Source organism: Hordeum vulgare, chromosome 3H, assembly GCF_904849725.1.
Source record: "Hordeum vulgare subsp. vulgare chromosome 3H, MorexV3_pseudomolecules_assembly, whole genome shotgun sequence".
NCBI classification, from domain to species: domain Eukaryota; kingdom Viridiplantae; phylum Streptophyta; class Magnoliopsida; order Poales; family Poaceae; genus Hordeum; species Hordeum vulgare.
The window spans coordinates 615,376,651-615,448,739 of record NC_058520.1 but is presented as its reverse complement, the minus strand read 5'-3'; the positions used below and the strand labels follow the sequence as shown (position 1 = coordinate 615,448,739).

The 72,089-nt window shown below is 45.9% G+C and overlaps 1 protein-coding gene across 1 annotated transcript; it reads left to right on the top strand.

Annotated features, from left to right (window-relative positions):
* Positions 1 to 47,321: 47,321 nt before the first annotated feature.
* LOC123445692 (wall-associated receptor kinase 3-like) lies at positions 47,322 to 64,549 on the top strand. The gene is made up of 5 exons (XM_045122714.1): positions 47,322 to 48,273; positions 48,382 to 48,522; positions 61,784 to 62,647; positions 62,748 to 62,771; positions 63,170 to 64,549. Exons 1-5 carry the CDS (start codon positions 47,358 to 47,360, stop codon positions 64,342 to 64,344), a joined length of 3,120 nt encoding a protein of 1,039 aa, XP_044978649.1. The 5' UTR covers positions 47,322 to 47,357; the 3' UTR covers positions 64,345 to 64,549.
* Positions 64,550 to 72,089: the final 7,540 nt, after the last annotated feature.

The following is a 72,089-nucleotide window of genomic DNA, read 5'->3' as shown; positions in this document are numbered from 1 at the left end:
ACTCGCAAACGTAGTATCCACAATAATCAGTGCCCTGTGGTTGTTGCGGGACGCCCTATATAAGACTACATAATTCAGTCAAATTAATAATAATCAAGAGAATGGTGATGGTATTGAAACCAGGGTACGTAGTACTACTTACTTTGTTAATCTGAAAGTGGAGCTTGTCTGCCCATGTACCGGGTTCTTCCTTGATGAACATTTGCCAAACCCTGGCCGACAAAGAAAAATGAATACAAGAGTTAATTATTACTTACTTGATATCAGGAAATGAACAAAAAAGAGGCCGATGAACGAAAGAGGCCGATATATATATACCTTTGAAGCATCTGACGCGCGCTCTTCCATGTGTCAGCGTCCCAGGTTAACGGGTCCCAAACTTCAACTTGTCCTTGATCGATTCTAATGATGAACAATATGAAGTGGGACCTGCGCACGTGTACACACGCAGTCATGCATACTCATCAATTACACTTAACATCAGGTAAGCAAAATGGAATGTGTACAAGACAGTAACACTCACTTGAACCCGTAGGGCCAAAGTATTTCTTTTTTGGTACTTTGTCGCTTCAAAAACCTTAGCAAATCATCCAGTGTATCCTTGTTGAACTTTTCTATTGTCTCTTGATGAAACGAATACAGGTCAATGAACCCAAAGTCCCAGATTCCTGCCAGCCTGCATTCACGAATCTTCATTCTGCATAGTAGCGTACAAAAAGAATGTCTCGTGAGTGATAATTATACGGGCAATGAACGCGAGCTTAACTAAATAATTAAATTACACAAATAAATCACTTACAAACAGTAGCAGCTGACGATAGCTTTGTCGAGGGCACGTTGATTGTACATCTGGAAAAAATCATCGAACCCAACCTCCACACCGTACTCTCGGAAGTAGTGTTGATCCTGAAGTGCCGCCATGATACAGTCTCTCTTTTGCCTTGTGGCCTCCAAGTACCAAACATGTAAATTCCATAGTTGGGTTGTTAGAGCACTAGGATTTTCGACCAGAGGGTGCTCGGGCTTATATTTATATACCACATCAGCAATAGCGTAACCTACGTCGCCCATGCGTGGACCGGACTCTGAAGCCTGGTCAGATAACACCTTGAGCGGGGCAATTGACTGTGCTTCTTGTTGTCCGAGCCGGGGAACTTGTTTCCCGCATTTCGTCTGCTCCGCCTGCTTCATCTGCTCCGTCTGCTTCATCTGTGCGGTGTGCATATTTTCAATGAACCGTTCATAGTCTGAAAGGGGCGGCGGTGGCGGCGGTTCAGGATAATATAAGTTGTCGATGGTGCGCTCAATTTTCCACTTTGGTACGTTCTTCAGAGTTTCCTTCCAGATGTCTGGAGGGGGCTTCAGGGGAAACCGTGCAAACCATGCTTTGTTTTTGGCTTTCACGGCCTCGTCTAGTTCCTCCGGAGTCATAAGGCCTGGTAAATTCGGGGGAGTCTTGACTTTATTGGGTTTCCTTTCTCTCTTCTTGGGAGGAGTCCCGTTTCTTCTGAACTGCAGCTTCCGCTTTGCCGTACCCGTAGTGGGCGCATCCGTCGGCTCACTGGAGTGCACGGGCGATGGACTCTCGGCCTCGGGCTCCCTATCTTCGTTGTGGGGTGGACTTGGAGGTGCGTTGGGGGGTGGACTTGGAGGTCATGCATTCTCTGTACGAAAGTGAAAAAACTATTAAAAATAGGCTTACATGTGGTGCAACATTCAGTAATTGTTGGAGGTGGTGCATTTGTACCTGGAGGAGTCGGTGGCCTTGGCGCCGCGTTAGGAAACACGATGTGTTTCTTCTTCCACAAGATGATACCAAGCTCCATTTCTCCCAGTGTCTTCTCGCCTTCACCTCCAGGAATATCAAGCTCAATTGACTCGCATCCCGGCGTAATTGTTGACAACCCGACACGAGCATGGGATGTTGGAATCTGACCATCATGGTAGGTTGCTCCAGGTTGATTCGGTAAAGCATAGCCTGACGCCACCATGAAGGATATGTTCCCCATTGGCATATGTATCTCACAGTTTGTCTTCTCCGTGACATCATCCACGGGGTAGTGAGGCGCCGACGGTTCGACTGCAGGACCGTCTTCTAGCTGCAACTGCGTGGAACCTACGCTGCTTCTATGCTGAGATGGGGCGGCATCTGCTACAAGATCGTCTTCTAATTGCTGCTGATCACCGTCAGGTGCAGGATCTTCTTCCTCCTCTTCAGTGTCAGGTACAGGGTGTCCCCCTTTCTTCAAGAGAAACGCCACCTTTTCTTCTAATGTCGATATCCGTTCCAGCGCCTTCCTCTTGCTTCTACCACGGCTTCTGTAAGTGCCAAGGTCCGCCGGAAACCCTTGGTTCCACGGGGTAGTGGCTCCAAAGCCTCGTGTTCGTCCCCACTTTTCGGGGTTCCCGAGTGCCTTCGTCAACTCGTCGTTCTCTATCGGGAACAAAAGTTCCTTTTCGAACAGCTTCTATTGCCTTCTTTAGATCTGATACGACTTGTGTTATTTTTTCCGACCATGGTCCCTCCGCAACAATCATCCCAGTCTCAGTGTCCAACGTTGCCCCATGCGCGAACAACCAGAACTTGGACCTATCAGGCCAATCATGTGTCTGTGGAATGATATTTCTTTTCAGAAGCGCATCTTCATAGTGTCGCCAACTAGGCAGGGCAGTCATGTAGCCACCTGACCCCAAAATATGGTGATATTTCTTCTTCTTCGCATTCTCCATATTTGTGGCTGATCGGGATGTAAAGACACCCGATTTCTTGTACGCCTTAAAATCAGGCCAAGCGTCTCTTATCTTCACTAGGTGCCCAGTGAAAACTGGATCTTCGTCCTTATATTTCTTCCACAAGTCTTTCTTCCACCTCTGGAATTGTGTGGCCATCTTCTTCAAAGCCCACTCCTCGACTTTCTTCTTCTTATCTTCCGCTACGCTGAGATTCAGCCAGACCGTGTCGCAAAGCACTCTTTTCAATCTGTCATCGACATAAGTAGCTCCAACGTTGGCGCCGGTCTTCGGCTTATTCCATTCTATTAAGTTGATCGGGACCAGGTCTCTTACAACAACTCCGCACTGATTTACAAATTTGCGATAAGTTTCTGGGGGTTCCAGTGGTTTGCCATCAGCAGCAACTTTATCGATCGAGTACCTTGCAATATCTTTCAACCTTGCGGCCGGGCCTCGTTTCGACTTTGTCTCAGTACTTGCGCTAGCTGTTCCGGAGGGCGCCTAAACGGGAAAATAATGATTCGTTAGTAAGTGCAATACAAATTAATTGTTGCGTCAACACTGACTTGAGATATACATTGGCAGAGTTTGTTCCGGAGGGCACTTCTGCATCTACTACATCTTCTATATTCTCAGCTCCGTCACCGGAGTCGTTCAAAAATTGATTGCTAAACGCATGTCCACCGTCGTCATCATGATATATGGCCGTTGCATCTTCAAAAATCATCTCGCACATGTATCTTTCCTTCTCCGCCTCACCCATTCCCGCGAGCTGATCGGCGTGCTGATCATGTGGTTCTTGGGGATCCATAGCTCAACACCTGTTAGTAACAAGAATTTAACTTAGCAAAATTATTTACGGAAAAGTTTTACGGAACCGGAAAGTTTACGGAAAAGTTTTACGGAATCGTCGGAGTCGTAATCGTCGGAAAGTTTTACGGAATCATCGGAAAGTTTTACGGAATCGTCGAAATCGTCGGAAACTTTCCCCGCAGTTATGGAATCGTCGGAATCGTCGGAAAGTTTTACGGAATCGTAATCGTCGGAAAGTTTTACGGAATCGTCGGTTTAGAGTTTTACGGAATCGTCGGAATCGTCGGAATCGTCAGAGTCACCTCATTTATACAATCATAGGACTTTGTGATCTCTATCGATAAAACGGTAAGAATAAAGTCTAAGGGTAAAAATAGGAACTACAACAATATGGATATACAACAATATGATAAGGCTCTAAAATAGGATATACAATGGATATATGATAGACAACAATATGGATATACGAAAATAGGATATATGATACAACAATATGGATATATGATATATGAAAAATATGATACAACAATATATATGATATACAACAATAGGGATATATAAAAATAGGATATACGAAAATAGGAACTACAACTAATATGGATATACCGGCCGTGGGAGAAGAAGATGAAGTGGGGCGGCGAGGAGGCGGAGTGGGGCGGCGAGGAGGCGACGGCGGTGAGGAGGCGTCGCGAGGAGGCCGCGAGGCGGCGGCGGCGCGCGAGGCGGCGTCGGCGGCGAGGAGGCGGCGCGCGAGGAGGTGGCGGCGGCGAGGAGGCGGCGTGGAGGCGTCGCGAGGAGGCCGCGCGCGAGGAGGCGGCGCGCGAGGAGGCGGCGAGGAGGCGTCGCGAGGAGGCCGCGAGGAGGCGGCGAGGAGGCGACGGCGTGGGGCGGCGAGGAGGTCGAGTCGGCGAGGAGAGAAGGCGAGGAGAGAAGACGCGCGGAAGGCGAGAAGATGGCGGCACCGGAGAGGCCTAGAGCCTTTAGCACCGGTTTGTGTTAACAACCGGTGCTAAAGGGTCTTTAGCACCGGTTGTTAACACAAACCGGTGCTAAAGGTCCAAAAATTGGGCGCGAAGCGAACCCACCTTTAAGACCGGTTGTTGTTACAAACTGGTCCTAAAGGTTTTTTTTCCTTTTTCCTTTTCCTTTTTTCTGTTCCTGTTTTCTTTTTCTTTTTGTTTCCTTTTTCTTTTTCCTGTTTCTTCTTTTATTTTTCTTTTTTTTTCCCTTTTCTGTTTTCTTTTACATTTATTTATAAAATCAAAGTAGACTCAAAAAGTTTTTGTAAAATCAAATATTTATAAAAACATATTTATATTTTCTGATATTTTGTGTAAAAATTGTCTAAATGTCATTTAAAACAATAAAAAAATAAAAAATAAGATATTTATCAAACTAATTTGAAAATATAAAGATATTTTTGTTGTTTCCTTTTTCTTTTTCCTGTTTCTTCTTTTATTTTTCTTTTTTGTTTCCCTTTTCTGTTTTCCTTTACATTTATTTACAAATTGTCTAAATGTCATTTTAACACTTAAAAAATAAAAATGATATTTATCAAAATGGTCAAATTTAGTGGAAACTGGTCAAATTTTTGATATTTATCAAAATGGTCAACACAATTACATAAAAGGTTTAATACATTATTACACATCACCAACAACACCCCGGCCCTATCTATTTTTCTTCTTGCCTTTCTTCTGATTGCGCCGTAACCGTGGAGTATCTTCATCATTTAACGGGATGCTTGGATTATCTTTGACTTTGAAGGGAGGAATTTCATCAAATTTATTGTAATCTTCTGACATGTCTGTCTTGTCCTCGACTCCCACGATGTTTCTTTTCCCTGAAAGAACTATGTGGCGCCTTGGCTCATCGTGTGATGTATTCGCTTCCTTATCTTTTCTTTTTCTCGGTCTGCTAGACATGTCCTTCACATAGAAAACCTGAGCCACATCATTGGCTAGGACGAATTGATCATTGCCGTACCCAAGATTCTTATGATCCACTGTTGTCATTCCGTACTTCGGGTCTACCTTCACGCCTGACAGGTTGAACCATTTGCACCAGAACAAAGGGACCTTAAAGGAAGGTCCATAGTCAAGTTCCCATATCTGCTCTATGTAACCATAGTATGTGACCCTTTGCCCGTTGTCGTCTTTTGCATCAAACCGGACGCCACTGTTTTGGTTGGTGCTCTTTTTATCTTGGTCTGCCGTGTAAAATGTGTTACCATTTATCTCGTACCCTTTAAAGGTCAATACAGTCGAAGATGGTTGCTTGGCCAACAAGTATAGCTCATCTTCAACAATGTTGTCATTAATGAGACGTCTTTGCAACCAACCGCCGAAAGTCTTCGCGTGTTCTTTAGCAATGAAATCTTCAGGTTGCTCCGGGTATTCCGAGCGTAAAATATCCTTGTGTTCCTGGATATATGGAGCCGCCAAGCTGGAATTAACTAGAACTGTGTAGTGTGCTTGAGTGAAAGATTGCTCGTCCATACATGTTGTTGATTTCTTTCCTAGCGTGCCTTTTCCATGCAGTCTCCCTTCATGGCACGACTGAGGAACACCGATCGGGTTCAGGTCAGGAATAAAGTCAACACAAAACTCAATGACCTCCTCTGTTCCATAGCCCTTGACCATGCTTCCTTCTGGCCTAGCACGGTTTTTAACATAATTCTTCAAGACTCCCGTGAACCTCTCAAAGGGGAACATATTGTGTAAGAATACAGGACCGAGAACGGAAATCTCTTGGACTAGGTGAACTATGAGGTGCGTCATAATATTGAAGAAGGTTGGTGGGAACACCAACTCGAAGCTGACAAGACATTGGACCACGTCCTTCTGTAAACTTGGTAGAGTTGCTAGATCGATTGCCTTCTGAGAAATTGCGTTGAGGAATGCACATAGCTTCACAATGGGTACTCGCACATTTTCTGGCAGAAGCCCCCTCAATGCAATTGGAAGTAACTTGGTCATGATCACGTGGCAGTCATGAGACTTTAGGTTTTGGAACTTTTTCTCTTCCAGGTTTAGTATTCCTTTTATGTTGGACGAGTAGCCAGACGGGACCTTGATACTGCTCAGGACTTGGAAAAAGATCTCCTTCTCTTCCTTGGTAAGAGCGTAGCTGGCAGGACCTTTGAAATTCTCTGGATTCATCAGGTCGTCTCGTTCGTGCATACGTTGGTGGTGCAGCCGTGCTTTTGGTGTATCTCTCGACTTCTTCCCATGCACGCCCAATAAGTTTAGCAGGTTCACGCAAATATTTTTCGTCACGTGCATCACGTCGATCGCAGAGCGAACCTCTAGGAATTTCCAATAGGGTAGTTTCCAGAATATAGATTTCTTCTTCCACATGGCTACGTGGTTGTCGGCGTCATTCGGAACAGATTGTGCGCCAGGACCCTTACCAAAGATTACTTTTATATCTTTGACCATGTCATATATATCAGTACCTTTAGGGAGGGTTGGCTTTCTCCGTGTATCTGCCTCGCCTTTGAAATGCTTTCCTTTCTTTCTTACGGGATGCCTGTCTGGAAGAAATCGACGATGCCCCGGGTACACATTCTTGCCTATATGTATACTTTCAGTCTCGCCTAAACAGTGTGTGCATGCGCTGTATCCCTTGTTTGACTGTCCTCGGATGTTACTAAGAGCTGGCCAATCATTGATGGTTACAAACAGCAACCCTCGTAGGTCAAATTCCTCCTGTTTGTACTCGTCCCACACACGTACACCTTCGTCAGCCAACAACTCTAAAAGTTCATCAACAAGTGGCCTCAGGTACACATCAATGTTGTTGCCGGGTTGCGACGGGCCTGGGATAAGCACTGGCATCATAATGAACTTACGCTTCATGCATAACCAAGGAGGAAGGTTATAGATACATAGAGTCACGGGCCAGGTGCTATGACTGCTACTCTGCTCCCCAAACGGATTCAGGCCATCTGTACTTAGACCAAACCTTAAGTTTCTTGGGTCACGTGCAAAGTCCTCGTACTTATCGTCGATGTTTCTCCACTGCGACCCATCAGCGGGTTGTCTCAGCATATCGTCTTCCTTACGGTCTTCTTTGTGCCATCGCAGCAACTTGGCATGCTCTTTGTTTCGGAACAAACGTTTCAACCGTGGTATTATAGGAGCATGCCACATCACCTTGGCAGGAACCTTCTTCCTGGGGCGATCGTCGCCCTCAACATCACCAGGGTCATCTCGCCTAATCTTATACCGAAATGCACCGCATACCGGGCAGGCATTTAAATTCTCGTGCTGACCGCGGTAGAGGATGCAGTCATTGATGCATGCATGTATCTTATGCACTTCCAATCCTAGAGGGCAGACAACCTTCTTTGCTTCGTACGTACTGCAGGGCAGCACGTTATCTCTTGGAAGCATCTTCTTCATTATTTTCAGCAGCTTTTCAAATCCCTTGTCAGATATTCCATTCTCTGCCTTCCATTGCAGCAATTCCAGGGTGGTGCCCAGCTTTTTCTCGCCATCTTCGCAATTTGGGTACAACAATTTTTTGTGATCTTCTAACATGCGCTCCAACTTCAACCTCTCGTTTTCACTTCCGCAGTTTATCTGTTCTTCACGAATGACCAGACGAAGATCATCATCAGACTCATCAACAATGTCCTCAAGTTCAGGCTCGTCTTCCCCCATTTCAGTATCACCGTGTTCATCGAACATAGGATAGTTATCATTATCCTCTTCTTCTTCATTGTCTTCCATTACAACCCCTCTTTCTCCGTGCTTGGTCCAACAAAAATAACTGGGCATGAAGCCTTCTTGCAACAGGTGGGTGTGTATGGTTCTTGAGTTAGGGAAATTCCTCTTATTCTGGCATTTTTTACATGGACAAAAAATAAATCCATTCTGCCTGTTTTTCTCACCCACATTGAGAAAACTATGCATGCCATTAAGGAATTCGGGACGACGTCGATCACTGTAAATCCATTGCCGGTTCATCTGCATTATATAAATTTATCAAAAACCATTATGCTAAATCATCATGACTAAATTAATTAATTAATACAAAAAGTTCATCACACGTTAAAACCAAAGTAGCGTAGTGACCATACATATATAGTTCTCATAAAAATACACACTGAAACCAACCATAAAAACTCTCTCTAATTAAAGCATTTAAAAACAACAACAAATGCGATCAAAATCGCAACAAAGGTAACAATTGACCCGACGGCATAATGATACCAAGCCTCTTTACTAATTGCATATTTTCTAATCTTTCTAATCTTTAGGCGCATTGCGTCCATCTCGCTCTTGTGACCATCGACGACACCGGCAAGAACCTTTTCCAAGGTCATCTTCTCTCTTTCAGTTTTTTCCAACCTTTCTTCCGTTTTTTTCAATCTTTCTTTTAGGCCAACATTTTCTTGTTCAACTAAGTGTAACTTCTCAACAATAGGGTCGATTGGCATTTCCGGTTCCACTACCTCCTAGATAAAAATATCTATGTCAAGTTGGTCGGCGTAATTAATTGTCATATAATTAGGAAATGAAAATATGTAGTTATAAAAGATAATATACCACATCCGAATCATAGACTGGACGAGGGCCAACGGGGACGGATATCAAAACCATGGCGTTATACATATAAAAAAAATCTTACACAATAAGAAAATTATATACAAGTAAATATGTAAATCATACAAATCAAAATTTGTTTTGGTAAATAAAAACAATAGGCTCACCAACGTTGTGTCGGTGACGGGGCGATCGACGGCGGTGAGGAAGGGGACAAGGCGCGCGACACTAAAAAAACCCACAAATCATAATTAAATTTGAGCTCAAATTGCATATGTATACATAACAAATGATGAACTCTCTCTAGCTTAGGCATTTCATCAAACACCTAGCTAGCACAACAAAAATGAAATGAGCAAGAAAATGAGCAAAACTTGCAATGCCGGAAGAGGGAATGTTGATGCTAACCGTAGGACCGATGGGTGCCAACAATCTTGACAAATGGTGGAGAAAAATGGGGATGGATTAGAGCTCCCAAGAGGAAGGAGAGAGCAAAAATGGAGTTGAGCTCGAGCTGGAAAAAATGGAGCTGAGCTCGGGGTGGAATATATATAGGGGTGCTCGGGGAGGAAGGAGAGGAGGGCTTTAGGACCGGTTTGTGTTAAAAACTGGTGCTAAAGGGTCTGACAGCAGGGCCCCGCAGTTGCTGCAAAAATGAGAAAACCTTTAGCACCGGTTTGTGATACAAACCGGTTCTAAAGGGTCTGTCCACTGGGCCCCCTCCCTGCAGCAAACGGTCCAAAAACCTTTAGGACCGGTTTGTGTTACAAACCGGTTCTAAGGGCCTTGCGGCCATTTGCTGCAGGGAGGGGGCCCAGCGGATAGACCCTTTAGAACCGGTTTATATCCAATCCGGGTCCAATGTGGTTGGCTCAATGCCCTATTTTCTACTAGTGTTTCCTCATGAAGTAGCACTTTCCGGCTTGGTTTCACAACCACCGTTTCAGCGAGATCACAAACTTCGGCCATCAGAAGACCTGGACCTTCGTCTTCCTGCTTTGCCAAATTTGCCTTGATCTCCCGCTTGTTAGGCTTTGGACAATCCTTCGCAAAGTGACCCATCTTATTGCAGTTATAGCACTTGACCTCGGACAAGTCCAAGTTCCGTGGTTTCTGCTCTTTAGATTGGCTCGCCTTACCACGACCTTGTGGTTTGCCTTTTCCTTTGCCTTTTCCGGTTTGTCCATCGCCCTTCGTGTTGCTTGAGCCTTCGCCACCGTCACGCGTTCCTTTGCTACTTGGGGCCTCCCAATCTGCGCGCGAGTACATGAGTTGGTCACTACCTCCTCCTTTGCCTTTTCGACAGCCACGAGCATTCTCTTCCCACGTCCGCAGGCGTCCGATCGCCTCCGTTATGGTCATGTCGTCGATGTCGTAAAGCTGCTCGAGCGTGCCGATGATGTACGTGAATTTGTCAGCCACTGAACTGAAAAATTTCTCCACAATCTCGGTCTCCTCGAGCTTTGCACCAAGCGCGCGGATCTCTCCCACCAAAGTAGTAAGACGCATGGCATAGTCGTTCACCGATTCAGTTTCCTCCATCTGCAACTTGTGAAATTGGCGCTTCAGCACTTGTGCCCGAGCCTTGGTGACACGATCTTCTCCGATCCTCATCTCCTTGTGTGCGTTCCACGCCTCTCTTGCCGTCTCGAACTCCGCCAATGTCATTAGCACGGAATCCGGCACGGACTGGGCAATGGCGGCCATGGCACCTTCGTCGGACTCGTCATCGACGTCGTCGTCCGTGATTGCCTGCCACACTCGAAGGGTTCGGAGAATAATCTTCATCTTCACCGCCCACACGCCATAGTTGGCGTCGGTGAGCATCGGGTACTGGATGGGGATGTTGCGATGCGCCTGGACGTTGGCGCCGCTCGTTCCTCCACCACTCGTTGCTGACTTGCCGCCCTTCTTCACCTTGTCGCCGTTCTTGTTCGCCTTTGGACCGCCTTTGCCGGACTTGACCGACTCAGCGTCGCTGTCCGTCATCGTAGATCATAGATCGTCGAGGCTCTAGATACCAATTGTTGGCTTTTGAACATGCGTATGCAGCTGTACAGGCGTGCCTACGCGATTCTTGCTTCGGCCGGCTACTTGACGGAACTTACGTAACTAACGACACGAATAAAACTGATCGATGGATTTGATGGCTAAAGGCCCGTGTCGAGCCTTTGCTTTGTATTGCTTTTCGTTTTTCTGGTGTTACAATCAACACCCCTAGGGTGTCTTTTATACACGTCCACAAGGGACTATGGAAATAGACTAGGACTAGGAATCATAATACTACTAGGACTCGGTTTGGCTTTCTTTCCTAATCCTACATGAACAACATGATTAACATCTACATAATCCACATAACGACAATTATTATGATAATTTGTCAAATAGTATAACAACTCTGCTGGAGTTGATCTAACCGGGGACTCAGCCCCGACCAGCAACTCCAATAGGAGTCTGATGTAAAGTTGACAGGTTTGTTTTTTTAACGAGAACGTGATTCATGCAAGTGGGAGTGGAATCTTGGCACTCTGCAAATTCAGATCGAGCATCACGCCGCATGTCCTGGTTTGCTCAAATGTTCTTCGGGAATCTTGCACTCGCAAAATTCAGAGTGAGCATCACGCCACATGTACGGCCTGCTGACATGTCATTTTTTGGGTCAAAATGTTTGTATCATTATATTCCAGCCAACTCGTGTACTCTATTGATTTACCAGTTCATTGATGTAAAGTTGGACCATAGTTTGGACGCAAGGGCATCTCGAACAAGGTGCTGTAAAATGGACTTACTGTCTGTCTGCAGACGATATGGATACCGGAGCCAACCATCCAACGCCGTGTCCAGAACGTTTGCCCAGGTCCAGGCTCATGATATCTTTGGAGTGCAAATGTTACTCACAATCAATTTGATGAGCTGTATACGTATGAAATGTTCACAATAAAAAAAAACATGTTCATAAATATTTTTAGAGGAAAGGCGCAATCGAAGCCTGAGCAGGGCTCAAGCATTACCTGGCTTCTGGATATCATGTTCAATAACCAATAGCGGGTTCTGGATATCATGCAAACATGACCGAGACACCTCTCCGATCAATAACCAACATCGGGATTTGGATATCCATGTTGGCTCTCACATGTTCCACGATGATCTCATTGGATGAACCACGATGTCGGGGATTCAATCAATCCCGTATGCAATTCCCTTTGTCTACCGCTATGATACTTGCCCGAGATTCGATCGTCGGTATCCCTATACATTGTTCAATCTCGTTGCCGGCAAGTCTCTTTACTCGTTCCGTAACACATCATCCCGTGGCTAACTCCTTAGTCACATTGAGCTTAGTATGATGATGGATTACCGAGTGGGCCCAGAGTTACCTCTCCGTCACACGGAATGACAAATCCCAATCTCGATTTGTACCAACCCAACATACACTTTCGGAGATACCTGTAGTGCACCTTTATAATCAGCCAGTTACGTTGTGAAGTTTGATACACCCAAAGCACTGCTACAGTATCCGGAAGTTGCACAATCTCATGGTCTAAGGAAATAAGGAATGATACTTGACATTATAAAAGCTTTAATAGACGAACAATACAATCTAGTGCTATGTTTAGGATTGGGTCTTGTCCATCACATCATTCCCCAATGATGTGATCCCGTTATCAATGATATCCAATATCCATGATCAGGAAACCATGACCATCTATTGATCAACGAGCTAGCCAACTAGAGGCTCGCTAGGGAAACATTGTGATCTATATATCCACACATGTATTACGATTTCTGGTTAATACAATTATAGCATGAATAATAGACAATTATCATGAATTAGAAAATATAATAATAACCACTTTGCTCAAATGTTCTTCGGGAATCTTGCACTCACAAAATTCACAGTGAGCATCACGCCACATGTACGGCCTGCTGACATGTCATTTTTTGGGTCAAAATGTTTGTATCATTATATTCCATCCAACTCGTGTAATCTATTGATTTACCAATTCATTGATTTAAAGTTGTGTTGGAAATATGAGCAATTTATCATAGGATTTTATTAACACAAAAGATAGATAAAACATGACTATCATAATAGAGATGAAACAAGTCATGTAATATAATGATGAGACAGCAAATGACATGTGCACATACGAACTAGAAGAAAACATATGTAGAACAGAGGCTAGAACCAGAAACGGTAGAGCAAGAAACTGAGGTAAAATATTAAACAGAGAGAACATGAAGACATACGGAACAGCGGCGGAAGCACTTGTCTTGCGGTCGGTGTTCTCGCCAGCTATGTCGTCGAAGAGGTTGTCGACGTCGGGGAAGAAGTTATCGACGTCAGGGAAGAAGTTGTCGATGTCCGGGAAGAAGTTGTCGTCGGAATACGTGATGAAGAAGTCAGTAGTCGCGCGGAGCGCTCCCCAAAAAACCTTATCACCCTTCTCCCGTATAGGACTCAAAGAGGTGCAGTTTCGGAGGCCTATTGTCCCGACCTGCGGTGCACGCCGGAAGCCGGCACTAGTAGGAGAAAGCCTACTAGTAGCGTTGGTTTTACCCCTACGAGTAGCGCTGGTGGCAGCGCTACTCTGACACGCTACAGCTAAGTTTATAGCGGTAGTGCTTTTCCAGCCAGCACTACTGGTAAGTACAGTTAGTAGTAGCGCTTTTCCAACCTACGCTACTGCTACTCTATTCCAATGCTACTATTATTATTTTCAAAAACAAAAAAAATATCGATCCCATGCGTGTTGTCCATGGCTGCAATGATTCGATCCCGCAACGGCAGTGGTAGCCGACGGCGTGGATTGGCAGCGATAGACCAGATTTGACGGTGGCTGCTGGATAGAGCCCGGATCAAGGGCAGAGCAAGGCGGCGCTGTGGGGCTACTCTTCTCGACCAAGGTAAAGACCTCCGGGTCATCCATGGCAACGACCTGCACGAGGGTGGACATGGGAGGGTGAGTCAAACCGGAGGGAGAGATAGATAAGGAGAAATGAGGTAGAGAGGAAGGAGATGGAGGGAGCATCGGGGCAGGTCGCCGGTGGCTAGGTGCTCCAGCATGGTGGCTTGGAGACGCGGGGGAAGACCGGCGAGCTCCTGGGCGCCGGCGACGCGAGGAGGCGTCCTCTTTCGGCACCATGGAGGAGGAGGCGCAAATGAGAAGGAGCCCCATGAAAGAGCCTATGGAGAGAGGGGGAGAGTGACATGAGAGAGGAGGGATTTGGGGGGAGGAGATGTGGATTTTATACCCCGTGCAATGAAGACCACTTAGGAGTAGCGCTTTTTTATACCCCGCGTTACTAGTAAGTAGTAGTAGCGAGTGGTAAAAATCCACGCTACTACTATCGACTTAGCAGTAGCGCTTGTTTTATAACCCAAGCTACTAGTATGGCTTGCCCCGGGGGCACAGTGAACACCATTTAGCAGTAGCGCTTTTTTTATACCCCGCGCTACTACTATCAACTTAGCGGTAGCGAGTGATAAAAACCAACACTACTAGTAAGTACCAGTAGCATGTCGTAAAAACCAGCGCTACTAGTAAGCGTCTATCTATAAGGTTTTTCCTACTAATGCGGGATGAGGAAGACAACAGCTGCCACTATAGAAAAAAAATTATTAGCCAAGTGCTTGAAACAGTAGGCTTATGTCAGTTTGCACTCGGTTTATATATAAGCTGAGAGTTTTCCCCGGCTTATAGGACACGTCTTACTAAGGACCGGCTTACCAAAAGTAAGCCGAGAGCCACTGTGAAAACATTGCAATACATAATATATGGAAGAGTACTAAGATTTAGCTTACACTTGCCACAAACTTAATTACATATCCACAGTCATTCATTATTCAAATAGAAAACAGAGTGCGACTACGGACAAGATAAACGACAAAAGCTAATTCTATCCCCCATTGATAAGCCCACGATCACAACCAAGTGCCTCTAGTCCTCGGGATACGTCAGGTACAGTCGGCCGCTGTCCTCGTCAAACTCCCACTTCAGCTGGGTATCCTCGAAAGCATCTGTATCTGCGGTACCTGTACCTGTGGATGGTTGTAGTAAACTTTAAGCCACAAGGACTCAACATTCCCATGACCTTGGTATCAAATCTAACTAAGGCATTAGGTGAGGATGGGGTATGTGTTTGAGTTTGCAGCAACCTAAGCTTTATGGTGGCTAACTTACGTTAAACAAGAATTAAAGATATAGTGGTCTATGCATGACGGTTGTGAACTAAGAATAGTCACTAAGTGATCCTGAATGCCTACTTACTTCATTAATAACCCCACCATGTTCTCGATCGGAGAAGGAACTCTGAAGGAAACAGTCACGGTTACGCACACAGCTAGCAGGTGTTAATTAAGTTACTTCAAGTTATCTAGAACCGGATGTGAACAAAGTATCCATGATTGCCACATAACCGCGGGCACGGCTTTCCGAAAAGTTTAACCTTGCAGGGATGCTCCAACTAATCGATCACAAATTACCACAAGCCGCATAGAAATCCTCGATCACGAAATTCGCAATCTCATCGGATTCCTTAGCGGAAAACGACAACTCTGAGAAGATCCAAAGTCTCATCGGAATCCCAATGCACAAGATATATCGTTAAGGTAAGACAAGTCCAGCAAGACCTCCGGACATGTCGTCGATGTCGACGAACCCGATAGGAGCCGCGTATCTCATTCTCAGGACACGACGGATGAGCGATGGTTACCACGCCAAAACACTGAGTTGCCCCGGGGAGCGTCAATAAGCTGCTCTCGGTTAGACCAACACTCATGAGGAAGACTGGCCCTGGGGGTTGATTAAGTCTCCTCGAGGTAGCTATTCCCTATGCTTTTATTATTAAGTTGTTAGCAAAGTTAACACCAAAGCTGGATCTTCCCACACAAGCCTTAGACTAAACGATTTATCAAAGGGGTCCCCATAACAACCCCGAATGTGTTAGGAGCGCTCAGTTATAGAAAAAAACACTGGTATACTAGTAGAAAACAGGGCTATCGTTCGGCCCTGGCCAGCCCATTAGTCCCGGTTCTTCAAGAACCGGGACCAATGGGGGGTATTAGACCCGGTTCATGAGCCCAGGGGGCCGTCCGGGGCCTCGTGGGCATTGGTCCCGGTTCGTGTAGAACCATTTGTCCCGGTTCGAGCCATGAACCGGGACCGATGGTTCTCGCTGCTGACCCACAACCATTGGTCCCGTTTCGTGGCATGAACCAGAAAAGAAGAGGTGGCTTTAGTCCCGATTCAAGCCATGAACCGGGACAAATAACTTGCCTATATATACCCACCGCCGCAGCAGAGCACTCCACAGTGCTCTGTTTTTTCAATCCGGCGAGGTTTTTATTCACCTCCTATGCACATGAGGTGTTCACCTCCTATGCACATGAGGTGTTCGATGAAATGCCCGAGCCACACTAGTTAAGCTTTCTCCTCTCGAAGCTCGACCTAGGAGCTCCATTTTTTCGAGATTTGTCTAGATTTAAGGGCCCGTCAGGCCCCGTCCCCGTTTCACCGCCATTGACGCCCGCGCCGATCTCGTTGCCGGCACCACCGTGGTGAACCTCTTGTTCTTATCTTCTTTATGATACTTGTCTGATTTTCTTACTTTAGATAGATATTTGTCTGATTTTCTTAATTTTGACACACATAATTATATGTAATGCACGCAGATGAACCGGCAATGGATGTATGGTGACAGACAAACCTCCGAGTACATTAAGGGCGTGCATATTTTTTTCGAAGTGGCTGAGGCAAACAAGCAGAATGGTTTTATGTGTTGTCGATGCAGTAAAAGTGGGAATACGAAGTCTTGCTCTGACCGGAAAATCCTTCACACCCACCTGCTTTACAAGGGTTTCATGCCACACTATAATGTTTGGACGAGGCACAGGAAAATAGGGGTTATGATGGAAGACGGCGAAGAAGAAGATGACGATGACAACTATGTCATTCTGGGCCCCGTATTTCTACACAATATGTACCCCTTTGAGAGGTTCATGGGAGTCCTAAAGAAATGTGTCTGTAACCGCGCTAGGCCAGAAGGAAGCATCTCCATGGGCCATTGAACACAGGATGTCATTGGGTTTTGTGTTGACTTCATTCCTCACCTTAAGAAGATAGGTCTCCCTAAATCGCGGTATGAGGGGAGACTGACTGGAAAAGGAACGCTTGAAGGGGAGACAATAATATGCAGGGACGGATATTCTTGGTCTCAAGCACACTTCACAGTACTACAGAACTCTACCTTGGTGACCCCTTATGTCGATGAACACAAGAACAGTCTGCGCTCCAAACACCTGGAGCAGTGCGACGACTAGATTACATGTGAACACATCAGGACTTTCAGCAGTTGGTTGGAAACACGTCTCAGAGATGAAAACACTGTTTGTGATGAGCTGTACTCGTTGTCCAGGGGACCGTCTTCGACTGTTGCGATTTGGAAAGGATACGAGATAAATGGGAATACATTTTTACACAATCGCCCAAGATCAAAAGAGCACCAACCAAAACAGTGGTGTCCGCTTTGATGCAGCCACCGAGAGGGGAAAGGACACATATTATGGTTACATAGTGGACATATGGGAACTTGACTACGAATTAGATTTTAAGGTCCCTTTGTTTAAGTGCAAATGGGTCAATCTGTCAGGAGGCGGGGTACAGGTAGACCCACAGTACGGAATGACAACAGTGGATCTGAACAATCTTGGGTACACTGACGAACCGTTCGTCCTAGCCAATAATGTGGCACAGGTTATCTATGTGAAGGACATGTCTACCAAACCGAGAAAAAGAAAAAAATCAGGAAGCGAATACATCATACGATGAGCCAAAGCGCCACATAGTTCTTTCAGGAAAAAGGGACATCGTGGGAGTGGAGGGCAAGACAGACATGTCCGAAGATTATGAAAAGTATCATGAAATTCCTCCCTTCAAAGTCAAGGCTGACCCAAGCATCCTGATAAATGATGAAGATTATCCATGGTTACGGCCCAATAAGGAAAGGACACAAGCGAAGAAAAAGTGTTTTCATCTCTTCATCGTCTCTACACTCAGGGCTTATAAACCGCTTCTCCCTTCATCATCTCTACACTCAGGGCTTATAAACCGCTGCGAGTGCCTCTCGCTTGGCGAGGTGGGACTAAAAAACAGCTGCAGAAAGAATCAACTAAAAAACTCTTTTACCGGTTCATGCCACGAACCGGTACTAAAAGGTGCTCGTGGGGCCCCAGCCTTAAAACCTGTACCAAATAAAATGCCTTTGTAACAGCCTTAGAACTGGTACTAAAGGAATCAACTAAAAAGCTTTTATACACCTCTAGTATTTTTGAAACTAAAATTGTATAGAATTTTGTTACAAACTTTAATAGCAAAAAGAATTATCATAAAATAAAATAACTAAGTAATTAGAATTTTGTTCAAAACATTAAAAGCAAAAAGAATTATCATAAAAGAAAATAAATAAGTAATTAGAATTTTGTTACAAACTTTAATAATAGAAAGAATTATCGTAAAAGAAAATAAATAAGTAATTAGAAACAAAAAAGAAAGCCAAAAACAGGAAAAAAAATTAAAAAAAGTGCCGCCTACAAGGCCACCACGGCCTGCATACGACTAGAAACCCATTACTAGGGTCAGGATGCAGGCCCGTAGTAGGCCCAACAGGCCCACAAGCACAGAGAGTGATTTTAGGCCCGTAAGCCTGCAGTAGAGAGGAGCTCGAAGTGGTTGATTCGGCAGGGCTTACAAACCACTCCGAACCCCTCTCGGCTAGCGTGGTGGGACTAAACATAGCACCGCACCACGCAAAGGCCTTTGGTCCCGGTTGGTGGCACCAACCGGGACTAAAGGGGGGCATTGCTACCGGTTGGTGCAACCAACCGGGAGCAAAGGCCTCTGCTTCCCGCTCTTCGGGCTGCTGAAAAGAGACCTTTAGTCCCGGTTTGTGCCACCAAGCGGTACCAATGCCTCTGCTTCCCGCCCGTTGGGCTGCTGAAAAGAGACCTTTGGTCCCGGTTGACTAATAATTTGACTAAATCCAAAATTGTCAATGGGCACAAAACATGTTCTTTGTTGGGAAATAATTTATATTCTCATATGGTGCTTTCCTTGTTCTTAATTAGTACACGGAAATAAAATTATATAGCAATCAAATCATTATTGTCCTTCCATTGTTTTAGACTACTTTTATATGCTATGCCGAAGAGAATAAGCACTGAAAGCATGCTTGCGTTGAACTAGTTTATTTTACTATATATAGAAGTAGTTTATTTTTAGCAAGAAAATTAATAGAACTAGTTTATTTTTTTATTTCATTTTACGATGCCTATCCCGCATCCTCGTCGTCGACTCGGTGAATGACACCTACTTGATCAGAGGGGCCATGTCCGGGATTGGGCTCCGCCCGGCTGGTATTGGGAGGTGCTACCTTCCGGGGGGCGTAGGTTGGTGAGGAGCCGGCCTGTTGTTGACCCAATCCTTGTTTGGTGGCAGTCGCGTGGGCCAGTGACGGTGCCGAGGCTTCCGGACACCGCGGAGGTGGTACGTCACCGTGTCAGCGAGGAGGACGAGCACGTCCGTCGCTACATGGTTGCGTTGGAGGGCAGGTTCGACAATACCTGACAGGTTCTTCAGGGATCTCATTCGAGCTATGATCTTGTGATGGTTCCTTGTTTTTGGGTGTCCACCGCCCGTGACGATACCCGTCGGGCGCTACAAGATATGATGTAGTTTTGCTTATAATTGAATGCATGCTAATTTCACTAGTGGGGACAGGGCCTATAGTCCCGTCCCGTAAGGGGATTTAGTCCCGGTTCACCAACCGGGACCAAAGAGGCGGGACTAAAGGCCTAACCTTTAGTCCCGGCCCTGTTCCAAGCCGGGACCAAAGGTGCTCCACATGGGCGCCTCGGAGCGCCCTCAGGGGCAGGCCCTTTAGTCCCGGGTCTTAACACGGACCGGGACTAAAGAGTTTCTGCAGATTTTGTTTATTTTAAGGTTTTAGGGTTTAGGTGTTCGGGAGATTAACGTGATGCCTCGTTTGGTGTTCGGGAATTAGTTTTCATATAATTCTAAATATACATGTTTGTTCATATATATATAAGATTAACTTATCTTACAAGCGAGCATATATATACAATTATATGGGGATCTGAATTATCGGCACTAGAGCCCGTCTATTCGATTACATGGACCAACATCAGTAATGGCCCCTAGCTACACTAAATCGTTCTTTGTCATCTATAGCTTCCGTCCTCAGAAAGGTCGCAAGCTTCTCTGCAACAGCAATCGCGCGTTGCTCTGGTAGGTACTTCTCCCTCATGGTCGTGTACTATATAAGAAGAGGAGATGAATATGAATATCAATCATGATAACAAAGAATGATGGGTAAAAATAGATGTGTGAATGTTCATTGCTTACGTCGTATCTCTAATCCTTGTGCTCAGAGGTAAACGTGCGAATGGTCTCGCAAACATAGTATCCGCATAGATACGTCCCCCGTGGCTGCTGGTCGCACTTTACGAGAATAGAATATATATAATCAAAATAATAATCTAGCATCATAAATGTATTGAAAATAGAAGTATAGCATACTACTACTTACCCCAGCCGGTCTAAAGGTCACCTTCTCATGCTCGATACCGGGAGTCACGCACTTGAACCGCTTCCAAACCCTTCCCGACAAGGAAAATGATTTGCTAAGTTTTTCATTAATTGATATATCAGAAAATCATCGAAAGAGACCGATAGAGCGCAAGAATGATTGAAATTACCCTTGGAGCATGTCCTGCAGGCTTTGGAACTTTTCCAGGGGTCTCGATAATGGATCGAAGGGATCAACTCTTCCCTTATCAATTTGAATGTCCAACAGAATCCAATGGTAGCTGCACATGTATATATATATATATATATGTGTGTGTGTGTGTGTGTGTGTGTGTGTGTGTGTGTGTGTCAGTAACTTATCAATTACACTTATAAGTGAATGGACACAACAGAGTAAACACCCTCACTTGAAGTTGTATGGAAACAGTATGTGGTCACAGAAAATTTGATCTGTTAGAAACCTTAGAAGGTTTTCCTCCGTCGCCTTGAGTTTATCAGTTAGCGTCGCTATATGTACTTTATCTGGGTCAATAAAGCCAATATTTAGGATGTTCCTACTTTTACATTCCAGAATCTTCATTCTGCATAACAGAGTACAAGTTATATGTAGACAATGAATTGAAATAACTAAACAAGTTATATGTAGACAACAAATTGAAAAACTTACAGACAATAGCAACTCATAAGCGATTTGTCGAGGGCGTCGGCATTGTACATCTGGAAGAGTTCATCAAAGTCAATATGGATTTCTTCGGGGCGGCCGTAGTACTCCCGTGGGACACTCACCACGATCATCGTTCTCCCATTCTTTGATTCACTTAAGTACCATGTATGCAGGTACATATTTGTTGGGAGATCATCTTTGCTGACCAAAGGTGCTCTCATGACAAACTGTGGCTTAGGGGCTACCACAGCCTTGGGTAACCTGTCGTCTTGGGAAGCCACAACGTCTTCAACCGGGATACCCCATTCACCCGCCCACTTCTTTGCTAATTCCAAATCTTTCCCGTGCACGAGAGAGGGAATATTATCGGGTAACACCCTGAGGGATGGGATCGACTGTTTGGCCTGTTGTCCAAGCTGAGGAACGTCTGATGTTTTTCTCTTGTAGTTGAACTTGATTTGCTCCCACTTGCACTTGCACGTGATCTGCTCTTTTTCCCTTCCTTCTGCAATGTGCGTGTATAGTCATCAGGCTTATGGTGTAAGTCATACTCTGATGGAAGGGTCGTGAAGTATTTTGCATATTCTATTTGCTTCTCGGTGTATTCCGGGCGGGGCTTGGGTTCCTTATTTTTCATCTGCGCATCATAATGTTCCTTTGCTATCCTGGCGTTTTCCTCGTCGGTACGATCATAAGGTTTGATAGGAAGATTAGCATGAGGTACCTTTGGGAGGGGCGATAGTTTGCGCTTTGGGGAGCTCCGTTGCTTAGAACTCATCGACGGAGCGTTCTTGCTGGCACGCTTCCACTTAGAATCCTTAGCGGGCAGCGGCGGAGACGGACGACCCAAGTCCGGCGGCGGTGATCGAGAAGGACTCGTGTTGTGCTGGCCGTCGTCATGTGGAGGGCTTGGAGGTGATGGAGGTGTAGGTGACCTGCGACGACTCGGAGGCGGTGTTGTCCTTGGGGTCGAGCCTGGAAGCTTGATGTAGTTCTTGTCCCACAGGATGACTCCACCCAGTACTTCTCCGAGTGTCCTCTCATCTTTGGGTCCAGCTATGTCGAGCTCCATATCATGAAACCCCGCCATGATTTCATCCACCCCGACTTTAGCAAAGCCAGCTGGAATCTCACGGCCATGCCGGCGTGCATCAGGGCCAGAAGGTAAAGCTTGTCCGACGGCCACCTTCATGGATATGTTCTTGAATTTCTGATGGAGTTCACATGATGTTGACTCCTTGATTCCATCCACGGGGTAGCCAGGACCGCCCTCTATCATTCTTCGTGCATCGTCAGGCGGGACCTCAGATTCGGCCACGCTGCTTTTCCTCTTAGATGGGGCGCCGGTAATATCAAGTGCAGGATCTTCCTGGCACGCTACTCCTCCAAGCTCATCAATCTTCTTCTGTTGCTCGTTAATCCTGGCAAGCAACTGGTTGAACTTGTCATTCTCCTCATCCTGTTGCCGCTTCTTTGCTCTCGCTCGGCTTCTCTAAGTGTCTTGGTCTCTGGCAAACCCAAGCCACCACGGGTAAGAAGGACCAAAGCCTCGCGTTCGTCCTCCATGTTCGTAATTGCCGAGGACCAGTGTGAGCAAATCTTTCTCTCTATCTGTAGTGAACTTTCTTTTTCACTCCTTAATTTCTTTCACTATCTTTTTCCAATTCTCCCTGGGTATCCTAAGACTGTCACTTCAGATGAGGTCCCCTCTTCCTTCGTCGTACGAACCACCATGCGCAAGGAACCAATTTCTTGCTCTCAATTCCCACTCATCACGGAGTGGTTCACGTACGATGCCTTTAGCTAGCAGATCTTGCTCTTTCTTATCCCACTTTGTGATGGCAGTCTCATAGCCCCCTGGCCCCAGCTTGTGGTGATATTTCTTCTTGTCGGCATTTATCTTGTTCTTTTCTGATAATGCCTGGGCATCTTCTGACTCCTTGTACTCTTGAAATGCCTTCCAGTGATTCGCGTGCTTGGCTAGATACCCCTCGAATACTGGCACTTTCTTTGTCTTCAGAATGTTTTTCCATAGCTTCTTCTTCCAGCTACGGAACAGTTCGGCCATCTTCTTTAGAGTCCACTGCTTGACTTTGGCCCTCAGTTTTTCTGCGGCGTCTTCATTCTCACATTCTGGCAGGTTGAAATGTGACATGAGATCATTCCAAAGATTATCTTTGTACCTGTCGGTGACATAGTCACTATCGGCTGCCCATTTGCGCTTGTTCCACTCCCGAACGCTGATTGGGACGTGATCCCTAACGAGAATTCCGCATTGCTTCTTGAATGTGTCAGCAGCATTCGTAGGAAGCTTGGGTTCGCCCGTAGGCAATATCATCTCAAAGGTGTAATGCGTCCGTGCATCCAACTTTTTAGTCGGGCCTCGTTTCGTAGCTTTGCTCGATGTGGAGGCCTAAGAGGGAGAAACATTCGTCAAATGAATGTATATGTATACAATATAGAGCTATCTCCAATATTTTCACATATTCCAAGTGATTGTGGAACTTCATATGTATACCTCTCCGAACTTTATTATTTCACCCCCGGCTTCTCCACCAGCTTCTCCATCAGTGGAGCTATCACCTTCTCCGTCATTGGACCCATCTCCTGCCCCATCGGCTTCATCTTCGTGTCGGTCGACCTCTATTCCATATCCGGAGGGGTTTAGATATGACGACGGAGATTCAGCTGGTTCAACGTCGGGGCCGTCTTTGATTATATCTTCGAGAAGTTCTTCCTCTTCGAGGTTCCTGATATGTGGATCCATAGTTCTGCAAAAAATGTACATTTGATTAACTAATAAACTAACAAACTATATAAGAGGGGTTGGAAACTTCGAAGTGTCGTTTTATATAGGAGGACCTTTAGTCCCGAGTCCTGGATAGAACCTAAACTCTAAAATATGTCTAACAGATTCTCTTAACATTTAAGGATTTAACAAAATGGCGACATTCTAGATGTGTAGAAAACGATCCTATTTTTCCTGATCTCATCTATCCTTCTATATGTCACATTTTCTAGTGTCAAAGGATTCAAGAAAGCCATGACTTCATCATTACCTAGTAGTAAAAGGAGCATGATGCTATGAAGCTTTATAAAAGTTGTTTTGTAACGGAATCCCGAATAGGATAATTAGCTTTTTGGTACGCAGTTGAAAAGGAGCCATCCGAATATCACTATTTGGAAGGACTTTGTTGAACTTTGTACCAGAAAAGAATTATTCTATCAGGAACTCCGTTCCAAAACAACTTTAGTCCCGTGTCGTGGCTCCACCCGGGACTCCTAGATTTCTTCATAGTGCTCTCTAATTTTAGTATTCAAAGTAGGAGTACTTTTCCAATTTGAGCATTCAATAAGCAAAACCAAATCGTAAAATAAAGTAGTATTCATATTAGCATGCATTCAATTATAAGCAAAATTACATCATCTCGTGTGTCCGTACATCGTCGAATATTATCACTAATACTCCTCGAATACTATCATACATATAGCATTACTAATACAGCTAGAACCGTAGCGCCCGACGGGTATAGTCGCGGGCGGTGGACACCCAAAGAGAAGGAACCATCACAGGATCATAGCTCCAGTGAGATCCCTGAAGAACCTGCCAGGTATGGTCGAACCTGCCCTCCAACGCAACCATGTAGAGACGGACGTGCTCATCCTCCTCGCTGACACGGTGACGTACCACCTCCGCGGTGTCCGGAAGCCTCGGCACCGTCACTGGCCCACGCGACCGCCACCAAACAAGGATCGGGTCAACAACGGGCTGGCTCCTCACCAACCTACGCCCCCCGGAAGGTAGCACCTCCCAATACCAGCCGGGCGGAGCACAGTCCCGGACATGGCCCCTCTGATCAAGCAGGTGTCCTCCGCCGAGTCGACGACGAGGATGCGGTATAGGCATCGTAAAATGAACTAAAAAATAAACTAGTTCTATTAATTTTCTTGCTAAAAATACACTAATTGTATATAAAGTAAAATAAAGTTTTAAGTGTGTATAAAAATTCCTGTATGTAAGCATCTGCAATTGTATTGTTTTAAAAAAATAGGAGCATGATGCTATGAAGCTTTATAAAGTTGTTTTGTAACGGAATCCAAAATAGGAAAATTAGCTTTTTGGTACGCAGTTCAAAAAGAGCCATCCGAATATCGCTATTTGGAAGGACTTTGTTGAACTTTGTACCAAAAAAGAATTATTCTATCAGGAACTCCGTTCCGAAACAACTTTCGAGAGCTTGATAGCGTCATGCGTCTTTTACTACCAGGTAATGATGAAGCCATGGACCGACCCTAAACTAACTTACTTAAATTTACATAGCCCTAAACTAGCTAACACTAACCTAATTAACACTAATTTATATGCTTAAGTGATTTTTGTAGTGATTTAAGTGATATTTGTAGATTGTAGATTTGTATATGCTTAAACACTAACTGTGACCTAAACTAAAAGGCCCTAAACTAACTTACTGAAATTTACATAACCCTAAACTAACAATAACCTATTAATTAATAATAACTACCTAACCCTAATAACACAAATTTAAATAACACAAAAATAACACAAATAACCTATTTAACACTAACCTACCTAACCCTAAATTCATCAAATATTCTACAAATAACATTTAAGCATATACAATAGCAAAATTAAGCAATAATCTAAAAAACACTAATTAAGCATCTATATACGTAGAAATGTCTTCTTCTTCTTCTTCTTCTTCTTCTTTCTTATTTTCTTCTCCGCTTCTTCTTCTCCTATTTTTCTTCAACTTCTCTTCTTCTACTTCTCCTCTTCTTCTATTTTTCCTGTTCTTCTCCTCTCATCCTCTTCTTATTCTCCTTTTTCTTCTTTTCTTCTCCTCCTCTTCTTATTTCCCTTTTTCCTAATCTTATTTTCTTATTTTTGTTCATCTTTCTTCTTCTTGTAACCCTAACCTAATTCTAAATATTACTAACCCTAATAATCTACCACAAACCTAATAACAATAGGAATTAAATGACAAAAAAAATATCTTCTTCTCCTCCTCTTCTTCTTCCTTTTCTTCTCCTCTTCTTCTACTCCTCCTCCTCTTCTTCTACTTCTCCTCCTCACCGGCACGACGACGGCGGTGGCTTCCCCGCCGGCGGGCGCCGGCGGCTCGTCCTTCGGGTTCGGCTCCGTGAGCGTGGTCGACGACATGCTCCGCGAGGGCGCCGACCCGGCATCCCGCCTCATCGGCCGCACGCAGGGGCTCACCGCCGCGGCCTCGCTCTCGGAGGACGCCATCCGAAGGCATCCGAAGCGAGGTACACCGAGGCATGGGGAGGAGGGGGCGGGGGCTTACCGGAGTGGGAGGGGAGGGCGGGTCGACCGGCGGTGCTTGGAGCGGGAGGGGGGGGGGAGGACGACGGGCGTCGACGACGGCGAGAGCAAGCCGGAGGTCCGGCAGCCTGGCAGCGTCGATCGCTTCGTCGTCCGGTGCGCACACGAGAGCGAGAGGAGGAAGAAAACGAGAGGAGATGGGTTGGAAATTTCCAACTCCCGCTTATATAGGTGGAGCTTTAGTCCCGGGTCGGGGCTCGAACCGGGACAAAAGACACCCTTTAGTCCCGGGTCTAGCCACGACCCGGGGCTAAAGACCCCTTTTCGACAGGCGAGGAGGCGGGAAATGAGGGGCCTTAGTCCCGGGTCGGGGCTCGAACCGGGACTAAAGACACCCTTTAGTCCCGGGTCTAGCCACGACCCGGGGCTAAAGACCCCTTTTCGGAAGGCGAGGAGGCGGGAAACGAGGGGCTTTAGTCCCGGGTCGTGGCTCCATCCGGGACTAAAGGTGGTCTTCAGTCCCGGTTCGAGCCCCGAACCGGGACTAAAGACCTGGGCTGGCTCCGGTGCGACGTAGGGCAACCTTTAGTCCCACCTCGCCTACCGAGGGGCGCTGGCAGTGCTTTATAAGCACTACCGCACCTTGCTCAATTGAGCTTCTCTCTATTGCACGCCTATGGGCCTAACTCTCCTCTCGCTGCATGTTGGGCCTATTGGGCCCGCGGGCCTGCATCCTGGCCCACCTGTCGGGTAGGGTTTCTAGTCGTATGCAGGCCGTGATGGCCCAATAGGCGGCATTTTTTTACTTTAATAATTTTTAGTCCTAGTTTATATTTTAATTCTTTGCTATTAAATATGTTTTTTCTCTTCTATTTTAGGTTTCTATTGAGTTGATCTTTTTTTGTTTCTTTTTAGTTAATGTTTTACTTGATTCTTTCCAACAAATAAGCACTTTGATAATTTTACTTAATTATTTTTAATTCATTCATTTTAGTTAATATTTTAGTTGATTCTTTTTAGTTGACTCTTTTTTTTGTTTTCTATTAAGTATTTTAACAAAAAAAACTTTATGAAATTTCTGACTTCATTTGATATTTTTCGTGAATTTACTTTTTTTTTGAGCTAGTTGACCCTGAAATTGAAAAGCACTACAAATGAACTCTAAAAATGTTGAAAGTGGGCACGGTATCATCATTTTCACCCACATAGCATGTGCTAGAAAGTTGAGAGGGTTACGGCAAAAACTGGATGCACTTCATGTACAAAAACGGACAACCTCTCTTGAAGTATCAGGGTTTCGAACGAGAACTCATCTGTTACAAAGGGATTTCATTTTTTGTAATTATTTGAACTCGATACATTTTGTGTGTTCAAAAAGCACCATTCAAAGGCACATCACAAAATTTTAATAATTACTCACTTCATTTGGTATTTTTCGTACATTTAATTATTTTTTTGAGCTAGTTGACCATAAAATTAAAAAGCACTACAAATGAAATCTGAAAATGTTGAAAGTTGGCATGGTATCATCATTTCATCCACACAGCATGTGCTAAAAAGTTGAGAGGGTTACGACAAAAACTGGATGCACTTCGTGTACAAAACGGACAATCTCTCTCGAAGTATCACGGTTTCGAACGAGAACTCATCTGTTACAAAGGGATTTCATTTTTTTGAACTTATTTCAACTCCATACTTTTTGTGTGTTCAAAATGCACCATTCAAAGACACATCACAAATTTTCAACAATTTCCGACTTCATTTGGTATTTTTCGTGCATTTACTATTTTTAGCTAATTGATCCTGAAATTCAATAGCACAACAAATGAAATCTGAAAATGCTGAAAGTTGGCATGGTATCATCATTTCACCCACAAAGCATGTGCTAAAAAGTTGAGAGGGTTACGGCAAAAACTGGATGAACTTCGTGTACATCACGGACAATCTCTCTAAGTATGAGGGTTTCGAACGAGAACTCATCTGTTAAAAAGGGATTTCATTTTTTTGAACTTATTTGAACTCCATACTTTTTGTGTGTTCAAAATGCACCATTCAAAGGCACATCACAAATTTTCAACAATTTCTGACTTCATTTGGTATTTTCCGTGTATTTACTTATTTTTCTTTGAGCTAGCTAGTTGACCCTGAAATTGAAAAGCATTACACATGAACTCTGAAAATGTTGAAAGTTGGCATGGTATCATCATTTCACCCACATAGCATGTGCTAAAAAGTCGAGAGGGTTACAGCAAAAACAGGATGCACATCCAAACTATTAACTATTTACTATTAACTATTTAGTATGCATATCCAAACTATTAACTATTTTGTTATTTTCAATTAAAAACTATGTTTATTAAAATTCTTTTTGCATATTTGAGAATTTGACAAAACTATGATAATGAAAAGTGTTTGAAATTGAATAAATAATTCAAAACTATTTTCTATTTTCAAAATTAATTATTTTGACTATCCAAACTATTAACTATTTTATTATTTTCAATTAAAAACTACGTTTATTAAAATTATTTTTGCGTATTTGAGAATTTGACAAAACTATGATAATGAAAAGTGTTTGAAATTGAATAAATAATTCAAAACTAAAAGGTTTAGTACATTCCATACATGCATTACATAAAAAGTTTAATACATTATTACATTATTGCACCAATATTCCTATCTATTATTTCTGTTTTCTTCTGGGTCGTAGCCATGGAGAATCTTCATCATTCAGTAGGATGCTTGGGTCAGTTTTCACTTTGAAGGGCGGAATTTCGTGAAACTTATTATAATCTTCTGACATGTCTGTCTTGTTATCTACTCCCACGATATTTCTTTTCCCTGAAAGAACTATGTGGCGTTTTGGCTCATCGGACGATATCTTCTTTTGCTGATTTCTTTTTCTCGTTTTTGTAGACATGTCCTTCACATAGAAAACATGAGCGACATCATTGGCTAGGACAAATGGTTCGTCCATGTACGCAAGATTGTTGAGATCCACTGTTGTCATGCCGTACTTTTGGTCAACAACTACCCCGCCTCCTGTCAGCTTCACCCATTTGCACCGAAACAAAGGGATCTTAAAAGTAGGTCCATAGTCAAGTTCCCATATCTCCTCTATGTACCCGTAATATGTTTCCAAACAGTGCCCATTATCGTCTGTTGCATCAAAGCGGACACCACTATTTTGGTTGGTGCTCTTTTTATCTTGGGCAACCGTGTAAAATGTATTCACATTTATCTCATACCCTTGGAAAGTACATATAGTCGAAGATGGTGGCCTGGCCAAACAGTACAGCTGATCTCCAACGGTGTCGTCATTCATGAGATGTGTCTGCAACCAATTGCCGAAAGTCTTCTCGTGTTCCCCTTTAATCCAAGAGTCAGCCTTCCCCTAGTTTTTGGAGCATAGAATATTCTTGTATCTCACGATATACGGAGCCACCACGGTGGAATTGTGTAGAACTGTGTAGTGTGCTTGAGAGAAAGAATGCCCGTCCATACATACTTTTGCTTTCCTTCCTAGTGTGCCTTTTCCTGTCAGCCTACCCTCATACCGAGATTCAGGAACATCAATCGGCTTAAGGTCAGGAAGAAAGTCCACATAAAACTCAATGACCTCCTCTGTTCCATAGCCCTTGGAGATGCTTCCTTCTGGCCTAGCACGGTTACGAACATATTTCTTTAAGACTCCCATGAACCTCTCGAAGGGGAACATATTGTGTAGAAACACAGGACCGAGAATTCTAATCTCTTCGACTAGGTGAACTAGGAGGTGTATCATTATATTGAAGAAGGATGGTGGGAACAACAACTCAAAGCTGACCAGACATTGGACCACATTAATCTGTAACCCTGATAGACTTTCTCGATCGATTACCTTCTGAGAAATTGCATTGAGGAATGCACATACCTTCCCAATTGCCAGGCGAACATTTTCCTGTAGAATTCCCCTCAATGCAACCGGAAGCACTTGCGTCATAAGCAAATCGCAGTCATGAGACTTTAGGTTTTGGAATTTTTTGTCTTTCATATTTACGATTCCCTTTATATTCGACGAGAAGCCAGTCGGGACCTTGATACTGAAAAGGACTTCAAAGAAGATTTCCTTCTCTTCCTTAGTAAGAGCGTAGCTGGCACGCCCTTGAAACTGCCCTGGATGCATGCCATCTCTTCCTTTATGACGTTCCTGGTCCTCCCGTGCTTTCGGTGTATCTTTTGACTTCCCATACAAGCCCAGGAAGCCTAGAATATTCACGCAGAGATTCTTCGTCAGGTGCATCACGTCGATTGCCGAGCGGACCTCGTGGACTTCCCAGTAGGGTAGCTCCCAAAATATAAATTTCTTCTTCCACATGGGTACACGCTTATCAGGGCCGTTAGGAACAGGTTGGCTGCCAGGACCCTTTCCAAAGATTACTTTTAATTATTTGACCATATCAAATACTTCAGCACTAGTACGGATGACAGGCTTCCCCCGGGGTTCTGCCTTGCCATTGAAATGCTTGCCTTTTTTCTTTAAGGGATGCTTGGGCGGAAGAAAACGACGATTGTAAGGGTACACATTCTTCCTACATTTGTCCAGATATATACTTTCTGTTTGATCCAAATAGTGCATGCATGCATTGTATCCCTTGTTTGACTGTCCTGAAATGTTACTAAGAGCAGGCCAATCATTGATGGTTACGAAAAGCAACGCTCGAAGGTCAAATTCCTCTTGTTTGTGCTCGACCCACACACGTACACCTGGTTCGGCACACAACTGTAAAAGTTCATCAACTAATGGCCTTAGGTACACATCAATATCATTGCCGGGTTGCTTTGGACCTTGGATAAGCACTGGCATCATAATAAACTTCCGCTTAATGCACAACCAAGGAGGAACGTTGTAGATACATAGAGTAACAGGCCAGGTGCTGTGACTGCAACTCTGCTCCCCAAAAGGATTCATGCCATCTGTACTCAGGCCAAACCATAAGTTCCTTGCGTCACCTGCAAATCTCGGGAACTCTCTCTCGATTTTTCTCCACTGCCGACCATCAGCGGTGTGCCTCAACTTATCCTCTTTCATACGATCTTCCATGTGCCATCGCAACAACTTCGCATGATCTTTGTTTATGAACAAACGTTTCAATCGTGGTATTATAGTAGCATACCACATCACCTTGGCAGGAACCCTCTTCCTGGGTGGCTCGCCCTCAATATCACCAGGGTCATCTTCTCTGATCTTATACCGCAATGCAGTGCATACCGGGCATTTATCCATATTCTCGTACTTCTCACCTCGGTAGAGGATGCAGTCATTAGGGCATGCATGTATCTTCTGCACGTCTAATCCTAGAGGGCAGACAAGCTTCTTTGCTTCGTATGTGCTGGCGGGCAATTCGTTCTTTCTTGGAAGCATCTTCTTCATCAGTACCAGCAACTTTTCGAATGACGAGTCAGTCACACCGGTCTCTGCCTTCCACTTCAGCAATTCCAGTGTGCTACCCAGCTTCTTCTGGCCATCTTCACAAGTTGGGTACAACAATTTGTTGTGGTCCTGTAACATCTGCTCGAACTGCAAACATCTCCTTTTCTGTGTCGCAACCTCGCCTTGCATCAGAAATGATCCGGCCAAGATCATCAGCGGGCTCATCTGGTTCCCGTTCTTCATCCTGATCTTCTTCTTCATTGTCTTCCATTGCGGTATCAGCATACTCAGGGAACATAGATCGGTAGTTGTCATCATCGTTCTCTTCTTCTTCATCGTCGTCTTCCATCATAACCCCTCTTTCTCCGTGCTTGGTCCAAACATTATAGCCTGACATAAAACCGGACCGAAGCAGGTGGCTCTGAATGACTCTTGAGGAAGTGTAATCCTTCTCATTCTGACATTCAACACATGGACAATAGCCACCACCATGCTTGTTCGCATCGGCTGCATCTCGAAAAGAATGCACGCCTTCTCTCTGTAAGCGGCTGTGCGTCGATCACCGTACATCCATGCATGGCTCATCTGCGTTATACGACAGTATATCAAATACAATCACGATCCTAAAAATTAGTACCGCATGGTCTAAACGGGGAAATATAGTTGCTAACCTTTTAGAATAAGTAGAAATAAAGAGGAAGAGGTTTAAGCGTGGCTCGGGCATCTCATATCGTAGTTGTGTTCGGTAAACTGAAGCGGCATCGCTCTAACACACATTTCAACAAACACCTCTAGTGCATCCAAGAAAAATGGAGAGCTAACACACACCCACACTCTTCCATCCAAGAAAAATGGAAGGAAGAGGGGAGAGGGGGGCTGTGGCCAATATATATAGGCAGAGGACTTTAGTCCCGGTTTGAGACACAAACCGGGACTAAAGGTGGCGCACATGCGGGCTGCACACCGCGTAGCCCATTAGTCCCGGTTTGAGACACAAACCCGGACTAAAGGCTCCTTACGGGCCAGGACTAAAGCCTCGTGGGCGGCATTGCGATTTGGGGCGACGTGGCCGGGCCTTTAGTCCGGGCCCAGATGGAGGCCGGGACTAAAGGGTCCAGGCCAAAGGCCCGTTTTCCACTAGTGTTTGAATACGACTTTGATTTATGATTTGGTTTTGCTTATTGAATGCTCAAATTGGAAAAGTACTCCTACTTTGAATGCTAAAATTGGAGAGCACTATGCAGAAATCTAGGAGCCCCCTCCATCATCCACGTCGTCGTCCCCGTCACCGACCCCCCTCCGACCTCGAGTCAGGGTCTATATTGTTTTATGCTATTTTACCTTAAAGTGGGTATTTAATTAGGTCCTACCTAATACTGATGATCATGTTGCTGTAAATGTTGTATGACAATGTTGTAAAGGGTAGTAATTGGTCTCTTCAGCTGCTTTTCAGAGATGGAGTTCTTCACGATTATACTTGAGAAATCCTCCAGCAGGCAGGTGCTGCCGGACAATTTTGTGAAGATGCTGGACGGCCATCGGCCATAGAACATGAAGCTGAGGAAGGCCGGCAACGGGCTTCGCAAGCTGTGGGACGTGGAGGTGGTGTTTGACACCGATGGAAGCATGTACCTAGATCGTGGCTGGAAGCAATTCGTCCGTGCCTACGACCTGCGGCACGGGTACTTCCTTGTCTTCAGGTACGACGGCAACGCCACGTTCGCCGTGAAGGTGTTCGACACGACTATGTGTCGGAGGCGCTACCAGGACGACGACGATGCCAGTATGCTCTGTCTCTTCTTACTCTCCATTAGGCTATGTCTCACACCCGTTTTAAAAAAAACTTTTTTGCATTTGGCAAGGCAATGGGAGCAGGAGCAGCGAGTACTGAGAATGTTGTAAAGGGTAGTAATTGGTCTCTTCTGCTGCTTTTCAGAGATGGAGTTCTTCACGATTATACTTGAGAAATCCTCCAGCAGGCAGGTGTTGCCGGACAATTTTGTGAAGATGTTGGACGGTCATCGGCCACAGAACATGAAGCTGAGGCAGGCCGGCAACGGGCTTCGCAAGCTGTGGCACGTGGAGGTGGCGTTCGACACCGATGGAAGCATGTACCTAGATCGTGGCTGGAAGCAGTTCGTCCGTGCCTACGACCTGCGGCACGGGTACTTCCTTGTCTTCAGGTACGACGACAACGCCACGTTCGCTGTGAAGGTGTTCGACATGACTATGTGTCAGAGGCGCTACCAGGACGACGATGATGCCAGTACGCTCTGTCTCTTCTTCCTATCCATTAGGCTATGTCTCACACCCATTTTTTTTCAAAAATTGCATTTGGCAAGGCAATGGGAGCAGGAGCAGCGAGTACTGCGACAGGTGCTATGTCTGCGGCAGCAGCGACTCTGGCTATAGCAAAAGTAGCAACGACTCTGGCTACAGCAAAAGTAGCAATGACTCTGGCTACAGCAAAAGTAGCAGCGACGATGGCCTCACGATGGTGATCCCACAGCTGGGCGACAGGGCCATGCCAATTTGGTAGAGGAGTAGATCCCACAGCTTGTCCTGGGGCTTCGCCGCTCTAAGCTCATCAGGATGATGAAGGAGAAGGTGAAGAAGCAGGAGTGAAGATCTTAAGAACCTCATGGAGCTTTAATCTTTATTGTGTAAACCTTTTAAGTACGATAGTGTTGAACTGCTACTGCATTTTTAAGTATGATGGTGGTGTGCCTGATGAAATTTTGTGCATGCTCATGGATGCTCATTGATGAAAGATAAAATTATCTATTTTTGTGCTTGCTCATGGATGCTCCGTGGTTTGTGTATATAACAACCCAAATTAACCCCTAAACCAGGCTCTTTCAAAAAAAACTCAGCTTCAGCGAGGTGCTGACGCGTGGATGCCTTTTGTTCCCGGTTGGTGTCACCAACCGGGACTAAAGGCCCCCCTGCCTGGCCTGGCCGCAGCGTCCACGTGGAGGCCCATCTGTCCCGGTTGGTGGAAGAACCGGGACTAAAGGCCGAGGGCATTAGTAACGACCTTTTAGTCCCGGTTCCAAAACCGGGATAGAAGGCCCTTACGAACCAGAACAAAAGGCCCTTTTTCTACTATTGTAGCCGAAACTAAGGCAACAAAGACGAAACAAATCACCCGGCAAAAGGCTAGGACTTCCGCCTTTTACCAAGTATATAGGTGCATTAATTAAATAACATTTAAATAAGATGATAATCAAATTGCCCATGTTAACATGGACCAGCTTGCACCTACAACTAGCAACTACAACCAACAAGCCCTCGCTCTCCAAGTCCAGCATTCAATCCTTGGAGACCCAGGACGGCATCCAATCGCCCTGGATCCATCCTGGTGGAAGCGCCCCCACTAGTAGAAAACAAGGCTATCGTTTGGCCCTAGCCAGCCCATTAGTCCCGGTTCTTCAAGAACCGGGACCAATGGGGGGTATTAGACACGGTTCGTGAGCCCAGGGGGCCGGCCGGGCCCTCGTGGGTATTGCTCCCGGTTCGTGTAGAACTATTTGTCCCGGTACGAGCCACGAACCAGGACCAATGGCCCTCGCTGCTGGCCCACAACCATTAGTCCCGGTTTGTGGCATGAACCGGGACAGAAGCGGTGGCTTTAGTCCCGGTTCATGCCACGAACCGGTACAAATAAGTTGCCTATACATACCCATCGCCGCGGCAGAGCACTCTGTTTTTTTTTGGCCGGCGAGGGGAGGGCATTTTGGTGCTCTAGCTCACCTCCTATGCACATGAGGTGTTCGATGAAATGCCCGAGCCACACTAGTTAAGCTTTCTCCTCTCGAAGCTCGACCTAGGAGCTCCATTTTTCCTGAGATTTGTCTAGATTTAGGGGTCCGTCACGCCCCGTCCCCGTTTTCACCGCCGTTCATCGCCCGCGCCGATCTCGTCGCCGGCACCACCGTGGTGAGCCTCTTGTTCTTATCTTCTTTATGATACTTGTCTGATTTTCTTACTTTAGATAGATATTTGTCTGATTTTCTTAATTTTGACACACATAATTATATGTAATGCACGCAGATGAACCGGCAATGGATGTATGGTCACAGACACACCTCCGAGTACATTAAGAGCATGCATATTTTTCTCCAAGTGGCTGAGGCAAACAAGCAGAATGGTTTTATGTGTTGTCCATGCAGTAAATGTGGGAATACGAAGTCTTACTCTGACCGGAAAATCCTTCACACCCACCTGCTTCACAAGGGTTTCATGCCACACTATAATGTTTGGATGAGGCACGGAGAAATAGGGGTTATGATTGAAGACGGCGAAGAAGAAGAGGACGATGACAACTATGTGCCCCCTGAATACGATGATGTTGCAAAGGGGGGAGCTGGTGAAGATCAAGAGGAACCAGACGATGTGCCCGATGATGCTGCAACGGGGGAAGCTTCTGAAGATCAAGAGAAACCAGACGATGTGCCCGATGATGATCTCCGCCGGGTCATTGTCGATGCAAGGACGCAATGCAAAAGTCAAAAGGAGAAGCTGAAGTTCGATCGCATGTTAGAGGATCACAAAAAAAAAAAGTTGTACCCCAATTGTGAAGATGGCAACACAAAGCTGGGTACCGTACTGGAATTGCTGCAGTGGAAGGCAGAGAATGATGTGCCTGACAAAGGATTTGAGAAGCTACTGAAAATATTAAAGAAGAAGCTTCCAAAGGATAATGAATTGCCCGACAGTACGTACGCAGCAAAGAAGGTCGTATGCCCTCTAGGATTGGAGGTGCAGAAGATACATGCATGCCCTAATGACTGCATCCTCTACCGCGGTGCTTACGAGGATTTGAACGCATGCCCGGTATGCGGTGCATTGCGGTATAAGATCAGACGAGATGACCCTGGTGATGTTGACGGCGAGCCCTGCAGGAAGAGAGTTCCTGCGAAGGTGATGTGGTCTGGTCCTATAATACCACGGTTGAAACGACTGTTCAGAAACAAAGAGCATGCTAAGTTGATGCGATAGCACAGTGAGGACCGTAAGAAAGACGGGAAGTTGAGAGCACCCGCTGACGGGTCGCAGTGGAGAAAAATCAAGAGAGAGTACTGGGCTGAGTTTGCACGTGACCCAAGGAACGTATGCTTTTGTTTAAGCGCAGATGGCATTAATCCTTTCGGGGAGCAGAGCAGCAATCACAGCACCTGGCCCGTGACTCTATGTATGTATAACCTTCCTCCTTGGATGTGCATGAAGCGGAAGTTCATTATGATGCCAGTTCTCATCCAAGGCCCTAAGCAACCCGGCAACGACATTGATGTGTACCTAAGGCCATTGGTTGAAGAACTTTTACAGCTGTGGAATGGAAACAGTGTACGTGCGTGGGATGAGCACAAACAGGAGGAATTTAACCTGCACGCGTTGATGTTTGTAACCATCAACGATTGGCCCGCTCTCAGTAACCTTTCAGGACAGACAAACAAGGGATACCACGCATGCACGCACTGTTTAGCTAACACCGAAAGTATATACCTGGGAAGCTGCAGGAAGAATGTGTACCTGGGCCATCGTCGATTTCTTCTGACCAACCATCAATGTCCAAAGAAAGGCAAGCATTTCAAAGGCGAGGCAGATCACCGGAAGAAGCCCGCCATGCGTACCGGTGATCACGTACTTGCTATAGTCAATGATTTACACGTAATCTTTGGAAAGGGTCCCGGCAGACTAGCTGTTCCGAGTGACGCTGGGGGACACGCACCCATGTGGAAGAAGAAAGCTATATTTTGGGACCTACCCTACTGGAAAGACCTAGAGGTCCGCTCTTCGATAGACATGATGCACGTGACGAAGAACCTTTGCGTCAACCTGCTAGGCTTCTTGGGCGTGTATGGGAAGACAAAAGATACAGCTGAGCTACAGGAGGACCTGCAACGTTTGCACGAAAAAGACGGCATGCCTCCAAAGCAGTATGAAGGTCCTGCCAGCTACGCTCTTACCAAAGAAGAGAAGGAAATCTTCTTTGAATGCCTGCTTAGTATGAAGGTCCCAACTGGCTTCTCGTCGAATATAAAGGGAATAATAAATATGACAGAGAAAAAGTTTTAGAACCTAAAGTCTAATGACTGCCACGTGATTAAGACGCAACTGCTTCCAGTTGCATTGAGGGGGCTTCTACAGGAAAACGTCCGATTAGCCATTGTGAAGCCATGTGCATTCCTTAATGCAATCTCTGAGAAGGTGATCGATCCAGAAATCATACCACGGCTAAGGACTGATGTAGTGCAATGTCTTGTCAGTTTTGAGTTGGTGTTCCCATCATCCTTCTTCAATATCATGACGCACGTCCTAGTTCATCTAGTTGACGAGATTGTCATTCTGGGCCCCGTATTTCTACACAATATGTACCCCTTTGAGAGGTTCATGGGAGTCCTAAAGAAATATGTCTGTAACCGCGCTAGGCCAGAAGGAAGCATCTCCATGGGCCATCAAACAGAGGATGTCATTGGGTTTTGTGTTGACTTCATTCCTGACCTTAAGAAGATAGGTCTCCCTAAATCGCGGTATGAGGGGAGACTGACTGGAAAAGGCACGCTTGGAGGGTGCAGGGACGGATATTCTTGGTCTGAAGCACACTGCACAGTTCTATAGAACTCTACCTTGGTGTCCCCTTATGTCGGTGAACACAAGAACAGTCTACGCTCCAAACACACCCAGAGCAGTGCGACGACTGGATTACATGTGAACATATCAGGACTTCAGCAGTTGGTTGGAAATACGTCTCAGAGATGAAAACACTATTTGTGATGAGTTGTACTCGTTGTCCAGGGGACCATCTTCAATTGTTACGATTTGGAAAGGATACGAGATAAATGGGAATACATTTTACACGATCACCCAAGATCAAAAGAGCACCAACCAAAACAGCGGTGACCGCTTTGATGCAGCCACCGAGAGGGGAAACGACACATATTATGGTTACATAGTGGACATATGGGAACTTGACTACGGAGTAGATTTTAAGGTCCCTTTGTTTAAGTGCAAATGGGTCAATCTGTCAGGAGGCGGGGTACAGGTAGACCCACAGTACAGAATAACAACAGTGGATCTGAACAATCTTGGGTACACTGACGAACCGTTCGTACTAGCCAATGATGTGGCACAGGTTATCTATGTGAAGGACATGTCTACCAAATCGAGAAAAAGAAAAAATAAGGAAGCGAATACATCATACGATGAGCCAAAGCGCCACATAGTTCTTTCAGGTAAAAGGGACATCGTGGGAGTGGAGGGCAAGACAGACATGTCCGAAGAGTATGAAAAGTTTCATGAAATTCCTCCCTTCAAAGTCAAGGCTGACCCAAGCATACTGATAAACGATGAAGATTATCCATGGTTACGGCCCAATAAGGAAAGGACACAAGCGAAAAAAAAGTGAAGACTTTCTCCACAACTATTATGATGATACCATGCCAAATTTCAACCTTTTTATAGTTCATTTGAAATGCATGTTGTAACAGAGAGGTGAGCAATGCGCTTCTTCCTTCATCGTCTCTACACTCAGGGCTTATAAACCGCTGCGAGTGCCTCTCGCTTGGCGAGGTGGGACTAAACAACAGCTGCAGAAATAATCAACTAAAAAACTCTTTTACCGGTTCATACCACGAACCGGTACTAAAAGGTGCTCGTGGGGCCCAGCCTTAAAATCTGTACCAAATAAAATGCCTTTGTACTAAAATTATATAGAATTTTGTTCAAAACATTAAAAGCAAAAAGAATTCTCATAGAAGAAAATAAATAAGTAATTAGAATTTTGTTACAAACTTTAATAGCAAAAAGAATTATCGTAAAAGAAAATAAATAAGTAATTAGAAACAAAAAAGAAAGCAAAAAAAAGTGGGAAAAAAATTAAAATAAAGGAATCAACTAAAAAGCTTTTATAAACCTCTAGTATTATTTAAACTAAAATTATAAAGAATTTTGTTACAAACTTTAATAGCAAAAAGAACTATCATAAAAGAAAATAAATAAGTAATTAGAAACAATATAAAAAAAAAAGTATTTTGTTGTAAGTAGAAGCAAAACAAAATAAGCTAACTATCACTTTGAATTTAAGTAGAAACAAAACAAAAAACAAAACAAAAATAATGGAAAAAAATTTAAAAAATAGATTCGAATTTAGAGAGAAATTCAACCTAAATTCAAAGTGCTGGTTAGCCTAACTAACTCTTTGAATTTAAAGTGCTAGTTAGCCTAACTAGCTGTTTGAATTTAGGTTGAATTTTGTCTCTAAATTCGTACCGCTCGACATTGTAGCCGCGGCGGAGCTTATAAACAGGCTCGGCAGCCCTTCGCTTGGCGAGGTGGGACTAAACATCCAACCGCACCGCGGCTGTTGCACGCACATGCCTTCAGTCCCGGTTGGTGGCTCCAACCAAGACTAATGCCCCTCTTTAGTCCCGGTTGGTGGCACCAACCGGTACCAAAGGCCTCTTTTCGGCAGCCCAAACACCAACCGGGACCAAAGGCCTCTGCTTCCTGCCCTTTGGGCTGCCGAAAAGAGGCCTTTGGTACCGGTTGGTGCCACCAACCGGGACCAATGCAACCCTTTAGTCCCGATTGGTGCCACGAACCGGGACCGATGCTTCTGCTATATAAGCCAACACTTGGAAATTTTCAGATTTGACGGCGCCGCGAGCTCATCCACGCACGACGACGCCGCGAGCTCATCCACGCACGACGACGCCACGAGCTCATCCACGGCGCCGCCAGGCTGCCCCGTCTCCGTCGCCCATCGCCCGTCGCCCTCAGCCCCCCAAGCCCACGCCGTCGCCCGTCGCCGTCGCCCTCCACCCCCGCCGCCGTCGCCGTCGCCCTCCGCCGCCCCCGAGCTGTCGCCAGTCACCGTCGCCCTCGCCCTCCGCCCCCCGCCGCCGTCGCCGCCACCCACGCCGTTGCCCCGGCCGCCGCCAATGTGAGCCGCCGCCGCCATGGCTCTGTTTTTTTTTAATTTATTGTTTTTAATTTTTGATTTGTAACATTTGATTTCTATATACATATATAGTTGTAGAATGCTCATTTCATGCATGTATGTTTGCATTTTTCATATATGTATTTTTGCAGAGACCGGGGGTCTTAACCTCCTTTTCAAACAAAAATATACCCATATGACCAACGTCTGATGGGTAGCGTGAGTCGTTGCCTTCTTTGTGCGCGATATTTGGCACAAATATGGCCTCAAATCAAAAAAGGTCCAACAAGAAAGTTGTTTGTATCACCCATATATATATATTTGAAATTGGGAGCACCTCCATCCGAGATCATATGTGGACTATGGTACCCAAAAATGAAATTGTTGTCTCAACCATACTTAAATCCGAGTTCGGTTAATTTTTAAAGAATGTTTAAAGGATTTGGAATACTTCCATTTTATGGGAAGTCCAGCAACATCATAAATAGATGTGAGGTCACGGTGCATTGAACAACACATAGCAAAATATTCAATCAACCACTTTTTACATTTATATACCTTTTTATCTCTCCCTTGTTTCGTCATTCTTGCTATGAATAGGATCATCAGCATGTGTTTGTTATCTGATATACCCAACCACTTTGTGTAGTGGCCAATAATTCAAATGGTGTTTCTAGATCGTTCAGTGAATATACTCTATCAACCATCCCTAGTTCTCTCATTCATGCATCTAATTACATGCAAAGGACGATTCAAACTAAAATCCACTAGTCAACAACCCGTGCATTTGCACGGGCTAGTTTTAATGCATGGTTACTTAGCAATGGTCTCGTGAAAGTATATTGATTTTGGATATAGTGGTTAGTCTTATACTTGTCAGATTTTTTTGTTATGTGTGTAGTTCCTTCAAAACAAATGTGAAAACCAAAGTGCTAATTTTTGTGGGTATCTTAAAATGGAAATCAAATGCTTTATAATTTTAACATTTAAATGAAATACAATAAAGCATAGAATAGTTTCATTCAACGTATTGATTTTTTTTTAGTTCATTTTACAATGCCTATCCCGCATCCTCGTCGTCGACTCGGCGGAGGACACCTGCTTGATCAGAGGGGCCATGTCCGGGACTGGGCTCCGCCCGGCTGGTATTGGGAGGTGCTACCTTCCGGGGGATGTAGGTTGATGAGGAGGCAGCCCGTTGTTGACCCGATCCTTGTTCGGTGGCGGTCGTGTTGGCCAGTGACGGTGCCGAGGCTTCCGGACATCGCGGAGGTGGTACGTCACCGTGTCAGTGAGGAGGACAAGCATGTCCGTCGCTACATGGTTACATTGGAGGGCAGGTTCGACAATACCTGGCAGGTTCTTCAGGGATCTCACTTGAGCTATGATCATGTGATGGTTCCTTGTCTTTGGGTGTCCACCGCCCGCGACGATACCCGTCGGGCGCTACGGTTCTAGCTGTATTAATGATGCTTTATATATGATAGTATTCGAGGAGTATTAATTAGTGATAATATTCGACGATGTATGGACACAAGAGATCGATGATGTAGTCTTGCTTATAATTGAATGCATGCTAATTTGAACACTACTTTATTTTACGATTTGTTTTTGCTTATTGAATGTTCAGATTGGAAAAGTACTCCTACTTTGAATGCTAAAATTAGAGAGCACTATGCAGAAATCTAGGAGCCCCCCTCCATCATCCGCGTCGTCGTCCCCGTCACAGACCCCCCTCCGACCTCGAGTCAGGGTCTATATTGTTTTATGCTATTTTACCTTAAATAGGGTATTTAATTAGGTCCTCCCTAATACTAATGATCATGTTGCTGTAAATGTTGTATGACAATGTTGTAAAGGGTAGTAATTGGTCTCTTCTGCTGCTTTTCAGAGATGGAGTTCTTCACGGTTATACTTGAGAAATCCTCCAGGCTGGTGCTGCCGCACAATTTTGTGAAGATGCTGGACGGCCATCGGCCACAGAACATGAAGCTGAGGCAGGCCGGCAACGGGCTTCGCAAGCTGTGGGACGTGGAGGTGGTGTTCGACGCCGATGGCCGCATGTACCTAGATCGTGGCTGGAAGTAGTTCGTTCGTGCCTACGACCTGGGGATCGGGTACTTCCTTGTCTTCAGGTACGACGGAAACGCCATGTTCGCCGTGAAGGTCTTCGACACGACTATGCGTCGGAGGCGCTACCAGGACGACGATGATGCCGGTACGCTCTGTCTCTTCTTCCTCTCCATTAGGCTATCTCTCACACCCATTTTTTTTAAAAAAAATTGCATTTGGCAAGGCAATGGGAGCAGGAGCAGCGAGTACTGCGACAGGTGCTATGTCTGCGGCAACAACGACTCTGGCAGCAAAAGTAGCTGCAACTCTGGCGACAGCAAAAGTAGCAGCGACGATGGCCTTGCGATGGATGTCCCACAGCTGGGCGACAGGGCCATGCCAATTGTGGTAGAGGAGTACATCCCACAGCCTGGCCTGGGGCTTCGCCGCTCTAAGCGCATCAAGATGATGAAGGAGAAGGTGAAGAAGCAGGAGTGAATATCTTAAGAACCTGATGGCTTTAATCTTTATAGTATAAACCTTTTAAGGACGATAGTGTTGAACTGCTACTGCACTTATAAGTATGATGGTGGTGTGCCTGATGAAATTTTTTGCATGCTCATGGATGCTCCTTGTTATTATGATGTATGATGATGCATGATTAGTAGGACTTGTTATTATATATGATGATGTATGATGCGAGCATGAAGAGTTATTATATATCAGTGGGTGAAATGAACATAGCAGTAGCGTTGGTAAACCAAGCACGAAGATAAGCGAGGACACTTCTCTCTATTAGCTAGCTAATAACAACCTAAATTAACCCCCAAAACCTCTAAACCAGCCACTTTCAAAAAAAAAACTCAGCTGCAGCCAGTTTCTGACGCGTGGATGCCTTTTGGTCCCGGTTTATGTCACCAATCGGGACCAAAGGCCCCCCTGCCTAGGCTGCCCGCAGCGGCCACGGGGATGCCCATCTGTCCCGGTTCGTGTAAGAACCGGGACTAAAGGGGGGAGGCATTAGTAACAACCTATTAGTCCCGGTTCAAGAACCGGGACTAATGGCCCTTACGAACCGGGACAAATGCCCTGTTTCTACTAGTGCCCGGCACTCGAAGAGGAACCTCGCGAGCCTTTCCTGGATCGATCCCGCTCGGCTTTCGCAGTCACACCTTTCACCATCCTGCACGGCGGGGTGGACAAGGTGGAAGAACTCCGGTGGAGGCAACCGCGAGGCTCCAGGAAGGAGGCAAGGGTGACTCAGATCTGGTGGCACGATTCCTTTCCTCCACTACCTCGTCCTATTTATATGTTACAGGAATATGCCCCATCGAGTATTCCGCCTGCACGAGGAAGATCTACAGGATCCCGTTGATAGCGTTCCTATAGCACGGAAGCGACATTTCAGACGTGGAAATCGAGGCATCCCTCCACTACTTCCACTACTCACGTCACCCCTGATTCCACTTCCTAGCGCGCTCCATCGATTCGAAATATCACGGAAAATCCACCCCCTCATTGCCCGAATGAATTCCTTATCCGGAGCGCACAATGAGGGGAGCCGAATACTCTACTGCTCTTCCTTCCACGGGACCGCAAACATTCGGACCACACAAGAAGGCGATCAGATCGCCCGTGCCATGGCGCAAGTAGGACCCGTCCTACTGCACCGATTGGATGATCGAAGCCCCGAGCTCGCGATCGTTCGAATCATTGAACATACCTTCCCGAAAGGTATTCAAATATTACCGATTGGAAGCGAACCGACGTGTTCCACACTCGTAATCTTTCACTCTTGAATCTATGGTGGTTTACTGAGAGCCCGAGTGACGTAGCCCTGGGCTACAACTTCGGCGCCGCTGAGACTCTGAAGGCACAATCAATTGCCTTTCACTCGAGCGGTAAAACCCCAACTGATTCGAGGGCTACTGACGGGGTTGTACATTAGAGGTAGTCTGATGGACCTGCATCCCTAAGACTACCCAATGCCCTACATGGACATCAACATCCCAAAAGTCACCTATGCAGTCACAATCTCACTCAGACAAGTATGTGTTCACTCGGCCTACATGTCTTCACTCGGACTGTCTCGTATCAGTCGGCCGTCCCTCAACACTCGGACTGCAGCAGGATGTGGGCAACGAAGAGACTACGACGGCCACAGACTTGAACTATCACATGAAGTGAAGACATGTGTTACTAGTAACGTCAGTGTTAGAGCTGTCGTTACTAGTAACTTTCGTAGTTATCACCATTTACTCGCCCTTGTAATGAAGTCCAGCCGGTCGTGGCGCACTCTATAAGCCACCCCCGGGCTCTTGAGCAAGGGTTCAACATTCTGTACTATCTCATATTTTATAATTCAACATCAGCCTCCGAGGCTCGAGACGTAGGGTCGTTACCACTCCCGAGTGGGGCCCGAACTCGTACCTCCAAGTATATCCTTTGCGCCCTAGCTAGGATTTGCCCCACATTCGTACTACTAGTATTAATGCCAGGATCATTCCCACGACAGGGACCAAAGTCCTGTTTTTTAGTAGTGGTTACTCGTGTGCTTTAAGACTTGATTAAGAACCTTAAGACCTTACTACATAGGTTTTATGTCTATCGACCATGATAAAACACATGAGCATGAAGATTTTACTGGTTTCATGATGATTTCTTTTTTGTAATTATATGTCTTAATAATTTTGTTCACACGATTCCTAAATAGCTGATAAATCTTGTTATGATATATTATTATTTTTTGGATGGCTACACTTTGTACGCTAAGTTTTACTACTATGTGTTTGGCTATCAAGTATAGCAGATAAACATGTTCTATGTTTGTTGACAACGGGCTTATGGATAAACCTGGTTGCTGTACTTACCTTTTAGTGCACTACATAAACCACTGCTTCTTAAAATTGTGTCGTGGAGTGCAACTAAGATGTCACATAGGGCACGTTCCTCTGTTTTACATGCACTATACAAGAAGATTCAACAAAATTGCACAACAACTGCGGTTTGAGTCAGGCCTTCTTGACGATTTTTGAAGCAATTTTAACTTTTTCACTTACTCTAGTTTCTCTATTTTTCTCAAGTTGCCATTTATCATGCATTGTCATTCTTATGGAAAAACTAATATGTTCTACACCTTTGCGAAACTTCTCCTTTCCCCTTGATTAGTTGGCATACTCTATCAACCTCAAATGGAAGAAGTTGAAGGTCAGTTGTTGCATAACTTAGAGTCAAATTCGCTCACTCCAGTAGGACTTTTATCAACGTCAACGGCAATATTCTCTTCGCCATCAACCATTTTCTTAGAAATCTAGATAATTTTACATGGTACGCGGCCTCCTCCTCCTCGTCCATGACCACCAACGGTTGTGGTGGAGCATGTGCCTCCATTGTGAAGCTCGCACGATGGCGCACATCATGTTCCGTGGCCAACTAGATCTCCCGCATTGGCGAATCCGGTGCATATTCGGTTCGCGGCGGAGCACGGGCGGGAGGGCAGCAGGGAAGTTGCGGATCTCGTCCGCACATGCTCAGTCGGACTGCGGCACCATCGACACTGGAACGTTGTCTAGGCTGAGGTGCCAACCGTATGGGAGGTTGACATACGACCATGACAAAGGCACGCACTACTCCCAATGGTAGAGCGCCTGGTGCAACGCGAGCATACAAAAAGCTCACGTCCCCTCCATAGTTCATCCATCTATCTCGAGCATCTCCTTTTGCTTCTGCTCAAACCAAACTCTTCTCTTAGGAGACATATTGCTCAAGTCCATGGTCATGATCTTCTCTTCCTTGAAGATTCTCGCCGGGTGTGTGCGTGAACGAGGTATGATTGCCGCCATGGACCAGGCCGTGTGTGTGTGTGCTTTTCGCCGCCGCATCTTCGGACTTGTGGCGCACACCGATGAGGCCAGGCCCGCAGCTCGTCACGGATATCTCCCTCTCGACCATCGCCACAGCTCATCCCGGTCACTTTCCACCTCAAGCATCGCCTCACTCCAAGGTGTACACACCCTGTTCGCTAAAATATATGGACAACTGGGAGTTGTCCCTTGGGTACCATGGTACTACACATTTTTGACAAACGGAGAGGACAGATGCCCTTGGTTCTCACTTGTCGAAAATTACTTTTATCTTGATAGCTGGGCCTACCACGCAGCAGGTGCTGCTCCGGGCAACCAGAGTGCGCGCCATCTTTATAAGCCGGCCCGGCTGGAGCCTGGAGAGCAATGCATGGTTCAGGAGCTAGCTAGCTAGGCAGACAAACTCAACCACTCAATGGCGCACATAATAACCATCTTGGGGGTAGTGATGGCGGCCACAGCGGTGGCGATACTGACATCGCCGCACCTTGCTGGAGCAGGAATTTCTCCCGAGGAGGCGCAAGGCATGCCCAACTGCGACATCACCTGCGGCAACATGATCGTGCCATACCCGTTTGGCATGGGCCCGGAAAGGTGCTACTGGCCGGGGTTCAACCTCACCTGCAACCGCACAAGCAACCCCCCGCGGTTGCTGCTCGGCGACGGCACCCTCCAAGTCAAAGAATTCTCCCTCACAAACTGGTCGACGTTTGTGGCCGTCATACGCACGGGCGACATAAAAGTCGACGGCAATGGTGAAGGCACGCTCGACGGTGGTCTTACCACCAATGGGCCCTACACGATTTCATCCAACAAGCTCATCCTGACGGGCTGCAATGTTCAAGCGACACTCAAGAACGGCGACGTTACCGTGAGCAGCTGTTCTTCTGTATGTGAAAACGGTGATGGACCCTCCCATGTGCGATCCACACTCGAAGAAGGCATGCAATGCTCTGGCAATGGCTGCTGCCAGTCGGACATTGTCTTCGACCCTGCGGAGGTACCAGGAAGGCTTGCCAGCAGCACGTCCTACGACGTGCAGCTCAAATGGTTCGGCTGGAACCGCAGTGCGGACCACCAGTGGCCGGCACATGTCTTCGTTGCGAGGTACGATTGGTTCAGCCATACACTATTACAAACAGATGCCCCTGTGTCAGCGGATGCAATGCAAGTTCCCATGTTGCTGGATTGGGAGGTCGTTGGCCATGGCGCAGAATGCTCCAACGTCTGCAAGAGCAAGCACCGTGAGTGCATAAAGCGTAAGAGAGGCTACGTATGCTTATGCAAGGATGGCTACCAAGGGAATCCCTACATCACCAACGGATGCAAAGGTAGGCTCTTTGTTGATAGTAGCTTCTTCTCCTGATTTGAGACGAGGAATAATCTTTGGGGGTTTCTCTTTGCTTAATGCTAGCATGTGTTGGTTTGGCTATTTGTAGATATCGACGAGTGCAACGAACGGGACCCTAAGTGCTATGGCGATTGTACCAATTCGGATGGAAAATATGATTGCCGGTGTCCGCCAGGAACCCATGGCGATGCTACCAAGCCCGATGGTTGCTTCATCAATTTCGTCCCAGGTAAGTACTATTGCGGCAACCTCATTTGTTTCTACTATCGAGATGAAGGCAAATAAGTGATGAACAAGTACAAAAAAAGGTTCAACACCACATGCAGCAACTAGCCAACTACTGAGTTGACAGTTAGTTATTTAGTAACGTCATCTTAGAGAACAAATATAGTACTAAAATTGGCATTAACCTAATGGATTATACACAAAACAAACAAAAGGTTACATTAGTGAGGCTTTAAGGATTTACACTCTCCATCCCATAATATAAGAGCGTTTTGGCATTACACTAGTGTCAAAAACGCTCTTGTGGGACGGAGGGAGTACTTAGAAAGAGGGAGAAACCATAGGCCGACTTTAACAAGAACATAAATCGTCAAGTGATTAGTATTGTACACTCCAATTTCGCAAATCTACTCATGAGCTACGTCATTTTGTTACAGAACTATTAGTTTAGACTTCCACATCAAAAGTGGAGATTCGCATCTAAATCTGAATATGAATTTTGAAATGTTCTTACCCCAATTTAAATATGAGTGCAAATGATTCAGTAGCTCACCACTTAAGCCAAACCAATTGAGCATAAAGACATTTGCCAGCAAATCAGTGAAAATCTTTTTCCAGATAAAACTTCTGCCAAAACAATATTGGCAGCGACAATGTTTAAAATATCCATCCAATTAACCATACGCGAATTTTTCATCATATAAGAGCAACTCCAACCAGTGGTGGAGCTAGCAAAATGTCAGATAGCCTGGGCACATCGCAAACTAAGATAATCCGCTCTGTTTTACCAAAAAACATCATGATTCAAAAAAAGTGTGTAAAACTTAATGCAATAGCAAAAAGGTAAAGATGTGATAATGTGCAATTACTAAGGATAATGATAAATATTTTGGATAACTCCCGAATGAAATTGAAATTGCTTTTTAAAATATACATATTTATGAAACATGTGACACTGTACTTTTTTCGATTTTAAAAAATGAGACATAATTTCCACTAATTGTCACTATATTTTTTAAGAAATTTTTAAAAAAATGAGACATAGTTTTCACAAATTTTCATAGAAATTTTTGTTTGACTTAAAATCCATAAATATGTTCATACACGATAGCCCGTTTTGTGAAGGATTTTTTTTTCAAACTTGTCATATTGAAACTTTGGTATTTTTTGTTCCGACTAGTACACATAAAAGAACTCCATGCGGAAGGATTGCATTTTTGAACTTGTATTTATTTTCTTTATTTTTTTCGAGACGAGTCAAAATGGTCGACATGGTTATTCACACTATTAAAAAAATCATACGATTCAGCGATTTATCGTCCGATTTATCGCTACTCATGGGGTGACCTATAATTTTATGTCTTATCTTCACCATTTATCTTCTGTGCCAATTTATCGCTCTGACAAGCGATTTATCAGGAATCTTCCGATAAATCAGGCCTATTTCTAGCACTATTTTTGCAAAAAATATGTTTATTTGTATTTTTATGGACTTTGTTATGCAATATGTACTATTTCCCTATTTTGTTTGTCATTATACGAGGATTCACAGGCTAGGAATCAAGGTAACATTTGTGTCCAATATATTTTTGGTGTTAAATATAGTATATTTCGGTGTTGGGAACCTAGAATTTGCAAAAAATGGCCTATTAACAGTCAACTAATAATTAATCAGCCAATTTCCAATTAATCTGTAATCCCAAACTGACGGAGACAATAACCATAAGCGATATCCTCAACATTGGTTATTCATGGCAAGGGGTTGATTCTCTCAAAATCCATGTGGTTCTTCCATAAAATGACTAGTTGTGTACCTAAATTTTTTCTGCTAATTTTTACGACAAACTTAATACACATTTACAGTTCAAATTTGAATTACTTTTCGAAAATCCACATAAATTCATCTAAATGTGTGAAAGTAGCTAGAAATCTAAAAAATCCATGGAACATGGGAATTGTGCATACAATATGGTCTACTTACTGTGAAAATTAGAGTGATGCCATTTTGCACCCTGTTTTTTGTACTTGCTTCACAAAAATACCCTTTTTGACACATAGAAAATGGAAAATGATTTTTTTGCACAAAAAGTTGGCAAATCTATTTGAAAACATTGTTTGTATTAGTAACATGCACGTATGTGTTTAATTTGAACATAGTACAATAAACTATGTAACAAATATGACCATCACCTTTATAGGGTCGTGCAAGCCGAGTGCTTACAGATGGCACATGGCTTAGTGTCCTGTAAGCCGAGAGCTAGGGGGGTTACACGGCTTACATGCCATGTAAGCTGAGACCTCTGATCGGGCACACGGCTTATAGGCTATTCCGTGAAGGCGCCATGAACGACCTCCATTGTAGACAAGTGGTAAATATCTTTGCCGAATGTGCGCTGTAGGTCGAGTGTTTTTTTGTTGCCGAGTACATGAGATTGAACATAAGCCGAGTACCTGATAAATAGCTCATGGCTTATAGGCTAACATGCGGGAAAGAGGAATTTTCTTGTAGTCGCTTGGCTTCTTCCTTGATCCTGTCTTCAAACATCTGCATTGGAGTCTGAAGTGTTTCAAAGACTGGCTTCTTCCTTTCCTTCCAGATCGACCAGATGACCAATATGATGAAACAAAGTTCTCCCATGATTTTTATTATAAAGCAACTTCCATCCATCACGATGATATTAGTAGGGTAAACAGCTCATCAAGCCCAAAGAGAAACAAAAAAGAAATAAATGTCAACAACAGCAGCTTAACAAAGAATAGATGAACTGCCACCGCTGTGTCCTGTGGATTCTTCCCATGAAGGAATGCGACGTCGACCACACAGCTGGCCAGACAGGTCTCAGGGTTTCCCCGGCACGCAAAGGGGAGTGGGCGATGGGTGACACTGATGCCCTTCAGGTAGGAATGCTGGCACCCACAGGTGACACCGCGTCAGAGCCGGATGAACCGACAAGGTTTTCTCCCGCAACCCAAACACCACAACGCGCTGGAATCGGAACCAACCGGCCAGCTTGCCATCCACCAACATACACCACCACGGTCTTGAGGTCATCCATGTCGTCTCATTGAAATCACCAACATGAGGCCAAGAGGACGAAGGAGGGAGCGGCAGTAATCGGGAGCGGCAGCACTGGAGCCGCACGAAAGCGAACCACCTCCACCGCCGTCGTTTGGGAGGCCCGTGTTGGGGAACGTCGCATGGGAAACAAAAAATTTCCTACGCACACGAAGACCTATCATGGTGATGTCCATCTACGAGAGGGGATTTCCGATCTACTTACCCTTGTAGATCGCACAGCAGAAGCGTTAGTGAACGCGGTTGATGTAGTGGAACGTCCTCACGTCCCTCGATCCGCCCCGTGAACCGTCCCACGAACCGCCCCGCGATCCGTCCCACGATCTAGAGCTGAACGGACGGCACCTCCGCGTTCAGCACACGTACAGCTCGACGATGATCTCGGCCTTCTTGATCCAGCAAGAGAGACGGAGAGGTAGATGAGTTCTCCGGCAGCGTGACGGCGCTCCGGAGGTTGGTGGTGATCTGATCTCGGCAGGGCTCCGCCCGAGCTCCGCAGAAACGCGATCTAGAGGTAAAACCGTGGAGGTATGTGGTCGGGCTGCCTTGAAAAGTTGTTTCAAATCAGCCCTAATACCTCTGTATATATAGGTGGGAGGGGAGGGGCCTTGCCTTGAGGCTCAAGGAGCCCCAAAGGGGTCGGCCGAACCAAGGGGGGAAGTCCTCCCCTTCCAAACCTAATCCAACTAGGATTGGAAAGTGGAGTCCTTCTCTCCTTTCCCACCTCCCTTTTTTTCCTTTCTCTTTGATTTCTTATCCTTGGCGCATAGGGCCTTCTTGGGCTGTCCCACCAGCCCACCAAGGGCTGGTGCGCCACCCCCAAGGCCTATGGGCTTCCCCGGGGTGGATGCCCCCCCCCCCCCGGTGAACACCCGGAACCCATATTCGTCATTCCCGGTACATTCCCGGTAACTCCGAAAACCTTCCGGTAATCAAATGAGGTCATCCTATATATCAATCTTCGTTTCCGGACCATTCCAGAAACCCTCGTGACATCCGTGATCTCATCCGGGACTCCGAACAACATTCGGTAACCAACGATATAACTCAAATGCGCATAAAACAACGTCGAACCTTAAGTGTGCATACCCTGCGGGTTCGAGAACTATGTAGACATGACCCGAGTGATTCCTCGGTCAATATCCAATAGTGAGACCTGGATGCCCATATTGGATCCCACATATTCTACGAAGATCTTATCGTTTGAACCTCATTGCCAAGGATTCATATAATCCCGTATGTCATTCCCTTTGTCCTTCGGTATGTTACTTGCCCGAGATTCGATCGTCAGTATCCGCATACCTATTTCAATCTCGTTTACCGGCAAGTCTCTTTACTCGTTCCGTAATACAAGATCCCGCAACTTACACTAAGTCACATTGCTTGCAAGGCTTGTGTGTGATGTTGTATTACCGAGTGGGCCCCGAGATACCTCTCCGTCATACGGAGTGACAAATCCCAGTCTCGATCCATACTAACTAAACGAACACCTTCGGATATACCTGTAGAGCATCTTTATAGTCACCCAGTTACGTTGCGACGTTTGATACACATAAAGCATTCCTCCGGTGTCAGTGAGTTATATGATCTCATGGTTATAGGAACAAATACTTGACACGCAGAAAACAGTAGCAACAAAATGACACGATCAACATGCTACGTCTATTAGTTTGGGTCTATTCCATCACATGATTCTCCTAATGATGTGATCCCGTTATCAAGTGACAACACTTGCCTATGGTCAGGAAACCTTGACCATCTTTGATCAACGGGCTAGTCAACTAGAGGCTTACTAGGGACAGTGTTTTGTCTATGTATCCACACATGCACTGTGTTTCCAATCAATACAATTATAGCATGGATAAAAAACGATTATCATGAACTAAGAAATATAATAATAACTAATTTATTATTGCCTCTAGGGCATATTTCCAACAGTCTCCCACTTGCACTAGAGTCAATAATCTAGTTCACATCACCATGTGATTTCAACGAATCCAACACCCATATAGTTATGGGGTGTGATCACGTCTTGCTCGTGAGAGAGGTTTTAGTCAATGGTTCTGGAACTTTCAGATCCGTGTGTTCTTTACAAATCTTTATGTCATCTTATAGATGCTGCTACTATGTGCTATTCGGAAATGCTTCAAATATCTACTCTACTATACGAATCCGTTTCACTACTCATAGTTATTCGGATTAGTGTCAAAGCTTGCATCGACGTAACCCCTTACGACGAACTCTTTAACCACCTCCATAATCGAGAAAAATGACTTAGTCTATTTAGTTACTAAGGATAATTTTGACCGCTGATCAGTGATTCAATCCTGGATCACTCTGCGTACCTCTTAACAGACTTGCTGCAAGGCACACATCAGGTGCGGTACTCAGCATGGCATACTTTAGAGTCTACGGCTAAGGCATAGAAAACGACCTTCGTCTATCCTCTTTATTCTGTCGTGGTCGGGTTTTGAGTCTTACTCAAATTCACACCTTACAACACAGTCAAGAACTCCTTCTTTGCTGATCTATTTCGAATTCCTTCAAAAACTTGTCAAGGCATGCATCTTGTTGAAACTTCTATTAAGCGTTTTGATCTATCTCCATAGATCTTGATGCTCAACGTTCAAGTAGCTCAATCCAGGTATTCCTTTGAAAAACTCCTTTCAAACAACCTTTTATGCTTCACAGAAATTCTACAATACTTCTGATCAACAATATGTCAACCACATATACTTATCAGAAATTCTATAGTGCTCCCACTCACTTCTTTGGAAATGCAAGTTTCTCATAAACCTTGTACAAACCCAAAATCTTTGATCATCTCATCAAAGTGTATATTCCAACTCCGAGATGCTTGCACCAGTCCATTGAAGGATCGCTCGAGCTTGCATACTTGCTAGTATCTTTAGGATCGACAAAACCCCCTCATTGTATCACATACAATGTTTGGTCAAGGAAACCGTCAAGGAAACAATGTTTTGACATCCTATGTGCAATATTTCATGAATAATGCAGCTATTACTAACATAATTATAACAGACTTTTAGCATCGCTACGAGTGAGAAAGTCTCATCATAGTCAACTGTTTGATCTCGTTGGAAACATCTTTGCGACAAGTCGAGCTTTTCTTAATAGTGACTTATCACCATCATCGTCTGTCTTCCTTTTAAAGATCCATCTTTACTCAATAGTCCTATGACCATCAAGTAGTTCTTCCAAAGTCTACACTTTGTTTTCATACATGGATCCTTTCTCGGATTTCATGGCCTCCAGCCATTTGTCGGAATCCGGGCCCACCATTGCTTTCTCCATAACTCGTAGGTTCACTGTTGCTCAACAACATGACCTCCAAGACAGGGTTACCGTACCACTCTGCAGTAGTACGCGACCTTGTCAACCTACGAGATTTGTAGTAACTTGATTCGATGCTCGATGATCACCATCATCAGCTTTCACTTCAATTGGTGTAGGCGCCACAGGAACGACTTCCTGCGCCCTGCTACACACTGGTTGAAGTGATGGTTCAATAACCTTATCAAGTTCTACCACCCTCCCACTCAATTCTTTCGAGAGAAACCTTTCCTCGAGAAAGGATCCGTTTCTAGAAACAAACACTTTGCTTTCGGATCTGAGATGGGAGATGTACCCAACTGTTTTGGATATCCTATGAACATGCATGTATCCGCTTTGGGTTCGAGCTTATCAGACCGAAACTTTTTCACATAAGTGTCGAAGCCCCCAAACTTTCAAGAAACAACAGTTTAGATTTCTCTAAACCTCAGTCTATACTGTGTCATCTCAACGGAAATACGCGATGCCCTATTTAAAGTGAATGCGGTTGTCACTAATGCATAACCCATAAACGATAGTGGTAATTCGACAAGAGACATCATAGCATGCACCATACCAAATAGTGCGTGGCTATGACGTTCAGACACATCATCACACTATGATGTTCCAGGTGGCATGAACTGCGAAACAATTTCCACATTGTCTTAACTGCGTACCAAAACTTGTAACTCAGATATTCATTTCTATGATCATATCGTAGAGAGTTTATCCTCTTGTTACGACGAACTTCACTCCGAAACAGAATTGAACTTTTCAATATTTCAGACTTGTGATTCATTAAGTAAATACTCTTGTATCTGCTCAAATCATCATTGAAGTAAGAACATAATGATATCCACTGAGTGCCTCAGCACCCATTGGACTGCATACATCAAAATGTATCACTTCCAACAAGTTGCTATCTTGTTTAATCTCAATGAAAACAAGGCCTTGCTCATGTGGTATGATTTGCATGTCACTAGTGATTCAAAATCAAGTGAGTATAAAGATCCATTAGCATGGAGCCTCTTCATGCAATTTATACCAACATGACTCAAGCGGCAGTGCCACAAGTAAGTGGTACTATCATCATTACCTCGTATCTTTTGGCACCAATATCATGAACATGTGTAACACTATGATCGAGATTCAATAAACCATTGAAGGTGATTATTCAAGCAAATAGAGTAACCATTATTCTCTTTAAATGAATAATCGTATTGCAATAAACACGATCCAATCATGTTCATGCTTAACGCAGGCACCAAATAACAATTATTTAGGTTTAACACAATCCCGATGGTAGAGGGAGCGTGCGACGTTTGATCATATCAACCTTGAAAACACTTCCAACACGTATCGTCGCCTCGCCTTTAGCTAGTCTCCGTTTATGCCGTAGCTTTCATTTCGTGTTACTAATCACTTAGCAACCGAACCGGTATCCAATACCCTCGTGCTACTAGGAGTACTAGTAAAGTACACATCAACATTATGTATATCGAATATACTTCTTTCGACTTTTGCCAGCCTTCATATCTACTAAGTATCTAGAGTTGCTCCGCCTCAGTGACCGTTCCCCTCATAACAGAAGCACTTAGTCCCGGGCTTGGGCTTAATCTGGGGTCTCTTCATTAGTGCAGCAACTGCTTTGCCGTTTCACGAAGTATCCCTTCTAGCCCTTGCCTTTCTCGAAACTTAGTGGTTTTACTAACCATCAACTATTGATGCTCCTTCTTGATTTCTACTTTCGCAGTGTCAAACATCACGAATCGCTCAAGGATCATTATGTCTATCCTTGATATATTATAGATCATCACGAAGCTCTCATAGCTTGGTGGCAGTGACTTTCGAGAACCATCACTATCTTATCTGGAAGATCAACTCCCACTTGATTCAAGCGGTTGTCGTACTCAGATAATCTGAGCACACGCTCAATGATTGAGCTTTTCTCCTTTACTTTGTGGACAAAGAATCTTGTCGGAGGTCTCATACCTCTTAACAAGGGCACAAGCATGAAATCACAATTTCATCTATTTAGAACATCTCTTATGTTCCGTGACGTTTCAAAATGTCTTCGGCGCCTTGCTTCTAAGCCATTAAGTATTTTGTACTGAACTATCGTGTAGTCATCAGAATCGTGTATGTCGGATGTTCACAACATCTATAGACGACGCTCGAGGTGCAGCACACCGAGTGGTGCATTAAGGACATAAGCCTTCTGTGCAGCAACGAGGACAATCCTCGGTTTTACAAACTCAGTCTGCAAAGTTTGCTACTATCAACTTTCAACTAAATTTTCTCTAGGAACATATAAAAACAGTAGAGCTATAGCGCAAGCTACATCGTAATTCGCAAAGACCATTAGACTATGTTCATGACAATTAGTTCAATTAATCATATTACTTAAGAACTCCCACTCAAAAAGTACATCTCTCTAGTCATTTGAGTGGTACATGATCCAAATCCACTATCTCAAGTCTGATCATCACGTGAGTCGAGAATAGTTTCAGTGGTAAGCATCTCTATGCTAATCATATCAACTATATGATTCATGCTCGACCTTTCGGTCTCATGTGTTCCGAGGCCATGTCTGCACATGCTAGGCTCGTCAAGCTTAACCCGAGTGTTCCGCGTGTGCAACTGTTTTGCACCCGTTGTATGTGAACGTTGAGTCTATCACACCCGATCATCACGTGCTGTCTCGAAACGAAGAACTGTCGCAACGGTGCACAGTCGGGGAGAACACAATTTCGTCTTGAAATTTTAGTGAGAGATCACCTCATAATGCTACCGTCGTTCTAAGCAAGATAAGGTGCATAAAGGATTAACATCACATGCAATTCATAAGTGACATGATATGGCCATCATCATGTGCTTCTTGATCTCCATCACCAAAGCACCGGCACGATCTTCTTGTCACCGGCGTCACACCATGATCTCCATTATCATGATCTCCATCAACGTGTCGCCATCGGGGTTGTCGTGCTACTCATGCTATTACTACTAAAGCTACGTCGTAGCAATATAGTAAACGCATCTGCAAGCACAAACGTTAGTTTAAAGACAACCCTATGGCTCCTGTCGGTTGCCGTACCATCGACGTGCAAGTCGATATTGACTATTACAAAATGATCATCTCATACATCCAATATATCACATCACATCATTGGCCATATCACATCACAAGCATACCCTGCAAAAACAAGTTAGACGTCCTCTAATTGTTGTTGCATGTTTTACGTGGTGACCATGGGTATCTAGTAGGATCGCATCTTATTTACGCAAACACCACAACGGAGATATATGAATTGCTATTTAACCTCATCCAAGGACCTCCTCGGTCAATTCCGATTCAACTAAAGTTGGAGAAACCGACACCCGTCAGTCATCTTTGAGCAACGGAGTTACTCATAGCGATGAAACCAGTCTCTCGTAAGCGTACGAGTAATGTCGGTCCGAGCCGCTTCGATCCAACAATACCGCGGAATCAAGAAAAGACTAAGGAGGGCAGCAAGACGCACATCACCGTCCACAAAAACTTTTGTATTCTACTCGAGATTACATCTATGCATGAACCTAGCTCATGATGCCACTGTTGGGGAACGTCGCATGGGAAACAAAAAATTTCCAACGCGCACGAAGACCTATCATGGTGATGTCCATCTACGAGAGGGGATTTCCGATCTACTTACCCTTGAAGATCGCACAGCAGAAGCGTTAGTGAACGCGGTTGATGTAGTGGAACGTCCTCACGTCCCTCGATCCGCCTCGCGAACGGTCCCACGATCCGTCCCGCGATCCGTCCCACGATCTAGTGCCGAACGGACGGCACCTCCGCGTTCAGCACACGTACAGCTCGACGATGATCTCGGCCTTCTTGATCCAGCAAGAGAGACGGAGAGGTGAGTTCTCCGGCAGCGTGACAGCGCTCCGGAGGTTTGTGGTGATCTGATCTCGGCAGGGCTCCGCCCGAGCTCCGCAGAAACGCGATCTAGAGGTAAAACCGTGGAGGTATGTGGTCGGGCTGCCTTGAAAAGTTGTTTCAAATCAGCCCTAATACCTCTGTATATATAGGTGGGAGGGGAGGGGCCTTGCCTTGAGGCTTAAGGAGCCCCAAGGGGGTCGGCCGAAACAAGGGGGGAAGTCCTCCCCTTCCAAACCTAATCCAACTAGGATTGGAAAGTGGAGTCCTTCTCTCCTTTCCCACCTCCCTTTTTTTTCCTTTCTCTTTGATTTCTTATCCTTGGCGCATAGGGCCTTCTTGGGTTGTCCCACCAGCCCACCAAGGGCTGGTGCGCCACCCCCAAGGCCTATGGGCTTCCTCGGGGTGGGTTGCCCCCCCCCCCCCCCGGTGAACACCCGGAACCCATTCGTCATTCCCGGTACATTCCCGGTAACTCCGAAAACCTTCCGGTAATCAAATGAGGTCATCCTATATATCAATATTCGTTTCCGGACCATTCCGGAAACCCTCGTGACGTCCGTGATCTCATCCGGGACTCCGAACAACATTCGTTAACCAACCATATAACTCAAATACGCATAAAACAACGCCGAACCTTAAGTGTGCAGACCCTGCGGGTTCGAGAACTATGTAGACATGACCCGAGTGACTCCTCGGTCAATATCCAATAGCGGGACCTGGATGCCCATTTTGGATCCCACATATTCTACGAAGATCTTATCGTTTGAACCTCATTTCCAAGGATTCATATAATCCCGTATGTCATTCCCTTTGTCCTTCGGTATGTTACTTGCCCGAGATTCGATCGTCGGTATCCGCATACCTATTTCAATCTCGTTTACCGGCAAGTCTCTTTACTCGTTCCGTAATACAAGATCCTGCAACTTACACTAAGTCACATTGCTTGCAAGGCTTGTGTGTGATGTTGTATTACCGAGTGGGCCCCGAGATACCTCTCCGTCACACGGAGTGACAAATCCCAGTCTCGATCCATACTAACTCAACGAACACCTTCGGATATACCTGTAGAGCATATTTATAGTCACCCAGTTACGTTGCGACGTTTGATACACAAAAAGCATTCCTCCGGTGTCAGTGAGTTATATGATCTCATGGTCATAGGAACAAATACTTGACACGCAGAAAACAGTAGCAATAAAATGACATGATCAACATGCTACGTCTATTAGTTTGGGTCTAGTCCATCACATGATTCTCCTAATGATGTGATCCCGTTATCAAGTGACAACACTTGCCTATGGTCAGGAAACCTTGACCATCTTTGATCAACGAGCTAGTCAACTAGAGGCTTACTAGGGACAGTGTTTTGTCTATGTATCCACACATGCACTGTGTTTCCAATTAATACAATTATAGCATGGATAATAAACGATTATCATGAACTAAGAAATATAATAATGACTAATTTATTATTGCCTCTAGGGCATATTTCCAACAGCCCGCGCCTTCAGCACCGTCGTGTTCAACAATCGGAGGCGGTAGCCGGAGCATACCAGGCCACCGGGCCCCGACCGAGCCTAAACGGGACCGCAAAGCCCCTGCCACCACGCTGCAGCAGGTTGGCTCCAATGCCGCCGCCACCCACCACCTCCACGTCGCACCTCTGCCTCCCGGGAGCGACGCTCTCGACCCGCCCCGTCTCCATCCCGCCCTAGCCTAGATGCGGTCCAAGGGGCACAGATCTGGGCCGAGCCGCTGTGCCACACTACTGCTAAAAGCAACACCGCCGCCACCGTGAAAGATCACCCCGCCGTCGCACCGGACCGCCGCTGCATAGGTGCACCCTACGGTGCGCTCTACCCCACGTTAGAGTGTCACAACAGGGGGAAGGGCTGGGGGCTGCCGCCGCCCGCACCGTTGGGGCTAGGCCCGGCGCCGACCGCCAGCGCCGACGGCATTAAGGAAGGATATCGGAGGAGGCAAGGCGAGATGCGCCGATGTCGTGGCCGGTCGCCTGTGGGGGCGACGCGGTCGGGGGGGGGGGGGTATGCGTGGGGAGGGAAGGGGCACGACGCGGCTTGATATATGTTCTTCTGAGATGTTTGTTCAATAATTAATAAAGATCAATACCTGCGAATGAAAGGATTTGTTCCTCTTCCCCGACAACCTTTCACCTCTGTTGAGCCACCACGACATGAAACTATTATTAGGAATGGGGATAGCCTCTTGAAAGTTTGCCTAGTACAGGATGTCAGGATAGCCCTCCAGATTATGAACTCAGTTACGGCCCAACGGGATTGTTTTTACCGCCGCAAACTAGACACCCGGGCCTAGGAAGTACGTACCTGGTGGGGGGCCCGGGGCGGCCGCCCCTTCTGCCCCCCCCCCCTCAGGGCCGGCCCTGACAGGATAGCCCTCCAGATTATGTTAATTACAGCGCACTCCATGAACAAGTGATTGGCATTCGCCTACGGAAGCTATCCCGAGTTCCCCACCAATGAGCAGGGAAATAAAAATCAATTTGTATATATCTAACTAGACGATACCCTGTGTTTTGCTGCGAAAAACTTGTTAAAAAATTTATGGATAAATGTTAGAAAACTAATGTTAATGCAAAAAAAACTTTTATAAAAATGTATTGCTTAATTACTTAGAAAAAATGCATGCATGAGGGTATGTTTTGCATGAAGAGATTAATGAAAAAAGTAACTTACAACATGCATGACTTGATGATGTGGCATTGTTGCGTGGAGAGGAAAATTAGGTAATGGGTTCTAGGTATTTAAGAATAGAAAATTACAACTTCCATCATGTGTTATATTGCTATATATATCTGAAGGGGAGGAAGAAGAGGCAGCCCATACACATTTTACATTGAAATAAATGAATAATGACGTTGCTCCTTTATTTATTACTGTATCAATCAAATAGGTAACTGCAGCTCATCCTGTGGTGACATAAATGTGCCGTACCCCTTTGGAATTGGTTCTGCCGGTTGCTACTGGCCCGGGTTCAACCTTGCCTGCAATACAAGCCAACGACCACCAAAGCTACTTCTCGTCCTCAATGAGTACCCCTTCCACGTCACGGGGATCTCCCTCGAGAACAACACGGTGCGCCTCAGCACCTACACCATCACGCATATTGACCCCAGCGACTCAACTATACTGTTATACTCCGTACTTGACATTTTCTCGAGTACGCCCTACTCACTATCGACCCGCAACGAGTTCATCCTGTCCGGCTGCAACATTCAGGCGACGCTGACCGGGGGTGGCCCTGAGGTTTTCATCAGTGGTTGTGCCTCCTTCTGCCCCTCCAATGTAAGTCGCACCGATGTCCAGACGGCACTGCCTCGTAGAGGAAGATACTGCAATGGGATGGGCTGCTGTCAGGCGAATATCCCAATGTCTTCCGGTAACATTTCCTTGTCGATGACACTTAAAGAATTCGACAAGAATGACCACCAGAATTGGACGACACAGCCCGCGTACATGGTAATCGCAGAGGAGGGGTGGTTCGATCAGCAACAGCTGTCCAACGAGATGGCAGGGCAGGAGGGATCTGAAATACCCAAGGTGCACGTTCCCCTAGTTCTGCAATGGGAGGTCGTCGAGGGCTTACCGCGACCTGCTGACATGAAGTCGCATCCGGAATGTCCAGCCGAGGTAGCCCGCAAGCTGTGCAAGAGCAAGAACAGCTACTGCAAACGAGGGAGCAGAGGCTATTTATGCCAGTGCAAGAATGGCTTCGACAAGCGGGGCAGCAACCCCTACCTCTCCGACGGATGCAAAGGTTAGAAAATCTACCAACGGTTCTAACATATGTGTTTACGCTATTAATTTCCTTGTTCCTCTATAGTTTTTAACCTAGTGTTTATCTCTTTTATCTCCAGGTGGCCGCAAGCCCTTATCTACAGGTGAGCAACGCTGCAATTTTCCCCCTGTTTATTTACACATCAAGACAAGTATTGTTTCACTTGGTATTTGTTTCAAGCAATACATATTGGTATCTCTTACACATCAACTTAATTTGCTTCTTCCCATGAAAATGCTTGCTTGTTACTCCTAATTAATAATAAGAAGAGAACTTGATGTATGTTTCTTGCTCCAACTTGAACTCTGACATTTAAGTTTTTTTTATCTCAAATCCTGAACTTCTGAAACCAATTTTCTTCTTGTCATTTGAAGTCACGGAGCGAAAAAGTTACTTGAGTAAACTTTGTTCATCACTGCTGCTGCTGAGTAGCTGTAGATCAACAGTATAATACTATGCTCATGATAGACAAAATGAAGAATCACATGCACATCTTTGCAGGTATATACCTCGGCATAGGAGTTTCTGTTGGTGCAGGCATCATACTTTTTGTTCTTGCTGGATCGTTCACACATAAGAAATTCAAACATCGAAGAGCGCAGATGTTGAAACAGAAGTTCTTTGAAAAAAACCGTGGACAACTGTTGCAACAATTGGTATCACAAAGAGCTGATATTGCGGAAAGAATGATTATAACCTTAGATGAGCTTGAGAAGGCAACAAACAAATTTGATAAAGCTCGCGAGCTTGGTGGTGGGGGGCATGGTACAGTATACAAAGGGATCCTATCAGATCTCCATGTTGTAGCCATCAAGAAACCAAAGGCGGCAATTCAAAAGGAGATTGATGAATTCATTAATGAGGTTGCTATCCTATCACAGATCAATCATAGAAATGTTGTAAAACTCTATGGTTGTTGTCTTGAAACAGAGGTCCCCATGTTGATCTATGAGTTTATATCCAATGGTACCCTGTATGATCATCTTCATGTTGATGGACCAAGATCATTGTCATGGAATGATAGACTACGGATAGCAGCTGAGACTGCCAGATCTTTAGCCTATCTTCATTCAACAGCTTCAGTACCCATCATTCATAGAGATATCAAGTCTGTTAACATACTTCTGGATGACACTCTAACAGCAAAGGTCGTGGACTTTGGAGCTTCAAGATATGTTCCGGTGGATAGATCAGGGATCACAACAAGAGTACAAGGTACAAGAGGATATCTAGATCCCATGTATTTCTATGCCGGGCGTCTCACGGAAAAAAGTGATGTGTACAGCTTTGGTGTCCTGCTTCTGGAGTTGTTGACTAGAAAGAAACCGTTTTCATACATCTCTTCTGAAGATGAAGGCCTTGTCGCACATTTTTCTACCTTATTCACACAAGGCAATTTGTCAGAGATAATAGATCCACAAGTTATGGAAGAGGGAGGCAGAGAAATGGAAGAAGTCGCAGCACTTGCAGTAATGTGTATAACATTAAGAGGAGAGGATCGTCCGTCGATGAAGCAAGTGGAGATCAAACTCGAAGGCACTCAAGCGTCCAGGGGGCATGAGGAGGGCACTGCAAGAAACCGCCCATCGACTGCTGACGGAAGTAGGATCAAGAAATTATCCAGGCAGTATAGTATGGAAGAGGAGTTCGCGTTGTCTTCAAGGTATCCTCGGTAGTTCTGCTTAAGCCCGAGCTCATCAGTGCATTAGTTTTCAACATCACGTTTTTGGAGATTCTGCTTTGCATTCATTTCCCTTGTGCATCTGGTATCTTTGCTCCTTTTCTTCAACCAGTTTTACTTTCAAATAAACTTAGTGTTAGGACTCTCTGTCATGTTATAAACTTGTTGTAACCGGGCGCCTAGCTATGCGGCAACTATGGTCGGTGAATCAAAAGAATGTAATGAGATCGCTTTCTTTTGTTTGATTGTTATTTCTTTGTGTTTTTTCCCGGAGCTACACGCAGGGGTGGTGCCAGCGTGGGGTCTTGTAGCGGCTGCCGCCCCGCGTAAAATTTTCGCATCTAGGGTCGGTCCTACCACTTGACCGGTGCCACGCCATGGGAGCTGGACTCGAGATCTGTTTCAGCCATAGCCTGTGAAGTCACTGTAAATTCAAAAATCGGTAGTAAAGGCCCAATTAGATAAGAGCTCGTTATTCTCTATATGCCTTTGGGTCTGAACGTTCCCGATTCCTAACCCAACCAACATCGATTACTATGGCGCAGCCACTGTAGTTTGCCTTTACGAACTAAATTTGAGCGCAGAGGTGTGGATATTGAAACCATTTGTCCTCTGTGTTTTAGATACGATTAAGATGCTGGTTATTGTTTCTTAAAATGTAAAAACGTAAAAGGCATATGGAGACATGCTCTGTTAGTACACATTAGGCTTCGGCTACTTGAATGCCCAGATTCTTTTAAATTCATGGAAGAAATTCTTGAGCTGAATGAAGAACAAAAACTAAAAACTTGCATTCTCCTTTGGATGTGGTGGCATCAGAGAAACAAAGCTAATGTGGGAGATAGAATCAAGTCAAACTATGAAATATGTTTCTCATTTAACCACTATCTTGTTAATACTGAACAATGTGCAGCTAAGCAAACGCAGAAGACAGAACACTATCCAATGATGGACTCCTCCTCCACTGGGAATTATGAAGACTAACACTGATGGTGCCTTTCAAGAGGAAACTCATTCTGGAGGTTGGGGCTTCACTCTAAGAAACGATACAGGAGCATTAATAGCAGCTGGAACAAGGAACCTGGAATACTTATTAGATGCCATTCACTCTGAAGCCTTGGCGATGCTCTATGCTGTGAATGCGGCTATCACTATCAGGATGTGATGTGATCGGCTGATTATAGAAACCAACTCTCTTGCGCGGAAGCAGGCTGTAACGTCAAATAATTATGATATTTTATAGTTATGTGCTATTTTTAGAGATATCAAATACTCCATACAACACTATAACCGGGAATGTAACCATGCCGCACACACTTTAGCTGCGCATGGCACCGCCATGAGTAGGAGTACATGGGAAATTTGGCTTGACAAATTTCCATCCTTTGTATCGGATTGTGTAGCTGGAGATTACGCCGTCACAACTTTATAATGGACGGTAGAGCGATCCTTTCAACAACAAAAAAACATCGATCGATCATGCTCTGCTCCAAAAATATACAGGTGATCACGTTTCCGCGCACATCGGCTCGCCGCCAGCTGCCCAAGTCCAACAGCTGACGCAGTGACGTTAGACGGAGAAGTAAGTCACTGTGTATATAGATCGTGCCGAATTTTTCTGCAAAGTTTGCCCCAGGTAACTTCAAATCCTGTATCCGCCACTGTCTACACGCACCTATTAGCTTATAGTTATCCAAAATCCGAGGAGAATCAAACAACATGATTCCATTTATCCAAGTACATGTGTTTCTTCATACTCCAAAACCTTATGGATTCCTTGAAGTACAACGATTTGTCATCAGGTTTATTGCTGTCCAAGAGGTTACTTTGCTACTTCCCTCATGATTGTTTTATTCGACATCATGCTAGTAGTGACATTTTGAATAATTATTGAACTTGCAAACGAGAAAACATCCGAGCTCTGCATGACTAATAATAAGATGCGGAATTGCAAGCTGCCGAGGATCCTCACTTCAAGGTCCTTCAATGTCATTGTCTTGGGTTGGCGCCTCACCTTGGCTCCCTCATGCAATGGCATCGTTGGTGCCTCTGCGTTGGCTCGCTTCCGTAGTGCAGCAAACGATGGCTCTGCGACGGGGTGGATAGCATTGACACTCCTCCAACCTCGGATACTTGGCGTTGGTTCGCGTCCGGCCTGCGACAAACGATGAATGTTCTGACGAGGTGGGATGCCGCACGGTACATCAAGCTGGGTGGCAGGGGTGACGGCAGAGTTCTATGAAGCAGTGACCAGAGGTCCTCCTGCAGCATCACACCTCTCACGGCAGTGGTGGTCGAAAACTGATCGTTCTACTTGATACCTGATCGGGGATTTTCAAGTGTTCACCATATTCTGGTTCAAACTCGATACTTGATCGTTATACTTGCTGAAGTATTATACTTCTAGCTTCCTTAACGTTAGAATTTATATACAAAGTGTAGTTGCGAATTTCTAGTACATGACCTAGCGATAATCACACTTATCTAAAATAACCACACCGAGGTCTCGCCTCTCCGAGGCTTGTTGAGGGCCGGCAAAATAATTCTAAGCACGTGAGTTTTTTGCTTTCTAAAAAGAGGACTTACCTCGGGGCTATGCATCAAACAATCATAATCATGAGACAATATCATTGAATGTTAGATTGTATAGTTATCTATATATATACGTGTATATTGTAACGTATCCTTGGTACACCATCTATAAATATATGTGATAGGCCACCTCTAGAGGGCTGAGCCAGTTCCCCCAAACCCTACGTTTAACATGGCATCAGACTAGGTTAGGGTTTTAGGTCGCCACCGCCTCTCTCCTGGCCGCCGCCGCCGTCGCTCCGCCTCGGGACGCCGCCGCCGCCGCGATCTTCTGTTCGCCGCCGCCGCTGCTACCGCGCCCCTCCGGCCGCTGCGATGACGACCACCGCCACCACTTCCGCCTCCGCCGGTTTCCTTCCGGCCTCCCTCGCTGCACTCCTCTCTCGCCCGACCGACGCCGCTGCTGTCGCTGCTCCGATCAGCACCCTCAGCGTCGGCTCCATCTTCTCGGCGGCATCGTACTCGTCGCCACCACCGGCTGCCGCACCTCCGGTGCCTGTGCTGCCGTTGGTTCCCTCCTCGGGGACCCCCTCGGCGCCCGCTCCGGTCGCTGCCCTCTCGGCGACGCTGGTAGCCGCCTCCACGCCGCCGGCCACGACGACCGCCATGGAGCTCTACTTCGACGCCAACACTGTCCAGCCGCCGCCGCCGCTCGGTGCCTACGTGGCGCCGGCGCCTGTGACAGCGGCTACTGCGGCGCATACGCCGCCTGCTGTCTTCACGCCGGGGAGTCTACCTGCACCGTTCCAGTTCGGCCATCTCATCACCACCAAGCTATCTTCGGATAACTACGTGTTCTGGCGTGCGCAGGTTCTTCCACTCCTTGGGAGTCATTACCTCCTCGGCTACGTCGACGGCTCCTATCCGTGCCCTCCTGCGGTCGTGGACAGCGTCAATGGACCCGTCTACAACCCGGCGCATCGCGTCTGGACAGGGCAGGACCAGGCGAACCTCTCGGCTATCCAGGGGTCGCTCACCCCGGAGGTTGCCGGGATGCTCGTCTTCGCCAAGACCTCTCACGAGGCCTGGACTATCCTGGAGCGCTCCTTCGCGTCGCAGTCGCAGGCGCGTTCCAGTGCTCTCCGTCGCCAACTTGGCGAGTGCGAGAAGCTCGATGGCTCGGCCACCGCCTTCTATCACAAGGTCAAGTCCATCGCCGACACTCTAGCCTCCATTGGCCAGCCTCTCACCGACACCGAGTTCAACTCCTACATCGTCAACGGTCTTGAGGAGGAGTATGATGGACTTGTGGAGATCATCAACGAGTGTGGCCACACGTCTCCGATGCCGGCGCACGAGCTCTACTCGCGTCTTCTTCTCACCGAGCAGCGCGTGGAGGCGCGCCGCACTCGTGGCCGAGGTCTTCCCTCGGCAAACGCCGCCTACAAGGCGGGTCGCGGCGGTTCGGGCTCTGCTGCCCACTCGGCCCCCTCGGGCAAGGGTCCCACTGCGCCGCGACTTTCGGCCCCTCCTCCTGCATCGTCCTCTGGGGGGGGTCGTCCTACCCGGGAGTGCCAGCTCTGTGGACGTGCGGGTCACTATGCCTCTAAGTGCCACCGCCGCTTCCAGAAGAGTTTCCTCGGCCTCTACAACGATGGCAAGGACTCGCGTAACAACGAGCGTCAGGCGCAGTTGGCTGATAAGCCAGCACCTCGGGAGCAGCAGGGACACACAGAGTCTTATCCCGTTGACCCCCACTGGTACATGGACAGTGGGGCTACGGATCACCTCACCAGCGAGCTCGGCAAGCTCCACTCTCGTGAGGCCTACCACGACACCGACAAGGTTCACACCGCCAATTGAGTAGGTATGCGCATCTCTCATATTGGTCAAGCATCTCTTCTCACTAGCCATCCAAATAGGAGTCTTCAACTTCGTAATGTCCTTCGCGTTCCTGCTGTGACACGTAATCTCCTTTCAGTTCCTAAGCTTAATGCTGATAACAATGTTCTCTGTGAATTTCACCCATTTGATCTTTTTATTAAGGATCGGGCCACGAGGGACGTTCTTCTTAGCGAACGGCTATGCCAGGGTCTCTATCGTCTGGAGCATCCTGGCGTCTCTCAGGTTTTTAGCGGAGATCGTGTTTCGCCGTCATAGTGGCATGCTCGTCTTGGTCATCTTGCCACTCCTATCGTTCGTCATATTTTGCGTCGTCATGAGCTTCCTAGCATGTCTAGTAATAAAGATGTAGCAGTGTGTGATGCTTGTCAGCAAGGGAAGAGTCATCAACTTCCTTTTTCAGCATCTAGTCGTGAGGTCAAACATCCTCTTGAACTTGTCTTTTTAGATGTATGGGGTCCTGCCCAGACTTTTACTACTGGTCACAATTATTATGTCAGTTTCATTGATGCTTACAGTCGCTTTACTTGGCTTTATCTTCTTAAGCGTAAATCTGATGTGTTCCATATAGTTGTTCAATTTCAAAAACATGTTGAACGCCTTCTCAAGCATAAGATTGTTCATGTGCAGTCAGATTGGGGTGGCGAATATGGCATCCTTGATTCATTTTTCAGCTCGCTTGGGATCGCGCATCGTTTAGCATGTCCACATATACATCAGCAGAATGGTTCTGTCGAACGTAAGCATCGTCATATTATTGAGACTGGTCTTACTCTTTTGGCCCATGCTTCTGTTCCTTTTCGGTTTTGGAGTGATGCTTTTACCATCGCATGTTTTCTCATCAACCGTACTCCTACTCGTATTTTATACATGAAGACTCCTATCGAACTCCTTCTTAATGAACAACACGATTATACCTTTTTTAAGGTGTTTGGGTGTGCTTGTTGGCCACATTTACGTCCCTACAATAAATGTAAGCTCGAGTTTCGTTCTAAGAAGTGTGTTTTCCTTGGTTATAGTTCCCTTCATAAAGGATACAAATGTCTTCATGTTCCCACAAATCGTGTCTATATATCTCGGGATGTTGTGTTTGATGAACATGTGTTTCCCTTTGCCAACTTACCTGTGTCCACCCATGAGTCGACATCTATGCATTCATCCTCTCTTGCCTCTGACCAATTTGATGATGTTGCATATGCTCCTCTTTTGTTACCTAACCATGGTGCAGGTGTTGGTAGAGGTGCTCGTCTTGAGCTTCTGGATGAGTTTGCAGCGGCACCGGCTGCTGTCGGTCGCGACGACTGTGGTTCCCTGGCGACGCCGGTCCGGTCGGCCCCCCTTTCGGCGTCGGTGCAACCGGCGGTCTCGCCTGCGCCTGGGCTGCCGCCGCTGGCCTCGCGCCCCGCGCCACCCCCGGTGAGCGCTCGCCCCGCCTCGCCCGTGCGGCCGTCCTCGCCTGCGTCACCGTCGCTACGCTTGTCGGCGCCGTCCAGCCCCTCGCCGGCTGGGCACCCGTCACCGTCGCCCAGCCCCTCATCGGCTGGGCTGTCTTCACCGCCGCCAAGCCCCTCGCCGGCTGGGTCGTCTTCCCCGACGCCCAGCCCTTCGCTGGCTTGGCCCTCTTCGCCGACGCCCAGCCCCTCGTCGGCTGGGCTGTCTTCACCGCCGCCAAGCCCCTCGCCGGCTGGGTCGTCTTCCCCGACGCCCAGCCCTTCGCTAGCTTGGCCCTCTTCGCCGACGCCCAGCCCCTCGCCGGCTGGGCCCACATCACCGCCGCCCAGCTCACCGCCGGCTGGCCCCTTGCCGGCTCCTGTGGCCTCTCGCCCACACACGCGCAACCGAAGTGGTGTTGTCTGCCCTCTTAAGCGCACCGACGACACTGTTGCGTGGTATGCCTCTTGCATGGCTGCTGCTCTTGCGGATCCGTCCTCGGAACCACATACGTATCAGGCTGCGATGAATATTCCTCATTGGAGAGAGGCTATGGAGCAGGAGTATCACGCTCTTCTTCGCAATGAGACGTGGACTCTGGTTCCTCCACCCCCTAGGGTCAACGTCATTGATTCTAAATGGGTCTTCAAGGTAAAAAAGGCATTCTGATGGATCTATTGAGCGCTACAAAGCGCGTCTTGTTGCTAGGGGATTTCGGCAGCGCTATGGTCTTGATTATGAGGACACTTTCAGCCCTGTGGTCAAACCTACTACTATCAGGCTTCTTCTGTCGCTTGCAGTTACTCGAGGTTGGTCTCTCCGTCAGCTTGTTGTGCAGAATGCTTTCCTTCATGGCTTATTGGAGGAGGAGATTTATATGCGACAACCGCCTGGTTTTTCTGATCCTGATCGTCCTGATTATCTATGTCGTCTTACCAAAGCACTCTATGGTCTGAAGCAAGCACCCCGTGCCTGGCATGCCCGTCTTGCGACAGCTCTTCGTGCTCATGGTTTTGCACCATCTACTGCTGATTCATCATTATTTCTTCTACAGAAACATGAGGTCACTATGTACTTGCTGGTTTATGTAGATGATATCATTCTGCTCAGTTCTTCACAGTTTTCTTCTGACGCTCTTGTTCGTGCTCTTGGTACTGATTTTGCTGTCAAAGATCTTGGGAGACTTCACTACTTTCTCGGTGTGGAAGTGGCTCCTAGGGATGCTGGTCTTGTTATGACACAAAAGAAGTATTCATTAGACTTGTTGCAGCGAGCTGGGATGCTTAAGTGCAAGACGTCAACTACCCCTATGTCTACCACTGACAAGATCACTGATGTTGATGGTGAGCTTCTGTCCTCTGCTGATGCTACTATGTACAGGAGTATTGTTGGTGGTCTTCAGTATCTAACGATCACGAGACCAGATATCTCTTTTGCGATCAACAGAGTTTGTCAGTATCTTCATGCACCCCGTGACACTCATTGGTCTACTGTTAAGCGCATCCTGCGCTATGTCCGACTTACAGTGTCCCATGGGCTTCACCTTCGGTCGAACCCTACTGGGGTGCTCTCAGCGTATTCTGATGCGGATTGGGCTGGCAGTCCGGATGACAGGCGATCCACGGGGGGCTATGTTGTGTTCTTTGGCTCCAACTTGATCGCATGGAGTGCTCGGAAACAGGCTATTGTGTCACGTAGCAGTACTGAAGCTGAATATAAAGCTGTGGCCAATGCCACTGCAGAGCTCATATGGGTACAGTCTTTGCTTCAGGAATTGGGGATTTCACAACCGCGGCCTCCTATACTTTGGTGTGATAACATTGGTGCTACATACCCCTCGGCGAATCCGGTATTCCATGCTCGAACCAAACACAT

Coding starts and splice junctions, on each gene's coding strand:
- LOC123445692 (XM_045122714.1), top strand. CDS start 47,358: ATGGCGCACATAATAACCATCTTGGGGGTAGTGATGGCGGCCACAGCG. Junction 48,523..61,783: donor CTTCATCAATTTCGTCCCAG/GTAAGTACTATT, acceptor TCAATCAAATAG/GTAACTGCAGCTCATCCTGT. Junction 62,772..63,169: donor CCGCAAGCCCTTATCTACAG/GTGAGCAACGCT, acceptor ACATCTTTGCAG/GTATATACCTCGGCATAGGA.